At 41.3% G+C, this 71926-nt stretch overlaps 3 protein-coding genes across 4 annotated transcripts; 1 reads left to right on the top strand and 2 right to left on the bottom strand.

Moving 5' to 3' along the window:
* Positions 1-29181: 29181 nt before the first annotated feature.
* On the bottom strand, positions 29182-41733 carry mlycd (malonyl-CoA decarboxylase). Its single transcript, XM_070907853.1, has 5 exons — positions 41188-41733; positions 37149-37261; positions 35782-35938; positions 35202-35354; positions 29182-30317 (listed from the first exon to the last, which is right to left on the bottom strand). Exons 1-5 carry the CDS (start codon positions 41731-41733, stop codon positions 29772-29774), a joined length of 1515 nt encoding a protein of 504 aa, XP_070763954.1. The 3' UTR covers positions 29182-29771.
* Positions 41734-43974: 2241 nt separating this feature from the next.
* LOC139286023 (DNA topoisomerase I, mitochondrial) lies at positions 43975-67045 on the top strand. Of its 2 annotated transcripts, none has more exons than XM_070906677.1 (19): positions 43975-44090; positions 45331-45385; positions 46074-46114; positions 48872-48985; positions 49201-49288; positions 49416-49543; positions 49700-49815; positions 51300-51421; positions 53412-53534; positions 53703-53890; positions 54370-54514; positions 55894-56037; positions 56458-56643; positions 60151-60219; positions 64207-64321; positions 65022-65149; positions 65386-65486; positions 65702-65851; positions 66943-67045. In XM_070906677.1, the coding sequence occupies exons 1-19, from the start codon at positions 43975-43977 to the stop codon at positions 67043-67045; spliced, it is 2232 nt and encodes a 743-aa protein (XP_070762778.1). The 2 variants fall into 2 exon arrangements, with proteins under 2 accessions (XP_070762778.1, XP_070762777.1); XM_070906676.1 differs by having other exon boundaries at positions 46068-46114.
* On the bottom strand, positions 66880-70406 carry hsbp1b (heat shock factor binding protein 1b). Its single transcript, XM_070906678.1, has 4 exons — positions 70253-70406; positions 68875-68941; positions 68538-68664; positions 66880-68192 (listed from the first exon to the last, which is right to left on the bottom strand). The coding sequence occupies exons 1-3, from the start codon at positions 70295-70297 to the stop codon at positions 68543-68545; spliced, it is 234 nt and encodes a 77-aa protein (XP_070762779.1). The 5' UTR covers positions 70298-70406; the 3' UTR covers positions 66880-68192; positions 68538-68542.
* Between the last annotated feature and the right edge of the window lie 1520 nt (positions 70407-71926).

The raw sequence follows: 71926 nt of genomic DNA, 5'->3' as shown, positions 1-71926 counted from the left end.
TTGCTTCTCTGCCCCCCCGTTCAGGAGCTAAACTTTTAGTGCCTTCTGCATGTTTTTTTCAACAGGTCTATTTTAAAAGAAGACCATGTTTTGCAGCTAGACACTTATGGGTCAGTTCTGCACCAGCTCATCAGCTTCACGCTGGAGTTCTTCCATATCCCCAGACTGCATAAAGACGCTGATCACAAGGTACTTCAGACCTGCAGCTTTATGAGATTTCATAACTGGCTGGAAAACAGATGTAAGTGGGAATAGCGGTGGGATATTTCATCTCCCCAGTGCTGTTTGTAACAGCCTTTGAAGTCATACGGATTGGAGCGAGGCAGATGGCAGATGTGTGGCTTCAGTCAGGCCAGATAAAGTCTCCACTGAGGGGCTACAATGATGTCCTGATGAGCATCCACCAAAATGCAGCATGTGATTACTGAAGGGGTTGATGAGCTGATGGTCAAAGAGAGAATAAAGATCAAGCCAAATCAAGCAGCCTGTCAGTCCAGAAAGGTGTAACAGAAGCAGAGAGGAAACCAAGATTGGCCGGGCAGCCAATTAGAAGCCTAAGCTGAGGAAAGGAGTATACAGCAGATCTTTGTCAATCGAACAGAAAGGCCTGAGGCATGGGCTATCCTTTGACGAATAAAGATCTTTGATCTTCTCACAGCATGCTGTTCTGAACACTTCTCCTAAAGAAATACTATCTACATCAGGCAGTACTGTACATTAATGACTGACAGAGAAAAAAGCAGCAGTCCTTACAGTGAAGACACACAATAGATGTTGGTATCATGTTTACTTACCAATCACCCTGCAGAAGTGTGGTAGATGGGGATACATTCCCTCCGTCTGTATATATAGTATGCACTAACAGCTTAATCCTGGATAGTTAATGCAGAGTGAGCAGGAGAACTACAGAAACTAGTTTGTACGACTCGTCTGAAGGCAAAAGTGTTTACGGCTGATCCGAACAGCCACACTAGAAGGCTGGGTGAAAAGCTTGGCTTCATAGTGAGGCACAAGACTGGACAGTGGTCCATATTGGGGTAACAGGACACACTTATGGACAGTCTTGCCTCGAAGGCAAGATTACGACGCATCCTCATAGTGCTGCTAGTTTGTACACACTGAAGTAGAGAGAGAAGTTCAAATCCTGCCTATTCTCTCATGTCCTTGTGCCCGGCCAGTCGTTGCGTGAGGTGGGCGTGAATGTTGGATTGCCAGTTTCGGAAAGTTACAACAGCAACTTTGCGAAGAAAAGAGCTCTCAGTGTACCTACCTTGGCAAAATAAAAGTTATGTTGAAGAGCAGACAATAATAAATGTTGAATACAGTAAAACGTAAAAGGGTGAAAGAATCAGGAAGCTTAAAAAAAACAAAACATTTATCCACATAAACAGCTCACTGACTGTTGGTATGAGCTCCTCTTTCCCATCAGGTTGGACTAACCTCGATCCCTGTGTTCTCAATTAGAGAACAGCCTCCATGCTGTCATGTTTAGCCAGGGTACTACCTTTGATGAATATTTCATTCAGGCTTTAGAGGTATCTGCACAGAACAGAGAGCGCAGTTACTAACAACCAGCTTGTTAGTGACAAAGGTGATTATTCCATGTAGTTACTCCTTACCTGTTCTTAGGTTTGGTTTTATTATTATTTCTAGTAGTAGTAGTAAAAGTAGTAGTAGATTTACTCTCCATTTGTCCCAAATAAGACAACATTAATGATATTAACATCTACCGGTTTTAACATTTCAGTTCCATTTCTTCTGATAAGCCGGAGCAAACTAATTACAACTCTACCCAACAAATCTGTACGAGAGGAAGAGGCTGAGGAAAAACAGAGCAGGAAAATCCATTTGTAAGGGAGTTGGTATTGAATTGTGCAAACAGCTGTGCCTGGTCGTGCTGAACACAAAAGAAAAGAATGGCCCCGTCTTTAACAAAATGAAAGCAATTTCCAGCACATTTCCCCTGGGTTTTCATCAAGAGACACCGCTGTTCCGAACAACTTGACTTTGCGTGTGTGCTCTGAGAGACAGAGAGAAGACGAGAGATAAAGAAAGAGAGAGAGAGGAGGACGGCGGATAAGGCTAACAACGTTGACTGGCTAAAACAAAGAGAGGAAAAGCCAACTAAATGAGCACCACAGGGGATGACAGAACTGTCCGGAGTTGATGGTGACATGCTGAAATGAGACATTTTCCAGCAGCATGCATTAGGAAGCGTTCTGTGTAGTGCCCTTGGTTAATATGGCTGCAATGTTGATCGCCCCGGTGCCTCTTCAACAAGTGAATTAAACATGCTAATCTGCACCCTGCAATTTACCAGAATGGCTATGTGTATAGTCGGACTGACAGCCGACATCAGTGTGTGTGTGTGTGTGTGTGTGTGTGTGTGTGTGCGTGTGTGTGTGTCTAACGAAGCAGTAAAACGGGAGACACCCAGTTGGCATTGGACCCCCCTCCAACAAATTAAGCACAACAGGCTGATGCCCCACCAGCTGGCCCCATCAACACACACACACATACACTTGTGTTATGTGTCCTGTGAGTGTGTGAACAGCACAGCCGCCCGTGCCTTTTGCGACCACGCTAGACTGAAAATACAGGCTGTTCCTTTACTAAGGAGCATGCAGGGAGATGAATTGCTGATCACAGTGACCACTCCACTGAGGCTATTATGCTCCCGCCGACTCGTCGTCAGCCTACGACTTGGCGGGGGGAAATTGTCACTCCCGCAACACGCTTTTCATTTGTTTTATTTTGATGGGAGCCGAGACACCCGGTTGAAAATGATGGAAACAGTGTGAAATCGCAGATTAAGTGCAAGTCAAAACGACAGTGGATGAAAAAGATGGAAATCCCCGCTGCCAAAAGGAACAAAGGCACAGAGAAAATGGCAACTTGTACCATACCAGCATTTTGATCGATAATAAGACTGATGTGACATTTTCCTGTTCTGTGGGCTATTAGTAGCGATAAATTAATGATGAGGAAATTTGTATTTTGTGCTGTATTGTTCTGTACTGTGCTGTTCTGGGGTGTTTTGTGTTTAAGAGAACAAGTGAGGTATACAGGTTTTATTAACAGTTGGAGCAACCTGATTTTATATATCATGTAGAAGATATACAGTAGTAAGGTGTGTTTCCACCAGGTGCTCCTTGTCATTGATTCTACAACTCTTTAGACCTCCACTGGAGGGATGAACACTATTTTTCCAAAAGATATCCCTTTATTTTGTGTTTTGATGATGGCCGTGGGGAGCTATTTCTAACATGCTGATCCAAAATCTCCCTTGGGTGTACAACTGCGTTGAGATCTGTTTAACTGTGAAGGTCATTGCATCATTTCATAACCATCAAACTATTCAGCACTTTGGGAGAAAAAATTCAGAACTTTGTGCTCTAGTGAACAATTTAATCATTAACACATTGGCTGTAGATATGTAGAGTATAGCAACGAAAAAACACGGCCACCTGTTGTGTGGGTTGGGTTGAAGATCAGCATCACAGAGTGTGCATCCAGGACTGTCCCATGTGGGTTGGGAGCATGGGAGTTTTAAGTGTTTTGGACTTTAGGTCTTGTTCACAAATTATGATCAAATGGAGTGAGAAAAAAACAGGTGGATTTCAGCAACATCATTGGGAAGAAGGAGCTGAGCTTGAAGGCAAGAATCTTGTGTTCCAGTCCTCATCTGTGGTAGTGAGTTCTGGCACGTGACCAACAGAGTGACAGCGCAGATTTAAACAGCCAAAATTAGTTTTCTTCGCAGTCTGGGTCTGGGTTCACCCTTTGGCACACGCTTTGATATCTGGAAGGGGCTCAAAGTAGACGTGCAGTTGAGCTGGTTCAGTCGTCTGATCAGGATGCCTCCTGGTCGCCTCCCTGTGGAGGTATTCTGGGCTCGTCCAACGAGGAGGAGACCCCAAGGCAGACCAAAAAACACGCTGGAGGGATTACATATCCCATCTGTCCTGGGAATGCCTTGGGCTGCCCCCAGAAGAGCCGGAGGAAGCGATGGAAGTGAAGAATGTCGGGCTTGAGTAGCCTAATGTCACAGTAACTCATATTTTCTTCCCGCATTTGGATGTCTGCCTGTGTTATAAAGAGAAGGACAGTGTCAGTCATGGTCATGCATTCCTACCTATTTGTTTGTATGTGTGAAGATGGGAAATGTTGTTTATGTCCTCGAGCAATAGACATTTCGTCTCAGGGATGCAAGTGATTTTTTTCATATTACATTGTCCAGTGGTCATTTCTCTAGTATTTTTGCACTAACCAGTGCTCAGAGCAATGACATGGAGTGGCCAACACTGGTCTTGATTATCTGTTGAAGATAGGGGTCACGGTCACTATTGCTGTTTACCTAACACACTGTGTCTTTACTGTGTATTAGAAGGAAACTGTCATTGCTGATGCATGGACAAATAACACAAATCACTCTCTGTGCAACATTGGATTTTTCCCAGAAAAGGCAGACCTAACACTGGTTGTTTACAACAGCATATTCACTACGTTACATTTTTATAAACTACAGTACATAGCTTCAATCCGACCAAAATGGACCATTGATTATGTGAAATTGTTATGTTAGACAGGTGTGGATACACGGAGGGAGACCACAGAGCTCTCCTGAGAAAAAAGCAGCTGCTCAGGGCCCCACAGGCGCAATGGGCCCCAAATGAGCAAATTGCAAATGTAGAGTCATCATTTTGGCAAAATGTCGCTAAATGCGCTGCTTCTGTGTAGGATTGTCATCCCCCTTGATGCTCCAAAGCTCTGCCAAATGTAATATGTTGCCATATGTTGGTGGTACTTTGTGAAACATAACAATATCAGAAGTAAGCGAGTTACACTGCTGGAGTGGTTAGAGAAGATTTATTTGACATTTTGATACTAAACTTATTCCCATTAACAGGTATGAGGCTGACCACAGACGCCACTTTTCATGAAGGATGAAGCGTTTTAACGGCTAACGTTGGGGTGATCATTTAATGCATAATTGTGAAGATATTCTCTTCTCATGTAAAAGCTGTCAACACGGTTTGTATGCCGTTGGATCAGCAGAATTTCTCTTAAATGATTTGAACAATTATGTAATTTGTTGGAAACTGCAGACTGAATTAGTGAGAAGTAGTTTATCTTAATGTAACTGTGACAAAATGCTTTTACAATTATTCAGAAAGTTATTAAGAAATTACACAATTAAAGAGGCACTTCACCAATTTTTGCTCATCAGGTTCAGTTTACTCGTCGTGAAGCATGTGCAAAACCGTTGTTTAATTTCTGATTTTTTAAACAGAAATCCTGGATTACAAACTGCTGTAGGTGTGGCTTGTGACAGACGAGGGTATTGAGGAGGCAGGGAGGGTCTAATGAAAGGATCCAATGAGTTGCATTATGGGAAATTTAGGATCCAGCTTTTTTGGAGCTTGACCTATACTAGAGGATATCTCGGCCTCGGCTGCTTCGATTTTGACCATTCTTTTTAATCTGTCTTTTGTGCGTCTTCGAACTTTATGCAATACTGAATCGCTGGAGTACTCCATTAATATCTTAGTTTCTGTCTACTGTAGTTGCGTGTGGTGTGTGTGTGTGTGTGTGTGTGTGTGTAATTCACATAGTTTCACATGTTTAAGAAACAAACCAGTATTTGACACACAGGTCCATGAACAGTGTACACATCACTCCGGGCTACATATGACTCAACAATTCTGTGAGAAAGCTCAAGATACATCAAACAAACAGATTTACTGTCCATATATATTTTGAAAGATGGTCTGAGATAAAGAGCTGATAGTCTCTAAGATAAAGACCAGAGGATCTGAAGCCAATGTGAGAAAGTTATGATCATTATAACAACTCCATTGGCAATGCTTGACTTTTCTGTTTCCATCTCTTCAGTTCAGAAGTTCAGTCTATCCTTTTTGTTATCAGCAGTAATGCACACTAGTCACACAATGCTAAGGAGGATCTAAGGAGCAGTGTCAGACTTTGTGGACAAAAGGTCACCATGAGCTAATTAAACAAAAAACATTCTATTAAATCCATTTAGAGTACGTTCCAGAGCAAAATGCTTTCAGGTGATCTGAAGAACTCTGCTAAACCTCGTCCAGGTCCATTAACAGTCTTGATGCTGAAAGAGAGGGCAGGTGAACATTAAATATGAATAACAGGGGGATTCAAACTTGACAGACAGAGAGGTGTTACAGAAGACAGCAGGGGTGTGGGGAGCAGTTTACAGAGGTTTAATGCTCTTAAAGACAGTATAATGACACAGAGCGCTCCGCACCGTGATACTGCATGGCATAATTGTTGAAATCAGTCCTTCTATGCTGCTGAGCCAAGCATTTAATATTTCCAATGTGATTAAGCTGATTGACCAAACAGTGGGACCAGGCCAGTGTGGTGAGGAGAGCTAATTGTTAAATTCCTGCTGGAGTTATGATGCAGTTTATGTCCATCATATTTAAACAGCTGAAGAACTGAATGTGAATCAACTTTTCAGAGTATCATAACGTGCATTGTGTGCTGAGTAGCTTGAATCTTTGAAGAGGAGAAGATGTAAAAATGTAATTTGATAGTGAAGAAGCTATCTGTTGAATTGATTTCCAACCCATATATTCAATTAAGATGTTAGCTAAGAACCAATTAGCTTTGTTACCAATTGTCCTCTTCTTCAGGAGGTGGCATTCACTTGGTAATGTAACAGACACCATGAGAGTCCCAAGAGACTGGTCCACTTAATGGATTTATTGATTGATCACGTTGTTTATTTGTTCATTAATGTGCGTGTAATTGTGTAATGGCCATGACCACCATGATTTGCAGAGACAGAGCATAAAACAAAACAATTTAACTTCCATAATTTGTCATGACTCATCATGCAAGATGGTAATCTTTAAGAAGAACCTCAGGCAGAATTTAAATGCAGAATTACATTTTAACGTCTAAAAATGAGTGTTGCAGAAATTAAGGTATAACTACGCATGCAAAATGATATTCACAGAGTGACGTGATATGTGAAAATAAGACGTCAGCTAAAGCCATGCTGGTTTCCGCGTCCGTTCAAAGAAAAAGAAAGAAATAGAGAAAGATGATAATGCCTTCTGGCACCTCTCTAACGCTATCTCACCTTTATGGGAAGCAGGTGCTAAAGTGCCAACACAGGGAATTTCTATTTATTCATACTGAAGTGTTGAATTAAAGGTCATTATACTCTGTGAAGTTACCTCTGCCTGAGAATATGGTATAAATATAATAGTGGTGAGAATTTTCAGGGTTGTGAATGTTGGTGTTGACGGGGTGGATACTGTAGCTCTATTTCTACTCCCTTTTGGTATCAATATGAAATAAAATAATAACCTTTGATGTCAGACAGTTCTACTGGGCTGCGTAGAAGCACCTTCAGATTAAAACCTGGAAAGTATTTAATTCTCTGCTCAGTGGCGCACCATGTTTCTAGCTACATGTTTTAACGCCATCACTTTTTAATTACCAGCCACAACAGCATATTGTTTTCACCTTGTGAGTCTGTGTGTGTGTGTCATCATGGTCAAATGTGGCCCTGGAGACACCAACTGAAGCGGTTTTGAGTACTTTGCCGGTGTTTGTCTGGATTTTGTCGACGCCACAGTGCTACAACCATGAAACTTTACAGGTGTATAGTTGAGATCAAAGTGAAGGCCAAGTTTGAAGATGGGTGTTGTCCAAGCAAGGGCACGGGAAGTAGGGGGGTAGGAAGTTGGGAAGGGGTCATTGGCCCCCCCACTATACGCCCCAGGTTAACATTAATTTTATGTCGGGCATCACTTTTAATGGTCGTTAACGGATGTTCACGCAAAATACCATGTTAGTATGTGGGTGTGGTCCCACCCAGGAGTACTGAGTCTTATGGGTCAGAACATCAACATGTTGATGGGGATCGCGGCTGGTGGGATCCCGTCACAAGATGGTCTCTAGTTGTGACTTGTCATAGCAAGAAAAGCTGTAATCAATTACAATTAACTAATGTGAGTATCTAACAATGATGGCTCTGTTATATCTAAGTGTAAGCTAGCCTGCACAATACCTGGAACTGATAAATATGCAGCTGTTATTAATGTTATTACTTACACCTGTGCGTTTCCTAACATGTCAAAATGGCTGCCAGGACAGCCCACTCCTGCTAATCACCTGGGTCTCCCCAGCAGCCCATCTCACCTGTTCCCCATTTGCTAATTAGGAAAGAGCATGTACAGCATTCACGTGCCACAGAGTTACAGCTATTCCCTCTCTTCCTTTGTCACATGTTGTCTGCCTTGTTACTTGTCACTCTGCCACATTATTTGCTTAATGTTTACAGATTTGTCTCTGGTGTGTTAGTAGACAGTTGCAAATGTACTACTCCAGCAGATACAGAGCAACATTAGCATTCATTTTGAGTTGTATTTTGGCCACCAGGTGAATACATTCATTCTCCTTTTAGCTCAGCATTGCTCTCCACTAACTCCTGAGGAACATATCTCGCTCTTTAGCCTCAAAATGTTGTGCTATATTCTCCAGCTAGTTGCTAACTTTATCTATCTGATGTTTGGTAGGTAGCAGGTAGCTGTGGGTTAATCAGCTAAAAACAGCTGTCTGCATCAGAAAATAAGGGTTGGTGAGAGCGATGAGGGTGAACCAAAACAGTAAGGTTTTGGTTTTATGTCCTTCAGTTATGACCTGAAGGACGCTAAAACATCTCTATAGAGCTCAGGAGAACTGGGAGTTTGGTAATACTTCTGTGTGGCTTTGTCACTAGAAACAACATGCACCTTTTCGCAAACAAGTCCAACTCATTAAATCATTATTAATAAAAATGTCAGGAATGTCCCTGAGCTCAAGGTTACCAAGTAGAACAACATATTGAAAGCTTAAGTTATTTAACCTATACAACAATGTTTTGAATTTTTGGTTTTGTTGATCAAAATTATTGTTTAATTTCCTGTCGATCAGTTCATTCAATTGTTTTGCTTTTTGGTCCTTTGCCAACCAGAACCGTTTCAAACGTGCTGCTGGCTTGATACTATATCAACAGATGATATTTTTGACTGCCATTGCCTGTCCAGGCTGTCTGCACTGTAAAGAGACTAATGATAGTAAAGTCCCACTATTTTCAGAAGCAACCTCAGTGATTTTATTCTGCAACCGAGTCTGCTTTCAAAATTGTATAAGGTTTTTTGTTGCAGGCGTATAACACTACCCTATCCTCAGATGTTACACCATATCTACAATATTTCAGTCTGAATGTGCATGAATCCACACTGTGACCGTGAAATAAATTCCTCCAGCAGAGGTCCTGATCAAACATAAATTCACACTCTATTCTCAGTAAAATGTCAGTCAGACACACTGCCTCTAGAATTTGCTTTGTGCCCAGTCTGAACACACCTTAAGGCTCATAAAATCTAAGCAGGATGTCCATGGTCTGAAGCACAGCTGGGCACGTTATCACTCTTTCCCCTTCTCCCCCCGTTTGCCTGTCACTCTCCAATGTGCCTAGCAAATGAAGACAAAAAATAAAAATATGTAATTCATGTGGGAAAACTTAGCAGCAGGCGTACCGCTTGGGTGTAGTTTGAATTATGGCTGCGTTAGGGTTGATCTAAGCAAGGCTGAAGTCAAGTCAAGACAATTTTATTTATGTAGCCCAATATCACAAATCACAGATTTTCCTCAAGGGGCTCCACAATCTGTACAGCATACAACACCCTCTGCCCTTTAACACTCAATTTGGATACGGACCCTTTATCAGGGGGATAAAGTGGAAGAAACCTCAGGAAGAGCAACAAAGGAGGGATCCCTCTCCCAGGACGGACAGACAAGCAAGAAATGTTGTGTGTACAGAACAGACCAACATAGTGTTCAGCTTCAGACATCATACATATGGGTATTATATCTAGCTGAGTGCATCATATGATATTATATATATATGATATAAGCTAGTTTACCTGTAAATACAATGCACTGTTATCACACTTGGCAGAAATGGCCTGTGGGCAGACAGAAACAGAATCAAGTTTTCTCTGCAGGCTTGTGTAATGTAGATTATATCCTCCCTCCCTCTCTCCAACACACACTCCCACATATATACAGGAAGATAAAAGTGAGAATGAAAAGTGTTTTTTTTATTGTATTATATGTTTATACGCCAACAACAGGAATTTTTTTTGCTCTGAATACTTACTTGCATAATATGTGATGTATTTTCTATCCAAAGTCATCAGTCTGCACCTCTGTCAGCTGCCACAGAGTCCCACAGTAAAAGTGTGAGCTGTCTTACCTTAAAACAGGCATTTCGTCCTCACCAGGTTCTGTGGAAAATGATTCCCCACCTTCCAGTGCTTTGCACCACATAAAATCCAGGGCTCTGACCAAATCACTGGAGCTACAAGCTAATTCTGAGCTCTGAGCTAACAGGGAGGTTTCCTGCTTGATATAATGGACATTTTCCAACCATTGCTTTTTGTCATTTGTGCAGTTCCGGGCACAAAAACAACATGTTGATCTCCTCTCAGTCATTTTGGTTTGTTTTCTACCTAAATCTATGTGCGCACATCTCCCTGATGACGTTGCTCAGAAACTCTTCAACAGACTCATTCAAAAGACGACAACTTAATTCCTGAAGATGTTCTTCAATTCCTGCAGACCTCTCCTCAATCGATATCCATCTTACAGGAATGTCATCCTCATATCGACAACAACAACAATAGTGAAAGAAATCATGTTGTCACACTGCAAAGACAGAACAAAATACAATGGAAACAAAACTATAGAAATGCCTACTTACAGACCATTCAACAGCCTCTATGAAAGATAGGACTGAGTGACAGACTCATGACTATGAGCTGTTAAATTCTTAAGGAAATGCTAACTTCACACGCACGTGGACGTTAAATAGGAGGCTGTTCTCTCCCTCAGCACACTCAATGAGCACCCCCATCACACACACACATTCCCCAGCACGCACTCCCATCATCACCACCACATCGTTACCCTGTTGACATACCCAGCTGTGGACAGCTGGATTTCACCCAGCTATGGATTTTAAGCTGCCTTGCTATAACAAGAATTTCCTCTTGTAGGACGATGAGGAGATTCACTGAAGTGAACTGATGCAAAAAGCTTTGACAAGTTATACCACAAATGTTTATGAGCTTCCATAGGAATCATATAGTTATTATAGCTACTGTTACTGTCATCTCCATCGCCATCTTCTATCATCATGTACTCAATAATTCTCTCACATGTGTATGTAGTTTTACACACACCTCAAAATGCCATACTTTATATTCCTACTTTCCACCGTTACTGCTTCAGCCATTACCATTGGTGAGGATAATGAATATGATGATAGTCATGATGATGATTATTGTGGTGACAATCACAGTGGCGATGATAAACACCCAAAGCTGCATTGGGAATGTGTAGGAAATTAGTTTGTGGAAACTGCGAGAACAGAGGTGTGGTGCTGCTCCCCAATAACCACCCTCTCAATGATCATATACATCTTCATAAATATTTACTGACATAATAAAGAACAAATACACAATTACAGGCTCTCAGTTTGATCACACAAAACATAGACAAGCCCGAAAAAACGCCTGAGGGAAGAGAGTGGTAACTTAACTATCCTCATCGTGCCTCATCTTGGAGGATAAAAGAATAAAACTGGTGAATGCAAATAAGAGTCTACAGAGAACATTGGGGAGACCGTTGTTCATACATAAAACAGATTCCAAGAACATGGAGAACAAAGAATGCAAACAAGACCAATTTGACATCAAACACCGGCAGGAGGAAAAGGAGACTGAAGAGAAAGGCAAGGAGATCTCCTTCCTTTGGGAAACTCTCCTTGCTCATAGGATATAAATGACAGGCTCAGAGCTGCCTGGAAAGAGGACGGCAACAAGATCAGAACTGCCTCTGAAAAAGACTTAACAGTGATCACGGCAGAGTGGAGAAGTGGAGTTCACGAGACAGGATGCCAACCACCAAGCTCAAGGAGGTGGAGGGAAAATGGCAGAAGAGGGTCAGCAAGCTGGAGGAGGTGAGGAGAACCTCTTCAGCCGGCTCACATTAGAAGGGACTGAGTTGATACCACAGCAGGATGCAGATGAGAGGAAAGCACAGGTGTTAAACCTAAGGGTATGGGATTTGCAGAGGAGGAATAGAACAAGAAACTACTGACTACGGCCTCAAGCGAAGGAGTTTAAGTATCTTTCAGTAATGATAGGGTATCTTGTTCATGAGTGAGGGTAAAATGGAGCATGAGATCGACAGGCGGAGTCAAAAATGTAAGGGATGTTTTCAGCTCTAGCATAAGCTGTTAACGCTAGCATGCCTATCTTGCTAGCTTGTTACCTACAGTCGTAACTTAGCATTACTTCCAAGGCCGAGAGTTAGCACATCATTAGCTAAATACACAACTATGTGGGTTACAGGATAGGTTGATGAAAGTGGCACACCCTTTCTGTGGAGGCCGGTGTAACACTGGTCTTCAGTCAATGTTACAACTTCTTTTCTCAAGGCCACAAACTCTTTAAAATTCTTATCCAATCTTCATGAGAAATGTGAGGTTTCGTAACCTCAGCCACGGTTAATTTATTGAAATACATACTGTACGTACCAGTTGTATAGTCATTTGAATGGATATTGGATATTGAATGCATTCACATGCCTTGTTCCCTGAGACCGGCATATCACTTTGGCAGAAAGAAGAATGAACTGTCTCATTTTCATTTTAATGAAAACAGATGGAAATACTCAGTACCAGTGCAAACATTGTTCCTGGAGCTTGATTCGATACCGTCATGATTTTGCCACTTTGTAACAACCCAACAGTTTACTAATGGCTTCGCTAGTGTTAGAAAGAGAAGGGAGAATGATTGAGGCGTGTCGCTTACATGTGTGTGTATCCTGCCTTCCTCATCTAATTCTGACATGCAAACATACACATGCTCCCCCTTGCCTTCAACTCAAGGGCAGCTCAGCACTAGCATGATTTGATATGCTAATGCCGGATGTCATGCGTGGACATTATAATGAGTCATTTAGCGCCTGACTTCTCCCATTTCTATTGACACTACTGGTACATCCAGAGGACAAGGATTTTCCCTGTCTCTCTTAACTCATGATATATGGATTCACCATTGACTAAATCTGTCTCACACTTTAAGGGAGTGGACTACAGTTTGATTTGCCATTTGATTTGTTTTCCCCTGTTGAAGGTGGGTACATTTCAGGGTACATTTGGAGAAAGAAACTCCACTGGCTGAATTACATGCACCATTTCCTTCCTCTTGTTGCCCTAAAGTAGCACCTGAAGGATGATATTTAGCAATTGTCAAATTCAACAACGTCTCTTTCCAGAAGCAATGTCTTGATTACTCAATATAATAAACAGACCTCGCTGTAGATAGTTTTGGGGGGTTTTTTTTACCTTTGGTTGAAAATAGTTGCCAACAAAAGCAGGATTTGTGGATGATCCAGAGTTAATGGGACATTGTTTATGTTATATGCTATAAGTGAGAAGCCCATGCGAGAAGCTGGCTGTAAAGACGGCAGAGGCAAAGAAATAGATATGAGAAGTATGAGGCAAACGGAGAGAGAGAAAGTGAGATAAGAAGTTAGATAAGCGAAGACGAGGAGTTGTTGTTCAGTTATATTTAGATGAATATAGGTTATTATAACGAGTTGAGAGGGGAGGGACAAAAGGAAATGCCTGTAAGGCAGCACTTCTACCTTAGAAATGATATTCAGTAAAAATGCATTGTGATATAAATTACAGTATGTGCGCCTACCTGACTTTAACTATAGGATATAGAATAATTATTTTAAATAGACAGCTGAACAAGAAAATGCTTGAGCTTGCCATGAGTGGTCTGTAATGTTTTTCAAACTGGTGGTATGACTAACTGGCACCTTGATTTGAGTTTCTGGCCACTGCATCTGCACCTGCCGCTATCCCCATTGTAACTTTTAATTTCCATGATCATTTAATGATTATGAATCAATGGTCTTCAGCTTGCTTTACCCTCATGAGTCATTAGGTCATGTCAAGAAACCAAGTTAGAATATGTCTTCCACCACAAACTTCCTGCAATCTGGCCATAAGTTGATGACATCTACTAGCTGGTGCAAACATACCATGTGTTTGAGTAACAAATGTGGTTTACTTATTCTACTACAAAGTCTCAAACTATTAATAGAAAGTGAAACCACTTCTACTTAGTAGTTCCATGGATTACTGCTTACAGTATGGTGAAACAGAAATAGATACAGAAGGTTTTATTAAATTAAGCAACTTAATTGATAATCAGGATTTATCATTAAACGACAATGTTCCAGTAGACACTAATCGCAGTGAAGATAGGCCGTAATGCTGGATCTGTAATAGGATTATATTTAACTGTTCTATGCGAGGAAGAAAGAATGTATAGCATGATATTACTGAAATTAGACATAATTATACATATGGCTTTTTTCTGGAATTGATGAAAATGGCGTGCCTGTAATAGACCTGTAGGTTAATGCTGCAGAATGACTTGTATCCTATATATGTTAATAGTCACTCACTACAAACCCATGGTTGTAAATGCACTTGTGCAATTCAGCAGCTGCCATGAAGGTATAGTTGGAAAAGAGATGGAATTCAATGAAGGCCCCTTTTTTTATTTATTTGTTATGTGCTATTGTTTTTGTTTAACCTGTAGCCACTGTGCTGTGAATTGACCAGCAAAATGCCAAAGGGTAATGTGTACTATTTACTTATAAACATCACACTTCCTGTCCTTCAGCTGTGTTCTTCCGGCATCTGAGACCTGCAGCTGCACTCTAAGCAGGTATCTGAAACATGGGCACAGTGCTGAAGGGAATGCTTGTGCTGTTGTAATTGTCACTGTTAACTGAATACTGGTAAGGTACATCTCTAGTTACAGGGCCTATTACAATTCCATTATGGTGGCATACTTAGCTTTAACAAAGCAGTGTAATTACAAAACAATGAATAATGGAAAAATACTATAAGTATAATGGGATTTAGAAGGAAGACTGGCAATGAACTGCCACTAACAAGATCAGAAATATCACATACCATTAATCCATCAACATGCAAACATTGTTCCTCGGCATAATATAGCTGTCATGAGCAAGTTGGATGTAAACCGTGCCCTGTAAGCAATATTTATCTAATGCCAATGTAATCTACATCTAATAGAACTGGAATCTCAATCAGATGCAAGGCCATCAAGGCACAGTGGGCATGAGGAGGGGAGCTAAAGACACAAAGAGATAGGCAGAGATGCATGGGAAGGCTGCGTGATGTAAAGTAGGTGCAACATGGAGAGGCAGGGGGAAAAAAAGGGGCTGGACAGAAAGAAAGACTAGGCCTTGAGTCACAGATGGTGAGTTAATATTCAAAACATCTACACCGTGATCACAGCTGAGCTCATTGCCTAGTGACATGGCTGACAAAAGCAGAGGGCAGGGCTCTCAGTGGCACTTTCATCTCTCAGCCTCCATACGTTTGGAAATGGAGTTGGCACCGCTTGTTTGAGTACTGATTTCTGTTTTTACCTCCTTGTTTGTCTCTCTCTGACTTTCTTGTTTCCTCCTCATCTATTACTGGCTATTGGGTTAATTTTGGAGATACCCTGCCCACAGCTATGGTAAAGTGCATATATGTGTGTGTGTGTGTGTGTGTGTGTGTGTGTGTGTGTGAAGCATTTTACTAATAACAGAGTTCATAATATTAAAGTTTGCTTTTCCTATCACTCCCTCTGTTCCCAAGAGCAGAGGGAGTGATCCCCCCCCCCTTCGTTACTGTTGCTATGCCTAAGCTGTCTGTTCTTGCACAGCATAGACAGTTTTTCAATTTTGTTGGCTGAAACTGAAACAGCTCAGTAGCCAATTAAGCTAACATTAGCTTTATGCCTTGGTTGAAAATGCTGTCACCTCCCAACTTTCTAAAGTTTCCAGCTGACTCATTTTAAAACAAGAATCCTGAAAAAGGGGCCTTAAAGTACATGCTGGACAGTTATGTGAGAGAAGAGCTCATCTTAGAGGTTCTCGGTCAGCTTGTGGGGTTGAATAGATATGCATATGTACAGCAATGTTGCCTAAAAACTTCAGCGTATTTTTACATATCTTATGTCTTTCATGTTCCTCCTCCACTCATTCTCTATTTCTCTCCTCTCGCCTCCTCCTGTCCTCTGCAGACTTGTTTATTTCTCTGCTTTGCCTTAGATTGGTTAAGCTGTCCGTGGCAGAGTAGCAACAAGGTTGTTTGTGATGTCTCTGTGGTTGGAAGGAGGACAGCAAGAGGCTTGATAGATCCATTAATGTTCCTTTGGTCTTCTATTTCAAGGCTGCACAAACACTCTAATGTGTGTGTCTTTTGTCTAGGAAACTGAGAGAAAAAAGCATGTCTAAAATGCTACAGTGTGTGTGTGTGTGTGTGTGTGTGTGTGTGTGTGGTCTGTGTGTGCGTGTGTGTTAGGCATTGTGATAAGGTTTTAACTTCATTAAAATTCTGATGTAAAAGCACCCAAGATGTCTTGACAACAGTTCTTAATTCGCTATTTCAAAAACACCGTGGAGGTGGTCACAGCTCTTTCATGCCACATCAAAGCAAAAACACATGCAATTTCCAAACCACATTTAGCATGTATATAAGCAGAATAGATATTCAATACATAATGATACCGTCTGCACCACAGTCACACTTACAACATGCAGGATTAACACGTTCAGTTAATGAAAGCTGACGTTTTATATAGGTATTTTATGGTAGAAATGTTACGACGTACAGGAAACCGTTCCCAGCTGAAAAATGAAGAGCCATAATTTCCATTGCATTTGGTGCATGGCAGCAGAATCATGAAAAATGTGACACCTATCTGACAACAGGGGACTATCAGACCACGTGAAGGTCCTGTCTGTTCAGGATAAGGTAAGAGAGAAGAGCGTGGCAGACTTCCTAGTGGAGGAGCTGGACTGACTTAGGTCAGAGCTTCTGACCTCTGTGGTTCTCAACACCAAATATAAAATGAAAAATTCCTACCGAAGCTACTGCCACTGCTACACACTACACTACACTGAATCACTGCTACTGCCAATGGAATCGGTTCACGCAGTTATCTTTTACGTTCCTCTGTGAGACCAAAAAGATGATTCAGATGCTTCACTGTTAGCTAATAAAAACAGGTCTCATATGCGCACCTCAGCTGTGGTCACCATTACTGTTGTTCCATTGTTGTATCCAAGAAATTAAATTGCAAACGAGGTTCTGTTTAGTCACCATTTAGCAATGATGCTACGCTGAAATGCTACCCCTCATCCCTCTGTTCCAAACTAAACAGCCCATCTGTGTAAACACTAATCACTAATCTACCATAATAAAAAGCACGATTCCCTCACCTCGGCATCTGCCACAGTGGACGACGTGTCCCTCTCTTTAACAATGGGTCACAGCCACAAGCGACATGCACATCCAAAGGATAAGCTGCTGCTCTCCCTGCACAGCTCCACACCACCTTCACATTTAATGTCTTCGTTGCGGTTGTTTAACTTGTCAACTAAAGGAGTTGAAGTAAAGAAGGCAAATGGATGCATAATAGTTTTGGAAGTTTTCTGAGCTTCAGCAGTGAGTCTGAGCCAAGGATACATTCAGTCTACTTCAGCCTCTCCTCTCTCCTGCCACCGTCCACTTCGTCTGATCCATCCAATGACTTCTTTAGTTCCTGGTTCACTATCATGCCTCTTCCTATAGAGCGTTGCAGGGATGGCATATTTTTGTAGGCAAAACCGGAAGTTAGCATCGCCTTGGTTCCCTCAACAAAAAGTCAACAGGATTTTTCCATGGGATTTTAGGTTATTGCAGAAAATAAGCTCTGTGGCAGACAAAAGTTTATGATACTTAAACGTTTTGTTCAGCAAGATAATCACATATGAACACCACTTTCATGATTTTTGAAGCATAAATGGAATAGCCAGAAGTAAAAAGCTAATGTTATAGGCTACAAACAAACTACACCACTAAGCTTCCAACTTTTAAGAGAATATAGATAGATATAGATGTATAGACAATGGGGCTGTAAAGGCGGACTAGTGAGTAGATGAGTTTCCGTGTTCAGCATGAAGACGTTAATGTCCACGACAACCACTGTAGTCTCATTTAGCCACTTGTTAGCAACTGCCTTTTTTAAGACCTTGACCTTCAAAATTCATGTGTGGAGCATTTACTGGCGTATTTTATGTCGTAGAACAAAACGTGAAAATCTCTTAAGCTTGTGTTAACCACAGACCTTATTTCAGGCATCTAACCAGAAACCTATTGACCCTGAGACAAGTGAACGGCCTCAAACTAATTTCTGGATTTTAGGATTCCTGCAGCACTCTATTCATAAATTGGCCTTGTTCTTCATTCTCTGTGCGTCACTCATCTCACAGGTACCCTTCACCACCCTGCTCCACCTGCCACTAGATGACTCAAGACTCCCCACTGTGGCAGGCTCAGACGCCCTCCTGCAGAGCGTTCTGACAGGATCTGCTCCCGTCTTGGTTGGATTCATGGTTGGCATAGTCTCTATTAGTTGAAGTGCCTCTTAATGCAGCATTAAGTGATTTGGGTTTTAGCCATCTTAGGCTTAGGTTACAATTCAGACCTGAAAATTACACATGGTGTGCACTTTCCACCTTCATGTTGTCAAGAGATAATTAGTGCTTGAAATGGGCCATGGGTCCCCCCACCCCACCCCACATGTGTAATATTATTACTCACTGTGCGCCGCCACTCGCTGATGATTGTTGGCACATACTGTGTAGTTTCATCAAGTATGAGGCTTCAGTTCCTCCTCTTCCTGGCCAAACAAGTTGCTGCTGCTCTTCGCTACCTGAGTTCCATATTAGCACTCACCATGGGGACAGCTGCTGGATGGAAGCTAAAGCCCTCTGCTCTCGCCTCCTAAAACTCCTCCACCAGCACAGACTCGATGTCCACATAATTAGTGCCAACATTTTCCTTCAATTTGAAATTTAGATTTGTCTCTACGCTGCCAATTAACATGCAAGTGGACGGATGCTGGCTACAGGTGGAGTGGCTGTGGAGGAAGATGGGCTCTTCAGCAGATCCCACTTGAGCAAGAGTGGTTTCATGAAAAAATCAACGGTAACATGTTTTTTTTTTTTATGATTATAAAAGTTGTTGTTTTTTTTGTAGCAATGTGTTTTTCAATTTCCTTTTTCCACACATTGGACTTGAGATTTGATCAGCCCATATCTTTGCAAATAGCCAAAAAAACACTCAATGCTGACCAACTACAATATGATGCAAAGCATTTAGCAAGTGGGGTGAGAGAGCTGGGTGGAAGACTTCCTCCAAACATAAAAATTGGTTTGTGGACACACCAGTTTAAATTAAAGACTTTTTTTGTTCCATGCTGCAATATCCATACAATCTGTGCAATAGTTTTAACAGTGTTCAACTTGGCTTGGGGGAACTAGGGGAAAACTTTCATTGTGCCCTTCCTGCACACATTTTTATTGTGTTATTGTTCATTCCAGTAAGGTAAATTTGTGTGTGCATGTGTCTCTCTCACAAACACGCACTGTCGTGTTTCTTTAGAGCAACCAGGGTTTTTACGAGCTGACACTCAAGCTTGTGTGCCGCACAGTTTGCCCTGACCTCCAGTGATTTTAGATGTCCTTTCTGTGTGCATTTACTTTTTTTTATTCTCCTTGTTAGTTCATGAAGCACTTTGAGAAGGGCTTGTGATCAGGGTTCGTACTCTGTAAATTAATCTTGACACAGTGCCAGTCTGTCAAGATGCACCTGAACTCCTCACGACGAATCAAAGGCTCCTTCGTATAATTCATAAACGGCGTGTACAGAAACATGCAGAGAGGCAGAGAGAGACAGAGCCAGAGAGTCAAGATGAAAAAGTAACAGATGCTTGATGGTGAATAAGCAGCAGTGCAACACATGAATATGCTCGGCTGAATCCATCCATCTGCCTGCTCCTCCATCTCTCTCTACTTGTATTGATTTAATCAAGTTCCCACCAACACTCGACTTCCATATGTGTGTGTGTGGGTGTGTTGGTGGAGTTCCTCCAGACACTTTGCATGTGTGGAGCGAGCGAACAGGGATTTCATTAAGTGTAAAAGGCTGACTTTATAGTGATCAATAGCTCTGCTCATCGGTCACCTGGAGAGGCCTAACTGACCGCAGCATCGAGACGGATGAAGGGACCAGGGGAAAGAAGGGCGTGGCTGAGATGGAGTGGAAATAGAGAGGACGGAGGTGTTTGTGCTGATGAAAGTGAGGGTGAGTGGAGAGAAAGGGAAAGGAAGAGACAGATGAGGAATAATGGTATTGCGTTGACCTCACAACCCCCGTCTACAGACACTGAGTTATGTGCTCTGTGGAATAACACAAAAATACAGTTATTACAAAATTGCTTCAATGGCCATTTAGCTTCTGTTGAGTTTGTCTTTCAACCTAATTATCCACATTACTTTTTCAAAAGAGTGTATTTAAATCATCTCCATCCCTTCGATTGAGTTTCACACGTCCAAGATCTACACTTCCTATTGTTCTCAAAGAAATCCTGTTAATGGGGAACACATTTAAAGATAAAATGATCACACATAACACATGACCTGCAGATTAAACACAGGGATTTTGTAACTGCACAGCCAACAAGCCATGTGCCGTGCAGGATCTTTTGGAGCAGTATATTTGCACAGTATTACAGCTACCCAGGGCTAATGAAAAATGTTCTGAACAAGGTGCCTTTCACAAACACTTTTTGAAATTGCTATTAATTATGTATGCGTTTCTTCCAGTCTTTGTGTTGATGCCTGCTGTGTGAAGGCCATTATGTGTGCAATCTAATAAGTGCCACCATTTCACTTAAAGGACCCCACTGGTGGTTTTCCCACTGCTGTAACTACAAAGTGTGTGTTTTTAAGATTATTGTAGGCCATTTTCCAGTGCATAGCTTTCAGGCTGACTTCCAATCTTCAAGCCAACCAATGTTTTCATGCATACACAGGTTATGATTGAGTTTTTGGAGAATCCTGGTTATATGTTGCCATGGTATATAAACAGCTGAAAGGATAGGTTCACATAATTTCAAGTCCATCTTGGAACAATACTCATCTGCCTATTGAAACAGTTTTTGCTTGCTGTAATCTTCCTTACTGGTCATACTGGCCATTGAGAGATGCCTTCCAATGTAAATGATGGGCAAAATACCATCAAGTCCTCAAAACAAAACATGATAATAATAAATAAAACAACAAATAAGTTCCTTGCTGATGCCTTCCAGAATGACGTATGTAATGTCTCGTCCTGTTTGTTAGTCTGTCTTGTTTTATTTTGTTCATGTTTTGTTTTGTGTTGCACATTTCCTGTTTTATTTTGTAGTACTTACCCTCCTCTCGTTTCAGACACTTCACTTCCTGCCCTTGTGTGTTTCCCGCCTTTGTGATTACCTGCCCCACCCTGATTAGTTTCACCTGGTCCTCATTAGTCAATCACCTGTGTGAGTATTTAACCTGTGTTCTCCCCTCCTTCCGTGCCAGTTCGTCTTTGTCTTTTGTGCAAGTGGTCCAGCAATTTTCCTAGTGTTCTATGTTTTTGACTACCTGGTTTTTGAACTCCTGTTGGGATTTTGACTTTGTTTTTGCCTATTCCCTCCTGGATTATCTGCATTGTTTGACTGCCTGTTTTTACTTTTACCCTGCCTGAGTCGAGCTATTGGGTCCTTTTCTCTGTGTACCAATCGTTACAACACATACACAAGCGTTATCTGAACTCATGCCACTGGACGACATCATTTGTCAAAGCTTTCTGAAACGGTTACAAATTACCATCAAAAATACACACAAAATAGGTTAGGCACAGAAATGACTTTTTTTGTGGTTTGGGTTAAAATTATTTCATCAAGGTTCATCAGCAATAAACGCTCAGTTAAGGTTAGGGAATGACTGCTGTCGTGGTTGAAAGAAACCAATGTTAACTGTCAGTAGGAAACAGTATACAAACAGAGGTCTTCCTGTTCAAGTCCAACATTTTGTTGAGGACTTTGTGGTTCTATAACAACATCACACTACTTCTTCTTTTACTCCCAGTGAACAAAAGTCATAATTACTACAGCCGCTAGAGGTCTTTTTCACTTTTTCATTGGCTGAAATGACCGATGCTGGCATTTTTCTTTGGAGGACAGTCTCCAAAATGCACAGCCCTCGTTCTGTTCAAAGTTTATCAGAAGGTAATTTGAGGCTTCAGCAGTCTGAGTTAAGTCAAGTGGGTATCTTCCAAAACTACAGTCTATTTAGTACAAAATTCGCTCATTTGTGTTTCCCTTGGCAGAGGTTCTATGCTGAGCTGTAGTGGAGAGGCAGGAACACAAAGAGGGAATTTGGTAGAAGATACTGACATGATTTGGTAAAGCTTCATATTAGCCTCAGCTAAACTCTGGAATACATTTTTGCACAGAACAATCCCTGTGGATTTTATCCCCCATCTCTTACATTAGAAGCCCATTAAGAAGGGATGTCTTGTGCATGTAAATATACTCGATGATTTTCATTCATTTATTTCACTATGGAAATCCACTTGCAGAGCCTTGGAAATTGCTTGAGACAGACAATCCAACACTGTGAACAATTCACCTTATTTTTGTCCAACTTGTGTTATCATTCCCTGGAAATGGAAATCAACCCAACTTTCTGGTGGCGCGCAGTATCAGAGTGTGACCCCTGAGTAATTGAATAGCGTGAAAGGTGTCAGTATCTGTATGAAAGTTACCACGCGGAAAGTCTCTCTTTTATCTGCACGCTGCCTAAATAAAAAGGACTCTCAGTGGGGGAAGATTTCAGATTAAGTGGAAACAGCAGAGGGTAAGCAGATGGGCATCAAGAGATAACTGAGAAAATTGTCACCCCTTATCCTACCACTGCCATCGTCACTGTCCAACCTCCTAAAGACACAGCAAGGCCAATTAACCTCCCTCATTACCACTGCTATAGGCCTTCCGCTCCAAAGGATAGAACGAGATGGGAAACAGGATGGGGGAGTGGCTGAGGGGTGTGGGTGGTGTTGATGGGCAGCAGTGCAGCAGAGGGAAGGAATAAATCAGAGGAATGAAAAATAAGAAAACGCAATTTGTCACACCGTTGTCGGCTTCCGCTCTCCCCACTCTCCTGTTGCAAGAGGAGCACGGATTCATGAGACGAGGCTTGCGTGTCAGCCCAGCTGCGGCATCTATTTAAATGAGACTCACAGCTTCATGAAGTGAGACCGCGTATCCTTTCAATATGCAGCTCTGGATGAAGGGAGGGAGACACAGAGTCAAGACAGAGGGAGAAGGAGAAGGAGAGAGTGCCGTGCAAGCTGATCTGAGGGAGGGTAAACCGATTTTTGAAGATAACTCTGCGGATGCATGGGCGGGATTGAAAGTATGGAGGAGGTCTATAGCCTTAATGGGTCGCCGGGATGCACGCAGTGACTGTAAAAGACAAACCGTGTTGACAGGAAAAGCCGTTGACTCATTACTCAGTTTGTCTGTGGAAGAGAGGGAAAGTAATAAGAAAAGTCTCTCTCTCACTGCTTGTGTTATATATTTCATCAGATAAATCCTTTAAAGAAACGAGCTGGAATTCATTAAAAATGCTTGTCTCTAGTGCTATTAGGAGGTTTCGACTTCAGGTGGAGTATGAATGACACACCTGTGAGCTGTTAATGAAATATTAATTAGTAGCATGACTTCATAAACGATCCTAAAATATTCTCGTTCAAATATGAATAAGAGAAAAAACATTCAGATCTTTTTTGGCTTTCAAGACATTTCTTCAAACCATTTAAAGGAGAACTCCGCTGGTTTTACATATAAAGGTCTTGGGGGGGGGGGTGCTTATAATGTGAAATCAGATGCATAATGTCTTCTGTGGCTGTGGAGGAGCTTTGTCAAATCGGAGAAAATCTTATCAGCTTGGGCTTGATTACGACATATATAGAACAGAAAGCCTGTGTTACAAACTGGGGCACAGAGTTTGAAGAAACAAGGCAGGGGAGGTCATTTAGTTGCAACATGGGAAGTGTAGGATCTAACGGTTTTAGTGCTTGACCCATACTGGGGACTGAAAGCCACAATATAGCTGCCTCTGCAGCATTGTTTTGACCACTGTTTTTCAGCCATTCTAGTGGGTTGGCTCCAGGGATGGCAGTGTCAGCCAGTCAGTCAGTCAGTCAGTCAGTCCACCGGTTTGATCCAGACTGAAAAATATTGAATTCATTGCCATTAAAGTTTGTGCAGGCATTCATGGTTCCAAAGGATGAATCCTAATGGCTTTGGTGATCCCTCGACTTTTCCTCTAGGGCCGCCGGCAGGTTGACGTTTGTGATTTTGGGGGAAGTGTCTCAACAACTATTAGATGGATTGTCATAAAAATTTGACCGTCACCTGGTCAAAGTTTTAGTTTGTCCCATCAGCCTCAGTACTTTGTGTTGAGTCCTAATTATCAAACATTAGCATGCTAACCACGAAAATAAGATGGTGAACATTATACCTGCTAAACATCAGCATGCACTGGCATTGTCAGCACGTTAGCATGTTTTTGCTCAAAACACCACAGTGCTCAATACAGACTCATAGAGCCACCAACATGGTTGTAGAGACTCTTAGTGTCTTAGTCTTAGTGTTTGATCTGTCTCTTGTGAGTCCCCCACCTTCTGTATATTGCAGTGTGATACAAAATCTCTGGAGTAACCCATTAATGTGCTTTGTGTACAGTATCCACATGAAGTAGCTGGTGCTTTGGTCACATTGTGGGATATCGTTCAACTATAATGGCAATGAAGTTTGACAACATTTCTGCACAATGACAAACTGACCAGTGAATTACAAGAACCATCTTTGTCTCCTCAAGAAAATGTTTTCTACTCAGAGGAATACAGATTTTGTTTTGTCACTATTTCAACTTTGAAGGATGAACTAGAGCAGGTACAAACAATGTGTGTCAGAACATCTGTTTTGCTACATTTCTAAACATCTGGTTCGTTTCCCAACTGTCAAAAGTTTGGTCAAATTTGACTCATGCACAGCAGGAAGCGCTTTATATTAGCAGCAAGAGGGACAGAAAGGTGTTTCCAGATACTTCCAGGTGGTCCAGATATGAAGAGAGGAAAGGACAAATGAAGAGCAACTGGTGAGTGATCATCACCTCTGGGCCTCTGGATGTTTACCTGATCAATGAACTAACAGAGCCTGCTGTGCATGTGTTTGTTGTACGAATATGTGCATACCGGTGCTCTTTATGGAATGTGTTTAACTTCTGTTCAACTTTTTCCGTCTCTGTGATCGAAGGACACAACTGGGGGATTGGATGGAGAAAGTGTGTGTATGTGTGTGTGTGTGAGAGAGACAGGAAGAGAGAGTTTTCACACTCTCATTTCACTCTGTCTGGTGACTGTATCAGGCCTAGAGTCGCTGTCACCCTGGGGTTATGTCACTGCTACCTCTGCCTGTTTACCTCGTTGTCATTCAATAAACCCAATCTGATAAGACTGAATAACTTCAATGGATGGGGGGGCATCAGCAAGCCAAATTAGTTTTAATTACAGCCTATAACCAGATATAGCAGCTCTGTCAATCTCCAACTCACTCTGCAACTGGGACGGAGGGGGGTGGGTGGGGTGAGCTGAGAGAAATAACAGCACGGATCCAAAGGGAGAGGAAGGAGGGAAAAGAAGGTATGGAAGAAGAGAGAGGGGTTGTGGTAAACTAGAAAAGCAAAGGGAAAGAGGGTGTTTGTCCAGCCAACACGTCAGAGAAGCATTGTTCGAACCATGTGCCTAACAATTCACTGAAACTCTGCTGCCCTCTAAAGGTTACATCTAGCAAAATATGGGCAGATTCAGGCAGCGTGTTTCTCTGCGAGTGCGTGCGGCTGTGCACGTGTGGAACATGTGCGGGCATGTGTGTGCCCCGATTGCTTGTGAAACCGTGAAGCCCTTTGAAGGCAGACCAAGGGATTGGATGAGCTGTGGGTGCAGGGCCGGGTTACCGGGGGGGTGGAGAAGGAGGAGAATGGTGATGATATGAGGTGAGAAGCATGAAGGAGGGCCGGCGACAGCAACCAGGAAGAATGGATTAACACACTTGGATGAGCCCTCCCCTAACACACACACGCACAGACACACACACACACACACATGAAAGTCAATGGCCTGCAGGTAAAGCCAGCCTTTTAGGAAGTTTTTTTTTTTTCTTACTCTCCCTCTCAGTTTTAACTGAAAATCCCTCTTTCCTCACATCATCACTTACCTGCAAATATTGCTGTGGATAGACCACACAATGACATTTAGAACGTGTGCAAAAGTCCTCATCGTACAAAAATGACTCAAGTCAAAAAAGCGGGATGCATTGATTCCCCTCAAATGTCAGGAGTAAGTGTTACAATAAAATGCCACACCTTATAAAATTCCAGAGGACAACCTGAGCTGATGCCCTAAAAAAATATATAAGGAAGTTTATTGACTTTCATTTTCACACCACACCAGATACACTTTACTGACTTTACTTTATGGAAAAGTAGGTTGTAACGTAGCTAGTTAAAGGCTCTGAAATAAATGTTTTTAATAAGCATCTTACTATGAGGTACTGTGGGTCCTACATTGGGCCCTAGAATAAATAATACTAAAGGATGTTTCTTTCTGAACTTTAACTTTGATCGTTACATATACATAATACAATACATAATATTTAAAACCAAATTTTCAGGGTCTTTAAGCTTGGCTGAGGCTCAGTAGATTCTAGTGTATTAAAAAGCAACAATTAAGCTAGTCCTCAGTACTTGGCAAAGGTCAGAGGTCACTGTATTTTGGCTGAGACAACAATTTGATGGTACCAAGGAAACACAGCTGACATGGTTGAGTGAGAGTTTTTCCATCATGTTTTCATCTCAAAAATGAATTATATTTTCACATTTTGCTCTCCTACATGACGTTTTCTCTGCCACGTCTGCCTTTGAGGACGCCACTAGTGGATTGAAACTGACTTGGCATGTTTGTTCGCTCCATGTTTTCCTCAGTGGCACAGTGATCACAAGAAATGTTGGACTGAGTTGGAATGGGTTTGTCTGTGTTCTGTGCCAATGTTGATACTCTATACCATTTAATTTAATCAAGAGAAATTAAATTAAATTGAAGCATTTCGTTTGGGAGACAGACATTAACAGTGTTTGGCCAAATTCTTGGAGCTCTTTGATTAATAGCTAAATGTGACATGAATCTACTGAAACCATTTCCTATCAAAAGTCATGCCAGTATTTCAATTGTTTAAGTGGTTGTGGGACGCCCGTGTGTTTTGCGGTCACTTTTTTTGGTTTATAGACAACATTCTAATATATTATAAAATACAACATATGAGGGTTTATCAGGGAGGAAGTCACTTATTTAAATGGTTGTCCCTTTAAAGCCGCTGTACGGATGAAAACAAAAGGCTTTTATATCTCAGACCTTATCATAATGAATTAGAACATGAAAACGTCTCGGCCACCTCTCTATCATCACTCTCTGACTTCTCTGGCCACTGTGAACTGTAAAAAATGGATTAGCTTAATTTGTAAGGCAATTTCCTCCGAACGAGGGACAAGAAATGAAATCCACCACCGGCACGCACACATGCACTCCCCATCTTTTAAAAAAATAAAATAAGAAGGATTGTCTGAATTACTGAATTATTTTTAGATGAGGCATGAATTTCCACAGCAGACAGTTTCTAATCAATTTTAATCAGGTCTTCTGCTGCTTTTTGTAAAGTATTGGCTCTGAGACGTGTCAGGCAACGGAGCAGCACAATATTGAACTTGGCTGTGAATCCATTATCAACATGTGCTGGGCTGGAAATGTGACAAAACTGCAATCTGATTAGATACAAATGAAGACTGGTACACACTACACCGATGTGGGAAATTGTGAGTGATCAGAATACTTGCTGCTAGATTTGTCTACAAAAAGCTCAAACATGGCTCTCCAATTTCACTGCCATTTGATCACAGATGTTTAGTAGAATCACACATTACTTTTGTTACAATGGCATTTCAAGCAATTACATGTTTAGATTCCATTAATTTGAACAGCCATTTCCATATTAGCACCATTTAACAGATGAAAAGTGGACTTGATTACCGCTTTCCAGTTAGTGCCTTTAATACAATTTGATGGGTGTGCAGCAGGGATTGACTCGTCCACTTAAGCCTCCACTAAAGAGGTTTGTAGCATTTCATTTAGCTGGAAATACCTGACTGACTACTTAAAAAGAGTCATTACTTTTTCACTGGACTACATAATGTATTTTTAAAAAAAAGTTCATAATCAAAAATCTGCTGGACGTTTAACCAAAACCGCTCCGTGGTCACAACCATCAGCCATTCCTGGGCAAAGGGGACTCAGAACAAGCCCTAGCTGTCAGCAGCAGGTGTGGAAATATGTCTTTGTTGTTTCCATGGCAACCCATATACCACAGTGTGCGTCGTCATCCATTTGTGGGATAGCGCGACAGTGCCGCTCTTTTCCGTGTTCCCACGCACATCTGTGCACAGAGAGGTGTGGGTCTCTTCTTGTCTCCGGAGACGTTCACACTGTCTGTCAAGGACATCCTTTAAACAACTGTCCTCTTTATGCCCCCCCCCCACCCCCCTTCACAACTGAACACCATCAACCTAGCCATTTACTTTAACTTTATTTCTCACTCCATTAGTTTCTAGGACAGAGAGAGAGAGAGAGAGAGAGAGAGAATGTGAAAAAAAAGAAAAGAAAGTTTGGCTCCTTGGAGAGATAAAATGTAATTTCACAGTCAACTTGCTGTGATATATTATTTCACAACAATAGGGGTGTGGGCTGATATGAGCCCTGCTTGGCACCTGTACAGAGCAGTTAGTACATCAGAGATGGCTCTCTGGAGAGGTGTGTGTGTGAGAAGGAAAAATTCCCCCCCCCCAAAAAAAGAATCCCCTGAATGGAGGTACCAGGAGGGGTCCAGCCCAGTGGATCAGAGTGAGCACAGTCAACTGTAAAATACGAGTAGTCATGATACACGGCAGAAAAAAAATCCCAGTTTTGTTTGGAGTTATTTAATATGAAATAATATTTCAACTCCGTGATTTCATGCCTTTGTGTATTGAGATTTAGCGGGAATAAGCAGTGTGACAGCAGGTGCATATAAACCCGACCCAAAGAACAAAACAAAACAAAATCCAATACTCTCCCATTCTTCAACATGTTGGCAGTGAGACAGTTCAGCCAATTTATTCCAGCAGCTGCACTCCCTCATTGCTCCTGCTTCACCATTACACACACTGTTATCCAGGAACATGGTAAAGCACTGATAGATGCCTCGTGCTTCATTAGCTACGGTCTCTCAGCCTGGGAAGCACTTACACAATATCAAACAGCTTCAACCAGAAACCCAATGAGGCAAAAAGCCGAACCTATGCACTACATAGAGAAGATGGGATGAGACACGTCATGTGAGAAATGTTCTAATTTAAACTCAAAAATAACATCAGCTGACATCCCTTCAGTGGAGCTTCTGAAGCTGTTTTTCCTTTTTGGATATTTGATGAAGCATGTCAAATATTAAAAACAAATTAAACAAAATAAAGCTTGCCAGTCAATATATTAATGATATCACGTGCAATGCAACTGAGCACACATGTATTTGTGGGTGTGTCCTTGTCTCTTCTCTTTCTCACAGTTTGCTGTTCTTCTGAAATTGGGACACCAGTCCCAGCACCTGCTCCGATGCCGGGATGACCTTATTCTGCAGGTAAAGAGCGCTGTTTGTAGACGTCTCGTTCAGGAAGTAACGATAGTTCACCATGATGCCGCAGGAGTTCGCCACACCCCTAGGGCTGGTGTCTGCGTGCCAGTTGAGCCGCCACATGGTGGCGCCGTTTTGCAGGTGGAAGTTGGCCACCGGGTTGAGAGCGTAGCCTCGCCGCTTCTCCCCATAGAGGTACCAGGCGCAGAGACGCATCAGGACGGGCTCTAGGACGCGGGACAGCCGCTCAGACTGCATCCACTCGCTGGTGCCGATCAGCTTGCGGAGGGCCTCAATGGCCGGGGCCCCTGGGGCCGAGTCAGTGGCCTGCTCCACCTCCGTCCACTCCTGCTCAGAGAGGAGGTCGGAACCCCGGCCTTCCTTCCTGTACTGGCTGAGCAGGCCTTGGAGCCAGGAGGAGAAGCCTGGGATCGGAGACAGGCTGGAGAACTGGCTCATGTGAGTGAACTCGCTCTGGAAGACATGAGGAGAGAGGGAGGTAGAGTTAACCTAACGCAATACCTCAGGTCTTTAGAGACCCGGGACCATTTTACACCCTGTCTAATTCATTAGCCCTCAACTCCCTCCTATTCCTCAAACTATTTCTGGCATCAGAAAACTGTTGAAACTCTTTGTCTTTCCACAGTGTGCAGTTAGCAGATAACAGCAGGTAATGTGTTTTCCGGTTTGGCCTCAATTTGTGTCACTGATACTATTAATTGATGCTGGCATCAGGATGAAAAAGCTTGCTTATGGTTTTTCATGACAAGTCTGAGAAAGAAGATGTGTCTGAAGCAACTGAAGGTGAGGATTATATTTTTATGTGAAGTGATCTGTCAGACAATTCAGAAGTAGAGGTGGAGCATGAATATGACAATGCTAGCTCAGAGGTCATGAGCTTGACAGCAAAATTGAGGATTAGGGCGTTCAGTGTCAGTGTTGAGCTTCCTGTGCTGACTAATTTTTTTGGTGAGTGCCAGTCACTGAGCAGTATGTGTAACGGAGCATAATATGCATAAACATAACATATAAAAAGCTACACTGAAATGTTCAGAAAATTTATTTTTGGCATCTATAAAATTATCCAAAGTAAATAAATGGCAAAAACATGTTTTTGGAGGGTTTAGAAATAATGTTATTTTAATTTCTTCAAGTTCAATACGGAGCAGGTCTCTAAAGGCATAAGGTATGCAGACATGTTTGGAAAAACATCCATGCATTTAAGGGTTAAAAAAAGTTTGTGTTAATCCCGTATTTTGAAACACAAAAAGTTGCACAATCATTTACATGCACGCAGAGATAGGGAGGAAGAAACAAAGTAAAGGCGTAAAGACAACAGATGAGAGGCAGCAGAGATTTGATCCCCACCTGAATGCAAAGGGTACCAGCTTCGCAACAGCGGGAATAAGGGAGATAAACACTCAACCTCAGCATCAAAACACAAAACAAAATTTTCTTGTTTGGGCTCAGGCTGCTGCGCAGCATTACAAACCAACTCCATTGCTTCACGATCCTGCTCCGCTGATGGAGATGGATGATCTCTTCTCTCCTTCCCTCCCTCTTATTCTGTCCTCCTCCTCCTCCTCAGTCCCTCGCACTCTCACCTTTAATACCCGTCCTCTTCTCTCACTCGCCTCTCCCCCATGTCTCTGTCTATGTCTGGGCCACACACACACACACACCAGACACCCATCCACCCATCTCATGAGTTCTCTTCCACCCCACTACCCTCTCCTCTCACAGAATTCCTCCCCCTCCTCTCCGCCAATCTTCGCGCTGCGGCGTCTGGGTTGATAAGTGACAGAGCGATGTGGCAGGGAGAGGAGTGAAAGGCTGCAGATGAAAGTGGAAGTGTCAGACAACCCCTGGAGGGACACGCTGTTGTCTGTCTGCCTCGCTCTGCGACATTGTTTTCCTTCCTTCCTCCTTGATTTCACCCTCCCTTCAAAATCCAGCCTTCTCACTTTCCATGTCCCGCTGGCTCTCGCCTTGTGTTACTTCTCACCCTACTGTATCATGATCTTGGCTTCTTCACTCCAACCTCTACCGGGAAACTACCGGGTGGTCCCTATGTTGAGAGTGGACAGGGTTAACAAAGAAAAGGATGACAGAGGCAGTAGGAATGGTTAAAAAAAGGAAAAAAGGAACAGGGAGGAAAGGATACAGAGAAAAAGAAGGAGCAGTGCCAGAACTGTGCTCCAGGGTCCAATCGCCAAAGACAAGCAAGACCTCCTCCCTTCACCTTAAATCACCACCGTGACCTTTTCTTTTCCACTCTATCATCTATCCATCATCATAGTGGACCCTCTGTGGCTGCGCTGCTCCTCTCTTCACCTTTGCGTAAGGTAAAGCCCTGTCAGAAAGCCAGGGCCTCTGCAGAATACAACTGTGCCAGGGTCAGGGGTTTGATTCCCACTAGGGTCGTAAAAAATAATTGCACTCATGGGGTGCTTTGGATAAATGCCTCCAGAAAAAGGTATGAAAGTCGCACAGAAGAGTTCAATTTCCAAACAGTACCAAAATTGACACAAGACCGGAATCTGACTTTTTGACACCCGTTTTGCAATATAAACAATTCTTATGCCACATAAATGTACAACTTCTGTTCAAGAAAAGCATGTATAATCCGGCTCTGGCCTGGTAATCTGCTCTAGACGCTGTAGTTGCACTTGCTCTCTAACACAGACAGCCAACCATACAACTAAAACAAGAGAGCTATATCAAGTAAAAGCTAGCTAGTGAGCTAGCTACCACTAACCTGAGCTATAACTATACTTACTTATTGATTTTTCCCGAACCGTTAACTGTAATTGAATAATATCAATTTTGATGAAGCACCATCTTAATAAATCGAAATATATTTTGTTATTGAACATAACTAGCCGTTAAATAAGGCAGTAGCTACATTCTGTACTAATGGTGAACCCCCCCCCCCCCAAGCTAAACTAATGCTAAAGCTAACGTACCTAGCTTAGCAGAGAAGCAGCCAACTCAGGCTTTGACTCTTGTCTCAGACGATATGGTGAGGTTGAGATACCTTGAAATAATATATTTTAATGTATTACATGGTAGATTCATTTATTGTTTTCAATATTTAAAAAAAAAAATAAGAATAGTAGATACACAGACACAGCTATATAACAAAGATATACATGTAGTCCCTATGAAATAAGTTTATTTTAATTTTTAAAAATTGACACGAAAAATGAGAGAACATAAAACCAGAACAGCATTTTTACCTTGCATTCCCTGACGAGTATTGTATCTGCATTTTTTAGGTATTACGTAGCTTATATGGCAATCACTTATTTGGGTAAAATAAGTTACACAGTTGACCTGCCTGAAAACTCAAATTCCTTTTTTTCTCCACCATCACTGATTTGTTGTTAGTGCTCTGTGCTGCTTTTGTAGGGTGGTATAGAGAAGCTAAAAAGTAGCACACATCTTTTTTTAGATCATTATTTTTGCATTAGAAAGACAACAAGGATGACAGGACAAGATGCTGCAAAGCTAGTAGACCTCTTGATGAAGACAACACTCCCCATCTGTAAGGCTTTCACAACACAGCGCAATATAACCTACTTTCCAAACTGCGACACAAACAGCATTAATGCCAAAGCAGAAAACACAAAACCATATCCGCTGTACGTACTGAACCGTGTTGCCATTAATAAAAATGCCAATAAGTGAGAGGCTTGCAGCAATCAAAACAGTCCCATTGTATGAATAACTAAAGTGGAAGCAGCTTAAAGCTCTGAAACCTGATTTTTATGAGGATACACTATAAAGAGCTGTTTCCCATCTGTTGGGTAGAGTGGCTTTTGATGTTCCATTCAATGTTCCAATCATTTAACAAGTGCTAGCTGGAGTGGCCCGACATGAAGGGCTCCTCTGCGCTTATTGAGAGGGATGGATGAGATTTCATTACTGCCTGTCTAGTGACAACTGCTCTGTTTATGTGGGTGTGCATTCATGTGTGTATGAACTAGTGGGAGATTTATGATGCAGCACTAAGACTGAAATAAAAAGATTTAAAAAGCAATCAAACAAAAATCTTGCCCGTCACTGCTATCTTTGTCCCCAGCTGGGCCACACCTGAAGGCTACCATCCAGTCTTTTAATCAAATTCAGCATACAGAGTCATACAGAGTGAAACGTGTTGTTACTGGGGAGGAGATGAACAGCGCTTTCTGCTACAACACCATAGAGGAGGAGCTCTGCAAGAAGGAGCCGCTGTATCTGTGCATCAGTCAAGTGAACCGTCATGATAAGCTGTTACTATCTGACTGTGATGGGACAGGAGGGTTTAAAAGCTTCACTGATAAGTGTGGGTACCTTATGGTTATTGTATTTAAATAACTGATGTTTACATAACATTGCCTCTTCTGTGACCTTCTGCCATACCTCAGCTTTACCCAAGTCAAGTCTTTCAAGAATGCAAATAAAATCAATTCAGATAATTCTTCTATTACAGTATTCTACGATGGCTTTGGCTCGAATTTCACAGTGTATTAATTAGCGAAACTATTAACACAAAATGCTATAGCATTTTGTCACATCACAATATTATCATGTTCACCACTGAACTGTAATCACTGTTCCATTTTAAAATAAAATGGTAATTTCCTCAGAGGTTATATAAATAACAATGAAGGAAAAATGAGAAGTGAGAATTTGAAATGATGAGTAAAAATGACTTTAATTTGATTTATTATAAGACTATGAGCCTGACTTCACCATTCGGTAAATCATACATTATTACAAGGCAAACTTATGCCCGTGAGTGTATGATTTTTCTGTTATTGTTGCCACAATAGACCAATTTGTGATTTTGGGCTCGATAAATAAAGTTGAACTTAATTCAAAAGTCATTTAAAATACAGAAAACTCCAATAATACTGTAATGATGAAAAGCATGCAACATTAAACCAATAACAACCATTTACTAATTTGAGGTGTCTGTTTGGAGAACATGTGATTTGGTGTTCTGCACATTATATGTAAGCACAGCATTTTGTGTTCAAGGGAAACAATTTAGGAAGTCGGTTTGGCTCTTTGTGTTAAGAGTTTTGAAACTCTGTTGTAAAAAAGTGAACCAAAGTAAACATAAAATACTGTAATTCTCATTCTTCAAAATGTTTAGACGTAATAATTTCTCCAGCTCCCACAATAAATATTAACCAATTAAAATGGATGAATGCAACTTTTAAAAGACACATGGACATGCCCCAACAAAACATTAATATGAGTTAGTGTCTTGGCTGCCACATCCAGTCCTAGTTCCACATTCATAGTTCTTAGACCAACTTTTTGCTGACAAACATACTACACTACATCCTACATCCCACCCACACTCACCTGTAGTTCTCGGACCACCCTCTTGATGAGGTAGTTGCCCAGCTCCACCCCTTGCAGGCCAGCCTGGGTGGAGGAGATGGAGTAAAAGACGGCTGCGTTCACCTTATTCACATCCTCCTCGGAGTCAAGAGTGGCGAACTCACGGACGATACTCTAAGAGAAGAACACACATTTTTGTCGAGTCACAAAGACAAATTCTGCATTACTCATCCAGATACAAGCCCATTCTCAGTGTTCTTAGCAAGATAGCTACAGCCAAGGCAGCAGTCTCTTTCAACTGTTTCAAAGCTGCTGGAGCAAAACTGCACTATTTCACACCATGGAATATTCTCAAATTGCAGTGTTGTCAAAACCACCTTTTCCTCACTGTTAAAGGCAGGAAAAATAAGTCAGCACTGTAGAGGTTGCTCCCAGAGGGATTATGCAGTTTAAAGGTCTCGGTATTGTTTTTCACACAGCAATAATCCATTTGTCAGCTGAGAGGGGGAACAAAATAGTAAATCCCAGATGTTTAACTATCCTCCAAGGTGTGGTAAAGTAAGACAAATCATTACAGCAGCCTGCAGCTATTGCTTCTAACCTGAATGTTATCAGAGATGTCTTCAGTGAGGGCCACGTGGAGTACAACCAGGGGTTCTCCTGGCATGGCGGCATGGGTGAAGGCATAACATCTGCGGTATGGCCCCACTCTGCGCTTCAGGTCAGTCCAGTTCCTTACAGGGTGCACTGCCTCATACCTGGCAGAGGGCTGATAGTTAGTCTTTCAGTTTTCCATTAATCTTCATGAAGCCCCGCCCCCTCCTTAGTTACCATTGCTACGCCATCCCAGCTCCCCATTCTCTTATGGCACATATGCAGTTTAGATAATGGGGGCAGATCATAGACTGTATATGAAGATGGATGACATGACAGCTCCCCAAAAGTGAAGCCAAAACATCTCAATTGCCCCCTGGTGGCTGGCTGCAGTATAGGTCATAACCCCCCGCCCCCTCCATGTTAGCAGATGGTACACGTCAAATAAATTTTCTCCAAAGATGGTTTCTGTCATTTTAGGTAGTTCTTATCACACTCATGTTTGTTCAAGTGTGTAAGTTCGTTTTTAATTAGTTATTTGATGCTATAAAAACGGGGTGAAACGTCATGATTGGCAGTGGTGTGCTCGTGATTGGGTTGGGCGGGTGTGTGGACGGGACTCTGGCTCCAAATTATGTCACCAGTGCAAGGTGGCAGCGGCCGTATCCAGGATATTTTGGCTTCATATTTGTACAGTGGGAGGTAGTGGAGACGCGTCGTCCATCTTTATATAGTCTGGTATAATGGGGCAGATTTACCACTCAAATTATTATTTTTTTTAAACACTGGGTCCTTGATTTCAGAGCAGCAAACGTGAGCATACTGTCGTGGCATCCAGGACCGGCTCTTACACAGCTGAAAAATACTACACAGTGATTGTGCTAGTCCTGAACGGGTCTTGTTTTTCAACGTAACCTGTAAACACACAAAATGTAGTAGCTAATGAAATGCTCCTTGGCCTGGGAAATAGCAATGGATGAAGTTATCATTACTACTGTCAGTAGTAAGCTAGCTGGACATGCTAATGTTTGCAGCTTAAGTTAAAGCAGACAAACACACTGTTTAATCCATCTTTACAATTCTTTTGGTTTTGGTTTTGGAAAGGCTGAATAAAAACTCTTAGATGCAGAGTACGTACAGAGTACACCCCCATGCACGGTATTGGCATGTGGAGAAATCCAAAGCTTCACAGGCCTTTCATGCTTAGTTACTGTTGCTAAGCTATGTTTGGACAATCAGTGTTCAGGACAGGGATTTAGCAAATGGTCAATGTTCATACTGTACTGTACGTGTAATTCGTATGTTAAAAAAAAAAAAAAAAGAAAGAGAAAGAAAGAAGAGAAACACAGAGTGAGGGAGCATGAATGCCCTTACAAGCTGATCTTCTGCAGGATCTCGCAGGGGGACTGCCAGGTGATTCTCTCCAGCCGGAGCAGACCTACGGAGAACCACTGTGACAGCAAGCTCTTCAGCGTGCCGTTCAGGTCCTGGGAGAGAAAAAAAGGTGAGAGTTCAGAATTAACATCCACATACAGCTGATAATAGAAAATTCACCACATTCTCTCCCTTGTTGAGACCAGCTCGGCAGCCGGTCTGTCAGAAAAATGAAAGCAGGATCTTGAAATACTTTTTCATAGTAGGAACTATATATTGTATAAATAAAACACTGGTATACAGGTAAATCTTATATGCACACGCTGAATGAGAAAAAGATTATATAAAATTATCTGGGCACTGTAAGGCATGTCCTTTTACTGTAGCTACGGACGAATTTTCATTCATTTTTTTATATCTTATAAAGAAGAAACACCATAAAAGTATTCTCTAGAAATTGCATATATATGATATATATATGACTATCAAAAAACTGGATAAACACACAGTCTTTACTACCTCATGACCTTCTTTTATTGAGAGAACTCACACGCTTTATCTTATTGACTGACAGCAAAGTTGCTTATGTTTGTCTGTAGGCTATAAACAATTCCATACCAGTATCTTACACGCTGTGTGGGTTGCATGGTCCCCTGGGTGTCTGTATGCTGTTTGAATGTTTTCACATTATGAGTAGTGATTTGTTTGAGCTTGCAATGGCTATAGAGGAGGCACTTCAATAAACAACTTGCCATTTCAAAGCAGGTCTGTCCTCCTGCAAAAGGTCAGACTTCATTTAAAGCAAATCTCTTGCAAACACACAAACAAGCGCACACGGTGCATGCAGGCAAACACATAAATACAGCTTATATTGGCCGTTCCATAGGATGACTTCACTTCAGGCTTACTTTAATGTCGGCTTGTCAGTCATAATAATAGCTAATACAAACAAGCTCAAATACAGTTATGGTACAAAAGCCACCGGCTGCAATCCTCTGCGAACAACTATCAAAACCAAAACTGACAAAAATTTGAAATTCCTCCCCACATATATACATCAGGCCCTGCATTATAAAGCTGTGTGGTTGAGAGGTTTCACTCTGCAAGGTTATGTTGAGTGTAGAGCAAATAAAAAGTAACCCTCAAAAAAAAAATAATTCAGCAAAACTTCATCACTACTCATGTGGTGGCGTGTGTGTGTGTGTGTGGATTAATGTTCCTCTAACTTCACAAGCTGCCTGAGGTGAAATAATCTACGACGGTTGATAATCCCAGCCCGGCATTTCTGTAGAAATAAATGCAGCACATCAACAACCCATGAGAGTGCGGCCACTGCCTTGGGTAGCCAATTCTCACCCACACAAAAGGGAGGCCAACCTGAGATGTGTATTCTATTGACCTAGCAGAAGATGAAGTCTTTTGAAACGGGAAGGGTGTAGCAGACGGAGCCTGAGGTTAGGAGAGAGATGGAGGGGAAGGGGAAAGGAAGAAAATCCTGTACTCCATCAGAAAGAAAATGAAGCAACACTTTTTGACACCGGAGCCGTATCGACGATGCGAGGTGCTGATGTTGTGAGCCGATATGGCCTCTGCTACCTTGAGCTGCAGTTGTATTATGATTACACAGAGTGATGATCGCAGTGCCCGGAAGGAACAGTCTGCCTACCCAAGGCCAAATGACCACGGACTGCCAAAGTGTTTACGGGTCAAACTCAGACCAGAGAGTGCCAATACCTTTACTCCAATAGGCTGCGTGCCACTTGTCAGCCTGGCAGTCTGTCTGTGGGGAAAAAATAGCCTCATGATACTTCCCAAGGAGCCAACTAAAAGGATGTCTCTGACTTGTTTTTACATCCGTCTATCTACTCAGTTTGTGAACAGGTGAACAAAAATAAAAAGGCTGTAGGTGGAAGGCGTGAGGAGGAACATCAACAATCAATCAATCAATTGAAATCTTGCATAAGTGACACTTGCAAGAACCACAAAATTGCTGCCTTATGAATTCCAAACTTTCATTACTTTAGGCATTTTAGAAATTGTATCATTTTGCCCTCTATGTTTCGGTGCTACCTGGTATGCACATACTATCAATACCTGTACTAAAAGGTTCATATTCACCATGACCTTTTCTCATTTTTAGCTCAATCAATTCTGGCAATAACAAGAAAAGATTGCGGCGCACCAAGACCACGGTGGTCAGCAGCAAGTACAAGTGAGTACTCTGTAGGTAGCTTAGACCTTTTAAAGCTACAAAAGGTCTCTGTGGGCCTCGGTTATTGAGATTAAATGCATCTGTGCAACCTCTCGGCAGGAATAAAATAGATATTGAGCAGGAGAGAAGAGGCTAGAAGTCCACTGGCGACAGTGCAGTCAGGGTCTTTAAAAATCATATTAAGCTCTATTCCAAAGCAAAACAAAACAAAACATAAAAACTGATAAAGCCTCTGTAAAGCCACTGGTCGATCTATAAATGTGGCGTCACGCCAACTCAGTCTGACTCAAACTTACAGCGATACAGGCAACATAAAGAGCCAGACGGATGGTTAACAAACACAAACCTCCAACAGTGCTGTCACCTTCGTCAAGCTTAACAAAAACAGAATATGTACAGTTTCATCTTGTGGACAACTTAATACTGCAGGTTAAATGCCTCTTGCCCTCACTGAGGAGCATATGTGTTTCTGCTTTGCTCTACTGGAGGCAGGCTCCAATTCCACTAATCAAATTAGAGCTGAAACAATGAGTCAATTAATACATTAATTTGACAAGCAATTTGATGTCGTGACCTTGGTCTTTAGGAAATTGTGACCCAACAATTAATGGATCAATCAAGAAAAGAATTGGCAAATCGTAAGTTGCAGCCCAAAATAAAACATTAGGTATCACATACTTAGATTGTTCTTCTGTAGCTCAAATACATGCACTCCTATAGATGTAGTTAAAAAAGGACTGGTAGAACATTTATCTACACAGTGGTTTAGTTTAGGTAATGTACCTGCAAAGAAAGTAGTTGGATATGCAACCTTTAATCATACGCTGCAATCTTAATGTGTGTTAGCAAAAGAGTTAGCCTGTCAATTTACTATACCTTTGCATGAGTGAGACTGTATTAATACAAAAAGATCTAGGGTACATTTCGAACTTTGTATACATCTGTGCTTTGGGGAAAAAGATCCCCAGGGCTTAGAAACTTGATTGGGGAAAAAAGCAGCGCGGGTCTCGAACAAACTATGTGCCATCTGAAAAATATTGCACTCCCATTCCAAGGTGTGCATGGAAACTCCTACTCTGTAATTATATTTGACTGAACATAAATGACTGAACAATGAGCTAAATGAGCCTGGAAAGGGTAGATTTTCTGAAAAAGAAGTTGCCTTCATTGTGCCATTAATGGCACAAAGAGCATGGGAGCCATGTCTGTGTGATGGAAACATTTTTTTTTTTCTCCACTGGTTTTTCTTTCAATTTTATTTTCACTTTGTCTCCAAATAATTAATTCATTACATGCCTGATTTATATTCTGCTCTTTCACCTGTTGCTGGCTCTTTATGTGTGGAATTAAACATTGTTACAGGGTCTATTTCAACACAAGAGCTTTCCATCAACAGTGGAAGGCAGCTCTGATCAGTACTGAGTTGATCTGTTCAGCCAAGAGAGCAGAAAATAGGTTGTGCCAAACAAGCCCTGTCTAACTGATATGCAAAAACGTCCTAAGCTATGAGAAAATAAAAATATCTATTTAGTTCCTTCAGTTTGGTAGGGAAGATAAACTGGGGCAAAGGTAAATGCTGCTCAAGCTGCGATGAAATGTGAACCGTGTGATGGGGGCAAAGCAAGGGGTGCAGTTAGTGCGCGTGTTACTTGTGTAAGCAGCTGTACTCAGCCTGCTGCTTATGCTGTTAAAATATACCACATACAATGTCTCCAATTTGCTGAACATCCATGCTCGGCTATTCAGGCAACAGTGCCAATCGCCTAAACTCGAACGGCACCGCTTGACTCATGCGAGCTCCCGTAGAAAATGTAAACACTTTTTTACCCTGATATGTGGGCTCTCGCTAGTTTTGGATGAGATTACTTCAAGCACATCGGCTCGGAGGTCCACCAGAAACTTCACTCCCCCCTCGACCCTGCTTATATGATTAAGCAACTGTTTATAACGGGGGGTCAAGCTGTACCGCAGCCTGTCTTCAACTTGCAAAATGGTCGCCAAGTCTCGTAGCTGAGTGTCCAACAGCTTCACCGCGAGCTCTGAAACGCTGTTGTGGTCTACTCCGAAGTCTTGAGACAGCCTCGTCAGGAAGCCGAGTTTGTCGTCCTTGTCGAGACTGCCATAGAAGCGCATGAACTCCAAGCTGTTAGATTCGGGAGGAGGAGGAGATTTGTCTCTCGTCTCGTATGTGGGTAAAGGTGCAACGACCCTAGCCAGTATCTCCTCCATGCCCGTGACACCGCCACGAATTGGGGTCGAGAAGCAGCGCCAAACGCTGACGTCCGAGGCTCCCAGAGCCGCTTTGAGTACAGCCCGTTGTCGCCAGCACCTCAGACTGCTGCGAAAAGCCCAGATAACAGGGTGGGATATCATCGCCGGGAGGGAGCTCGGGTGTCTGTTTGGAACCCAGGACCACACAGGAGAGAACCGTTTCCGGGTCTCTTAAAGAGACAGTACAGCGGTCATGGCAACAAGTTGGCAGGTCTATTATTATAGTAAAAAAAGAAAAGTATATAAAAGCTCCCTGCAGTGTGACTAATTGAGTGATCAAATACGTGGTGAACAGAATTTCCCTTCATTAGATAGAAAACACATTTGGAAAGACCCTTATTTTTCAAACCCATCTTGCAGTACAAACACTTTTCCTTTTTCCATGTACTCAACAATCCGCAAATCATAATCTCTTTTTACACTTTTTTGGAAGCAGATTTCTATCTGCATCCCTGACAGAACTGGGTGGTGTAAGAAAGGAGTGTCCAAGCCCTTGGTATTCATATACATCTTCAACTACCGTATTTAATGAATTCAATTTATTCTTAAGAGTTTTGTATATATGAACTAATGAAAGATCCATTCTGAGATTTGGTCAACAGCTTGTCATGAATATTGTCTTCTGATTTCACAATTAAGCAATATATTCTTATTAACATACTAATACCCCAAATCATCCATTTTTATGGCAGCTGTTAGAGCAGCAAGGCAGCATATAAATGACAGCACTTGTATTGTGATATGTTTCATTGAACATCATTTTAAGTATTAAAATACAAAGGGCAACTATAGTTTATAATGTTAGTCTGAGGTTTTGGTGTATAGCTCAAGGTTTGCTCTGTATCATGTACAGCCACTGTAAACTTCTTTCTGGAGCCTGTATATTAATTATTAGATGTGTCATATTCCTTTCTGTACTGCAGTATTCCTCCTCTGGGTCTTGGATGAAGTGGGGCTGATGGGCTGACAAGACAAAACAGACTAGATTTCGCTGTACAAATGGCAGAGAAAGCAAGAACAAATACTGTAGACATGGAGGGGGGAAGTGATGACACTGCCATAATACAAACCAAATAACTGGAGTGAAATTAACTTGTGTCAAGCGATTAATCAGGAGCCAAACTAAGGTCACCGAGTCAAGTGGTCCTTGAGACTTGCTTGCTTTACCCCTGTTAGGTACAACTTTGCACCTCCAGTAACTGGCAGTTTCTTACTCCATTATTTACGTGTCTAATCTTCTCTAACTGTTATCACACATGTACATCGGTTCACAATACATCTTACTTTCTAAACAATAACATTGTACAATGCAAGGCAAAACCAACAATGCCACCAGTTTAACCAGTGATTGAGTGATTGTGAATAGCTTTTTAAAATTTGACATATTAATATGTACCCCTATTACCACACCACTGCCACACCAATCCATATAGGCTAATAATTTAGCAGTGATGCTGCATCTCATCCTTTTTGTCAGATCAATGATGTTTTGGAGACCCCAACCAGTCATCTCTGCGACACCAAAACCCAAGGCCTGACTTGGATTTATTTTTTATGAATTTATCTGGACTTATTTCACCTCTGTCAGAAACTACTGTCTCATTGTTTATTCTCTATTTATATTTATACTTGAACTGTGCACTACTGACTGTTACTGACTTAAAATTACAATAATCTGTGAAATAGTTCACCAGTGCAATACATATATATACATACATATACATTGTTATTGTATATATTTTCTTATTTTATTTTTCACTTAAATATTGTTTTCTATTCTTGAATGGAGCACCTGTAACTTGTGTAATTTCAATAAAGTATTTCTGATTGTGACCCCAGGGGGAAACTGACTTCACAGGGACAGGTCACAGAGCCAGACGGGTCACAGAATAAGATGTAACACCACCCAACCTGGCAACTTTCGGAACTTCGTCAGCCAATCAGAGTTCAGCTGGAATTGACGCCTGCTCAGCTCAGCGCTAGCAAAAATCAGACGACTTTCCGCTGTGTCCATTAAGTGGATTAAGCCGCCTAAAAAGTTTGTATTTTTCCCACAAAATATAGTCCAGTATTGCAAGTGGTGAGCGAGTTGTATAATTATGTCGATTTCCACGAGCTAGCCATAAAATGTAATTGTTATTTATTACTTGATAAGCCAACACCACCTTTCTGCTGGCGTTGGCTAAAGTTAGCTAGCTAATTGGCTAACTTGGAAAAGCCAAAGCTTTCCAGGGCGGTTTTAATTTTTATACTGTGCTCTCGGGTGTTTTTTTTTTCACCCTTAAATGTATTTGCTGCCAACCATTACATGTTCACTGTGCTCTACAGAGGTACATGTGAGAGATGGGAAGAGAGAAGGATGCTAAAGGAGAAGGGAAGCCCAAGCACAAATCAACGAAGCTGAAAAAGCTGAGTGATAGTGAAAGCGCTGGCGCCGGCGGAGACACTATCAAGAACAGGTGAGCGGTGTGTGAGAGGATAAAGATGGATAGAAAAAATGATTTGCTGACGAGCACAGTTTAGCCAGCACTTAATCATTATTCTATCAAGAGCAGGTCAAGGGCCATTATCAAATAAGTTACATGTATGACTCCCTGTCATAGGTTAGAGCAGCTCCCTAATAATATATGCATGTGACCTGACTGCAGCACATCCAACATCTGTTCAGCATCAGCACAGGCCACACATCGAAGCTGGTTTTTGCTTGGATCCTGCAAGTAGCTTTGCCTTTCATGTTGTTGAAATGAGCAGACAAATTCATTTGGATTAAAAAAAAATGAATACTTGCAATGGTGATAAATCAGATGAGAGTGAGAGCCATATGGCAGCATGTGTGTGCTCCTAAAGGACAGATACAAAAAAAGCGGTGCTGAGAGAATGCTACGCTGGCTGAGCTGTCGAGCAGGCCAGTGGCATTGAGTGCATGCATTCATTTCAATGAGTACAGTGGGTACTCCATCTTCATATGAATAAATTAATTTACCTTGATATCTGATGCGTTTATTACCATGCATATGTGAGCAGACAAATGAATGTGGAGTGATCTGTCATTGGCTTGTGTAATTGATGAGAGCAGGGAGATGAATAGACACCTGTAAGCGCCACTGGCAGTAGAGCAGGCTGCTTTCTGTGACAGCTAGCTTCGTGTTATTTCATGGCACACTGACTGAATTACTGATTAAGGATCAACTTATTCTCTCAGCTATAAGACTCACTGCACGAATTTGCCTTAGCGTGAATGGGCCTCCTGCTTTAAATGTTGTATTGCCTTAGTCTGATGTTCAAAATTGGGAATTCTGAAATAAAAACATTAACATAGCTGGGGAATAATTGCAGCTCAATTTCATGTTACATCCAGCCCTGATGGGTGTAAAGGTCAAACTGAAACATGTTCAGAGCAGTAGGGGCATCCTCTGACACATAGCTTTTGTCTGATTGGTGGCATTTTATAGCGTTGCCTGACTATAGTGATACTAACTAAGGCGTGAATCTAACATCAGCCTAACATGCTCTCACTTTAACCCTGCACTTGATAAAAGTGCAGCTCAAACTGTCTCTTAGGAGCCTATTCAGTCATGTCACAGCAAAAGGGGAAGCAGCGTTTCCCTCGCAGTTCGACAACATTTCTCTAACTGCTCATGTGTAACAAATACTGCAGCGCTGACAAGCCTTTTCTTCTCTTGACATCGTGATGAGCAGTGCAAAGTCAACTAAATCTACAGAGAAAACTGATAATGGAAAGTCTCAGAAGAAGGTAAATCACTCATTTTCTTCTCTTCTCGCTGCACTGCATGTGGCTAAAATTTGACCAGATGTCTCATTTAGTCTGACCCCAATTTAGAACATCTCAATGGAAATTCGGTGTCATCTTGACCAGGGGAGGGATTGTGATGGTCATGTGAGTCCATCCATAACTCTTGCCCTGTCTGGAATTAGCACGTCAAATATCACGATGAACATTCCTGCCCCTGTTACCCACTGACCCCAGCTCAGACTGTCATAGCTACAGTGTGTGCAACAGCTTGTCCTAGAAGGTTACCTTCATGCTATTCTATTCCCACAACGTTGGCAGGGCATGTTTACATGCATACCAATATCCAGAAATTCTCTTAAACCAAAAAAAATCCCACTGTGTTTACTTACCCCAATAAATTGAGAAAGTGAGTAGCAAATTAAATATGTTCACCAGATCATGCTCTCATGACATGTTTACATGTTTACATGAGTCAAAACATGATATGCAACAGTCAAGCATAAATGTACTCTCCAGGAGTCCTGGAGGATATGACACAACCATGTGTGTTTGTATGAATGTTTACAGACTCCATGCATACATTTGTTTATGTAAGCATGAACACAGTTACTGTGCATCCATATGTGCACATTTTCTTGCATTGCAGTTATGCTGTGTTGAACTTAATGCATGTTCCCCTCAGGGCAAGACACCTAAGACAGAGACTCTGGAGTCAGCCAACAGTCCCAGGTAGAGATGAAGTCATAATATCAGTAGATGGTATCTTATTAAAGGCCGTGATAATAAGATGACAAGCTACTATGGAGCGATTGTGTTAGGAATCTTTTTCTGTTTTCTTTTTTACGTCTTCCCTCTTCCTCAGAGGTGATGGAAATTAATTCTTGTGTTTTGAAGGGCCCTGGACAGAAGCCATTCCCATTTTATACAATGTGTTAAGCTGTCTCACAGAAAATTAATTTTACTCTGCACTGAAGACAAATATCTGTGGCCTGTCAGGAAAGTAATAAATGAGAATGCATGGTTTGGGTGGTTGGATGCTCAGCAGGGTGTTGCTGGGACGTCAGATTTTGGCCGAAGGCCTGCTGCGTCAAATCTGTCTCACAGCAGTGTTTCTACAGAGTTGTTAATGGATTGTTTCCCAGGCTGGACTTCCCAATACGTCGAGTGACATTTCAAAGGAGATATCAGTTGGAAAAACTATTTTGCTAAAATCTGACTTTTAATATTTCCCTTAAAGTTTTTTTTCCTCCAGAAAGGCTCAGGTGGTAACTGTGCTAGTTGAGTGGGTACCACACAGAGAGAAGTTAAGGCCTCGCAGCAGAGTTAGGGAAGAAACATAAGGCTATTAGAACCACAGACCGTAAATGTCAATGGATGCAGTGACCCACCCTCCTTTGTATAGCTTTTTATAGATTTTGCTCAGCGGTGCAGTATACCAAAAAACATGACCATTTCTATACCCACTTTTTTTTTCTCTCCAGAGTGAGCAGTTGAACTGAACAGCTTGGCCACAGCACACATGTAGGTTTGCAAAGTAAACTAGAAAGAAAACAGGGAGAAAGTTAGACAAAGGCTTCTCCTATATATTATAGACAATACAAAAAGAGCCTTGGTAATTTGCCTACTGCAGAGGTTAAGAACATTGATGTGATTGAGACCCATTGTGACACCTGCCAGCTGGCAGTGGGGTTTCTGCATTTACTTGTCGCATTAAAAATCTCTTTTTCCGTAATGGGTGATCTTGCACAAAGTGCTATATAAAGGGAACCTGTTGTAACTAGGCTAATTTAGTCAATGTGGCTGTGTTTGGCTCCTATTTTCATCGAAGGCTTTTTGTCAGCATGATGTCTTCATGAAGAATATCATGCAAGTCGGAATGAGCATGTGAATGTGCTTTTGTGTAGTGAAAGTGTAGTTAGGCCCGGAGTCCCTGATTATGTTGTCTATGCACTTGCAAGTCTTATCCCCAATAAAGTATTTCTGATTCTGATTCAAGCCATGCAAGTTCCCCTGTGAGAAGTTGCTGGAATAAAGGAAGTACTGTATATATGGCAAAATATATAATTATTTAATTAATAATTTCTATTTGAACTTGACTTGCTGGATAAATGCAAAGGTAAAAAAAAAAAAGAAAATGACCAAAATGAGTATGATGTTTGATTTAAAGAAATGGTGGTGCATCAAGGTCAGTGATGACACGAAAAGGTGACCCCCAACAGTCACCTTGTTTTGTTTTCTACTAACCTACAGTATGTGCAAATGAAGGACGGCACTGAAAAGAGTGACTGTCATTTTGTTGAATAAGGCCTTCTTCACAGCAGACATTTTGACTTATCCTAGTAGAAAAGCACAGGTGTTACTATAACATTAACGATGGCGCAGTACAGTAAGCCGTGACAGTGAGCCAGCATGCACAATACCAGCACATTGAAAAAGGACTGGGCGATATAGCTGAAAAATGTATTTTCTCTAGAGGTAAAACAAAGGTCCCATATCATATCATATGTCTTATGTCTGAACCTGAACACGTACAGCATTCGCAGCAAAGATCAGATGGAGTGAGAGGCCAGAGAACCTGAGAGAAGGCTCATTACTCTCAATCAGAAGCCATCAGAGGTCACACTGTGGAAGTGCAGAGAGCGTGCATTAGGCTCACACAATGTGTACCAGGTAGTTGCTGCCATAGTGGCTTGTAATTGGGATTCAATAAGCCAGTTTGACAATTATGTGCTACAGTGCTTTACAGTGTCCCCATTTCTGCCTTAGCTAAATGTTTTGTGAAGGAAGAACACTGTTATTTATTAGCAGTGGTGACTAATTTGTTGATTTCTTAATTTGGGCCATTTCCCTGCCCACCAATTCCTTACTCCGCAGGGAAATCCAAGCTTGCAGTTGTGTAATTATTTTTTAAATTTCCAATTGCTGTAATTATGTCGTTGTCATTACTGTTTCGATAATGATGCTTAATTACCATCATTATATGTGATTTCTTGTGGTCAGTGTGTCATCATTAGATATTTTTTTCCCCCCTCTATCCCGCACGGAGGGTAATTTTGTCCTAACTCTGCAGCCGGCAGTGTGGCAGACAGCAATGAAAAAGAGCCATTAAGCTTTCATTCTGCCTTGTTATTAGCTTGTTAAGTAGGGGCTAATTCAAAATCAACAGCTCAAGTCAGATTTTCTAAGACGAAATTAAAAAAAACAAAACCCAGAACAGTTGAAAAGATCTTAGAAATGTGCCTTGTTAAATGGAAATGAAAAACAGTGCTCATTCTTGTAAGCTGGAGTTTAAGAGGGGTGACTGTTATTTTACTATGGGCTCAACTTCAAAAGCTGCAGTGTGTGTTTTTTAAAAATTTGAAAATAATTGTTACTGCGTGAGACTATAAAGTAGAACGTAGAAAAAAACGAACAGTATCAAGATGACAAGTTCACTCAACTTTATATTATATATGGACAATGACTGGCCTCCTTTTTGTGGTTTAGCGAGTCGGTGAAACAGGAGCCAGACGATAGTGACTTTACTGCAAAGAAGAAAGGGTTGAAAAGGAAAAGAATTAAAGATGAGCCCGTGGAAGGCCCTTCTCAAGCCACACCTACGTAAGTCTGTTTAGGTCTTTGAGCTGTGGATTGTTCTGAAATGAAAGCATTTTTTACATGTAGGCTTTTATTAATAAAACAATTTGGCATCTGCAACACAAGTTCATTTGTGTATAAATATTTACATTTGGTAGTTAATGAACTTCCACTCTTCATTTTTGTTTTCCATATTGTGTAAGCTATTAGTATTCAGTCTGTCTTCTGGGTACCTGCAGCTCAAAGAAAAGAAATAAGCAGCACGGGCAGGAAGAAGAAAGTAATGGAGAAGCTCAGAAAAAGAAGTCGAAGAAGAGAACAGAAAAGGTAAACATCTGTCTTCCCGAGGTAATCTGTCTCCATCAATAATACTCCCGCGATATGGAGTTTTCTGGAGAGGCAGGTCACGATGGGAGTGTTTGAATTCACATCTTAACTGTTTTTCTCGGCACAGACGGTAAAGAAAGAGGAAGGAGAGCATCCAGTCTCCAAAAAACCTAAGAGGACAAAGGTGGAGATTGAGGAGGCAAGACAGTTGAAGATCAAAAAGAAGGAGGAGGAGGAGCAGAATCGCTGGAGATGGTTGGGAAATGCTGCTCTTTTCATCTTGCATTGACCTGGACCCACCCCCAAAAACACACACATGCAATCAAGCACAAACATGGGGAAACCAGAGAGCAGCAATTTTCACTTTCTCTACCATATCCTCATTTTTTTCATCATGTTGCTTTCTGTCAGGTGGGAGGAAGAGAAGTACGAAGATGGGGTAAAATGGAAGTTCCTCGAACACAATGGACCCTACTTTCCTCCTGACTACCAGCCCGTGCCAGACAACGTTCACTTCTACTACCGTGGTCAGTTGGGCGTGGAAGTTGAATGTGGAAGAAAGTGTGATTGAAACAGGCTTGAAAGGCTTTTATAGTTTTTATAGAGTTGGGGTTCTTTTTGACACACTCCGCATATTTTCTCTGATGACAGTAATTTAAAATAATCTTGGCACCTCACAGGCGCTGTTGAGTTCAAGGTACAAAATTCATCAATTTCAATCACTTTTTGACGGTTTTCTGAGATTCATTTTTTTTATGTGTTTTAATAATATGTGATAAAAGCAGCGAAAAGAAAAAAGTAAGATGGAACAGCAAAAAAACAACAAAAACATAATTTAAGATCAGGTGATGAATTGGCAAGACCGAAGTAGTGATACTAAAAATAGAAATATATCAAGAAGTAATCGAAAAGATAAATTACACAATACATCAAAAATACACTTAAACAAGTAAAACAAACTAGTATTTTAAAAAACAGTGCAAGTGCAGAATCAATGACATGCTGCACGTTCATTGAAATATGATGTCTTAATGATATGACAGCCTTTTCGATTAAAAAAAAAGTCCTCAGGAGCAACTTTAAAAACACATTTAAAATAATTTCTCAAGTCACACGCACTTCACACCTCTGATTGGCCAGCTGTGTGAAGGTGAGAGAGGAGCCGGGGTTTGAACTTCTCTCTCTACCTCTCTTTTTTTCATTACTGTCACAACTCTTTCAGTCACGTCTTGCGTGTACCCATATGACGGCTTAGTTGTGTAGAGGAGGAGTCCTCCACCAGCAGGACAATTAACCCTAAAAATGCATGGAAGTAATGTCTGACCTGTTTGAAGTTGAAGAAAAAGAGTGTGAAATTGCATGGCTTTCCCTCCACAGTCACAGGACCTATGCCCTTTTGTACACATTTGAAAATGGGACAGATTATACTGTTACATCAAAAGTAACTCTGAGATGCTTTAACATCGTGGGATAATGTAGATTCTCACATTTTCTTGATCTTATGAATTAAAACCAGACGGAGTGCAAGCTCAGATTTAGAGAACAGTGGGCAAAGTTGTGTATAAAACAAAAGAGGTCTTGGAAGTGGGCAGATCCATGGAGACACGTACATACACACGCACAAATGGATCTTTAGGATGCCAAAGGTGTGGTGGGTCAAACACTGATTGATGACTGTAATTGCTTTTGCTTTGTTTAACAGTCGAGCCACAGCGCTGTCCTACAGGGAGTTGGTTTGATCCGTTAATTCCCGTGCTTGCATGTACTTGTTTGTAGCTCGCTCTTCACGGTGGGGCTGAATGTAGATATTTGTCCTTGTCTCTGAGCCTAGCTCTATACATTAATGGATCAGTCTGACAGGACTCTAGAGGAGCTGAGCTGGGTGTTTATTGTGATTTTGATCTGAGCTTCTCAAGGTGTGTGTTTTGAGTTTTGTAACATCTAAGTTAGGACAGCAAGAACCCATGTTGTATTGTGCTGTTGAATTGAATTATTGTTTGTTTGTGTGCAGGTAAGAAGGTGAAGCTGAGCCTTACAGCTGAGGAGGTGGCGTTGTTCTTTGCCCAGATGTTGGACCATGAGTACACCACCAAGACGGTGTTCCGGGAGAACTTCTTTAAAGATTGGAGGAAGGTAAAGCAAAGTATCATAGATCTGGTCAGGTTTGGAAGGGGAAAAAAACGCAGCTAACTAACTGCTGAGGGCTTTGTTTTCTCTATGTACATGAGTACTTTGGCTTAGTCCAAACGTTAACTGTTATAATACAGGGGAGTAACGCTATGTCAGCTCCAGCAACCTTCCCTTGATATCATTCAAGTACAGTATTAGTTGTCTGTATTCCAGCTTGGTGTTGGACTGTGACTGGTACCTGGTGTCTGTCAGGGTGTCCTCTGTATAGAGAAAACACCGTGCCCAGCCCCAAGGCATATCATGCAGAATTAATTTTGCGCTGCTTAGTGCTCAATGCACTTGAAAATACGATTTGTGTGAAGGCATTGATATGCTAATCCATACAAGTAGCTCCCCTGCACATGAACAAATCCAATTAAACTGTTTTATTACAGCCGGAAAAAACTCTCCTCGCTCCACTGCCCTCAGTGCCCGCCCACTGTTGGGTGTCAGTCATGCTTAGACACGCAGAGAGAGAGAGATATGTTTTTGCATCTCATCTCTTATGACCTTTGACGACACAACTGGACTAGATCAGTACTGCTCTGAAAAGCTTGACAGATGAGATTAATTCCCTTTATCCTTAATGGATGTTTTCAGGTTAGATGCCCCTTTTCTTTGTAAAATTTAAGTCTTCCTTATATTATGATCTATGCTTTAATATGATAACTATTAGGGTCACTGCCCTGTTTTTGATGAGCACAGCTGTAGAGTGATGACTGAAGACAATAACATCAAGATGTCCAGCTCCTTGGACATCCTTGGAAGCCCTCATTCATTGTTTACTGTCACTGTAACTGCTGCTCGAGGCCAATATGACCTTAAAGATAAAATTCTGAGAAGAGAATTTTGATCTACGCGGAAGGAGAGTGCCCAAAATGTTGGCCTCTAGTTTCTGTTGCAGCTGCTTTCTAGCCCGACAGCAGGAGGCCATATTAAAAGCCACTCATGTTGTTGTGACATTTTAGCACCAGAAACTTCCGAGATGAACCATAAAGCCTTCCATGAATTTCTCTGTATTGCTGCCCTGTTAGGGACCTCTTTGAAGGGGTGACCCCTTGTGCACTAACTTCAGACGATTATAGCTGCTCTGCTGCTGCCTCCAGTGTTCTGCTGTGTGAACACGAAGAAGTTTGTTTGGCTCACTTGGTAGTGGCCTTAGGAGGAAATGCTCTGTACTCATCCTTTCATAATGATACCACTTGATTCTTTTCCTGTCTGCTCCGCCTCCATAAAGATGGGTAATTAAACAAAAGGTCACTGATCTGCTCTGATCGTGCTTGTCTTATGTTTTTTATGATACATTATTGTTGTAATGGGCTATTTTAGAGACTGAGGTTCTGTACTCTGCATTATTAGCTCCCAGTATGTTGAATAAAGCGGCATTGTGTGCAGATCCTTTTGTCTTAATCTTCCTTCAGTTCAAGATATTGACTGAGAAGTGTTTGGATGTGCATACTTTCTGTGATCAACATTTAGGGTTTGAGTTAAAAATGCATTTGGTTTCATCAGTATTTCTCAGCTCTAACTGGAAGCTTTTGAGAACTCTTGATACTTTCTAACCGCTGAACCGTTGAAAATTATATTATTGCCATCGTTGATGCAGTTTTGTTATTCTGACATTCGAGGCTACTTGGGCTGCAACAACTAACAATTATTTTCATTACAGATTGATTTTTTTAAATCTATTTGGTCAATTGAGACCTGGCCCTGGAAAAGTGGCGAAAATGATGAAAAATGAATTGTTAGTCTATAAAATGTCAGAAAATAGTGTTTCCCAAAACCAGTTTCCCTGAGGCATCTTTCATTTTTGCTTGATTAATGACTGAAAACATAAATTTTCTAATAGACAAATTGTTTTATCTTTAAAGGATATCCCTGTTTGTATGCAGATATAACCTCCAGACTGAAGGATCACACTTCAGTGTTGAATACTTTGTGTCTGTTTCTGTAGGAAATGACCCATGAGGAGAGATCACTAATTCAAGATCTTGATAAATGTGACTTCGGAGAGTTCCATGCTATGCATAAAGCCAAGGTGGAGGCCAGAAAAAACATGACCAAGGAGGAGAAACTGGTAAGGTTTATTCTGTGTGTGTGTGTGTGTGTGTACGCTGTTGTTTTCATAACTTAGAGAACTCTTCTTCCTGTTAGTGTCTAAAGAAGGTCAGCGTGGATATTATATAATTTAGGTTCTGGATAATTATTGTTTAATTGTTTGTTTTTTGTTTTATTTCTTTTGTAGGCTGTGAAAGAGGCCAACCAGAAGATAGTGGATGAGTATGGTTACTGTCTGTTGGACCACCACAAAGAGCGTATCGGCAACTTTAAGATTGAGCCTCCAGGGCTGTTCCGAGGTAGAGGCGAGCACCCCAAACAGGGCATGCTGAAGAAAAGGATCCAGCCAGAGGATGTCATCATCAACTGCAGCAAGTGAGAGTGGGGCAAAGGGATCCAACTGCCCAAGTAAAGGCCGGATTTACTAAAACTCCATCACCCTAGATGCGAAAAACTCAGTTGTCACATGAACAATGTGTTTAAAAGCTTTGAATCATGGGGACATCATTTCAATCCTTTTTAAAACATACATTACCATGTTTCTTAGTATGCAACAAAGTATACCCATATTGACAGCTGCACATGCACACATTTCTTTAGGTAACCTCAGAAATGTGGTATGATAAAGCTGTACATCACTCAAGAATTATAGCCAGGCATCACTTATTCACTCTCAGTAGCTTTAATTCATCTCACATAAACGGAGATTACAGCTGTAGTATCCACTTCTGGTACTGGTGTCATGCATTTATGTTTAGAAGGCTTGAGCCTCTGTAGGATGCTGTAGCTTGTACTTCAACGCTGTGACTGCCTACACACACATTTTTTTCTCGCTCTCGCTCTTTCTTCGACAGAGAGGCCCGTATCCCCTCGCCACCTGCTGGTCACCGCTGGAAGGAGGTTCGACGTGACAACACTGTGACATGGCTGGCCAGCTGGACTGAGAACATCCAGGGCTCCATTAAATACATCATGCTCAATGCCAACTCAAAGCTCAAGGTAGCCTGTCTGTCTGCTGCAAACATATGTATCACAGACACACACGTCCTAACCAGCCTAGGGCTAAATAACACTTTTTGATTTTTGACAACCAGTTGTTTTGATGTTATAGTTCAGGGACATTGTGGGTAATGTAGGCACCAAGTTTTGACAAGGAAGGAGAATGTGTGGAATAAGAAAGACGATATCTCTCCATCTGCTGCGTCTATTTTGATCCTTTTCGTAGAGGATGCACACACAAAACTGATTTCCCAGACTGTTTAAAAGTGAATAGTGCTAAAGCAGCATGCATTCCAACTGAGTGTGCAGATATATATTCTGTTAAAATAAAAACAAATGGATCTAAATGTAATGGCAGTTGTAGCACTGAAATTCAATAAGTCAAAATGTGCAGCCAAGTTATTTGAAAAAGAGGCTGCACCAAGGCCTGAATCTTGCAACAGGATGCAAACCTTTCCACAGTGATTTATGCTCATTCTGAATGTAGTTCCTCTATAATCACATGTAATTGTAATTTTTACAGATATGGAAAGGCCAATTAAAACCCTGTTAACATTGGTTTGAAATCAAACCTGTGTTTTTGTTTGAAGCATGCTCGTTTTATTTGCTTTCAAATTCAGAAGGTGCCATCTTGAAAGCAGCTGGTTGCTTTTTGGTCCTGACTCTGACTAGAACTAAGATCCTGATGTCAGATCTGTATAGTATAACTACAAGCACCCAGCATGCGTCCTTGTCGTGGTCAATAAAGCCAAAACTGCGTAGGAGATTGGCATTTCAGTATCCTAATGTTTTCTGTTTCTAAAATATTAAAATGCCATTATGGTTTGGTTTTGAGAGTAAATGGCAACCCCTGTGAGTTATGTGTGCTTTCCCCTTCTCTCATTTCTCTTTTGCTCTCCTCCATTTGCTCACTCTTCCTCTTCTTTCCTTCCATCTTTCATGTGTAAAGGTTAAGTTATTCCACTGTTAGTCTCTATGACAATGCGTGTGTGTGTGTTCACTGATGGTGGGTTTAATTGTGTCTTGGTAGCAATATATATAACGTGCAGCAAACGGCAGGCAGAGAGAATTCTGTCGTTAAAGTTGTGTAGTTGTGTGTCTCTTGTCTTCTTTTGTGTGATGAACAGCCTGCATTCATGTCATGTTACATTTGAATAATGTTTTGATCTAAGGCTTTTCAAGGAAAATTACTTTTGTTTCTTTAGTTCTTTGTTTCATGTTTGCTTTTCTCCTCTTTCGTCTCTCTGCTGTTTCCCAATTGTAATCCCTCCTTCTCACTGTCTCATCTTCATCACTTTTCCCTCCCTGCTCACTGTTGCTTTCTCTTTGTCTACACCCCCCTTCCTCCTTCTTTCCCTACTTTCATCCTGTGAATGCAGGGAGAGAAGGACTGGGAGAAGTATGAGGTTGCTCGGAAACTGAAGTCAAGCGTGGATGACATCCGTAACCAGTACCTCCAGGACCTCAAATCTAAACAGATGGGCACTCGGCAAAGAGCTGTGGCCCTCTACTTCATAGACAAGGTCTGGTTCTGAGCTGTTAGGTCAAAGAAAAACTCTGAAGTGAAGATGCAGGAATTAGTTTTACATGTGTACCCACCAGGGCTGCATCCGTTTGTGTTGGATGGAAGATCTTTTGCAATGAGAAAAATGGGTTATATGTAGCAATTTTCTTCCTGTGACCCCAAGCTAATTATCTCAGTCTGCACTCAGTGAAATGATAGATTGAGTTCGTGATTGCTTTTGGCTCATGCCAAAGACTTAAATTCTCATTCAGCTATGTTGTGTTTACAATGCTGCTTCATGTTATGTGTGTATTTGTATATGTTGAATAGTCGTCTGATTGACACACTGTGTGAATGGGAGGGGATGGTGCTGGGAGTGCAGGGAGAGTATGTATAGATTTATTGTGTGTTTATCTCTGTATCCTCTGACCCAAACAAGCTGGCACTGAGAGCTGGTAATGAGAAAGAGGAGGGAGAGACGGCAGATACAGTGGGTTGCTGCTCGCTACGTGTTGAGCACATCACCCTCCACGAGCAACTGGAAGGCAACGAGTGTGTGGTGGAATTCGACTTCCTGGGTAAAGACTCCATCCGCTACTACAACAAGGTCCCTGTCATTAGGAAGGTAAAGGAACGCACCAAAACACTTCCACACATGCATTAATTCCTGCTTTCATGTGTTTGCTTGGACCTGAAATATTAAAAGTTAATACAAGGCAAATCTGTCCAATTATCAGTAGAACAAGACCTCAGCTAAGAAGGTAGCGTAGAAGCTGGTCATTGCAATACATAGCCATTTCATTATAATAATCGAGGGTTTGCCCTTTGGGTTTTGGCAGAAATCCCTGCAGAGAAGGTCACTTGCATACGTATCGACATGCACAGAGCCCGAGGCAGAGAGGGTACTGAGAAATGTCCTCGGGGCACAGTTGTAGATTGGATTCCTGTGGCTCTGGTGGTTTAATTTGTCTGTCTGTTAGAACTGTTGAACTGCACCTCTGTTCCAGTCTGCTTCTCTTGGATTACATGTTCATGTAGGTGAATTCTTCTTCTTCTTCTTCTTCTTCTTCTTCTGAGCATCATAATGTGGTTTGAATATTCTGGCCAAGCTGGAATACTCCACAAGCAGTACTTAGTAGTGCTATAGGAATCCTCATTTCTTTCCCTTGTATTAGACGTTCACTATGTAGCAGCTTTCATGCAACAACTGCTGGTAACAGTTACGGTATAATCCTCTTTTTATCATTATCTTTCCTTGTTGTTTTATAGCGTTGCATGGTTGTTAGGTTTTTCTTTGATGATCAGACAAAATAAGCAATTTTATGGCAACACTTTGGTTGACATAACTTGTGATAGACATTGTCTTTATTTCTGTGATTTTATAAAATGTATGAACTGAGAGTAATAGATAATAAGAGTGATCGTTTGTTGCAGTTCTAACTGGGTTTTCCACTGAACAACACAGCATCTGAGTTCCACCATACTTGTATTACCTTCAAAGTAATTCATTAAAGTCGCAGCACACAATGCATACTGAATGTATCCTAATGAAGATTCGACAGCCTTGTGATTAAGAGGGATGTCATGCACATTAGTTTTAGTAATAGACAGTATGTCGTTAACTGTTTGTTCAGGTAGGTTCATGGTCTCAGGTATTTACAGTTAAAGGTGTATTCCAACTATTTAATAAGAAGGGGGGTTGCAAGAGACAACAAAAATCCCAACCTGCCTTCCAGTTCCTTCAGTCCACAACTCCAGGTTGTAACTGAATGGTACTCCTCAGGATGTGTAAACTGACCTTTATGTTTTTAATGCCTGTGGCCGGTCTTTTTTTTCACAGTTGCAATACAACTGTAGGTAGTTGTTGAGGTTCATGGCTACTTTCTGTAATTAAATTCAGTCTTTCTGAAGCATCAGATATTAGGAAATAATGAATAGTGAAGAATAATAGAATCACTGCAATTTCAAGTTGAAAGATATCGTGTGTGGCATAATCTGTGTTGTGTGATTATTTACAGATTCTCCATCCACTAAACAGGCAAAAGTCGTAGTTTTGCATTACATATCCATTGACAGAATCGATCAATTTGAGCCAATTTTAGGTTGTGCAGAAACCTTTCGTTGACAAGGCTTCATGCTGACAGGTGTTGTCACGTGTATACGAGTGCTGCAGGAATGAGTTCTAAAACCCAGAAACGAGTTAGCTATTTACACTTCCGGTTCCCTTGTCTCGAAGTCAGTGGGGTTTCTGGTTAGATGCCTGAAATAAGGTCTGTGGTTAACACAAGAGGTTTCAGGTTTTGTTCTATGACATAAGTATTGCAGCAACTCTAGTGAGTTGTTAGTTTATCTGATACAGTAAACTTGTACTGTAATGAACAGGGTAGCTCATGCCACAATACAAGAAAAATCTTGTTTCATTGTCTGCAGTTTGTCAAACAGCTGTCACATTTGTGTGTGTGCGCATGTATGCTTATGTAAATGTCCAACCCCTCCTCTGGTGTCAGTCCATGGTATCTTCTATTCCAGAGATGGAAAAAGAAATGTTAGCACCTGACAGCCAAAGTGTTTTGTTTCTTGGCACAACATATAATTATTCAAATGAGTGCATTCAAAAGCAACACATTAGCTAGAATTAATTAGTCCCTTGCATATTTTAGCATCATCAATTCCCAGGGAAATCAGTGAGATTGCTGCTAAATGTCACTTGGAGTAAAATGGAACAGGGATGGAAGAAGGAATTTCCATTTCTAACCTCTGGAGGTTTGAAATAATTGAATCTAATACTTGGGGTTATATATATATATATATATATATATATATATACACACACACACTGTATATGCAATCTGCTATTTCTGCAGTCAGCATGCAGAAGACATAGGGCACAGGGAATGAATACAAAAATGGCAATGAAGTGGAGCCACCCTGTGCATGATACTGTACGTCAGATATGTCATTTAATGGAAAGTCCTATCATTGTTTCTCAGCAGAAACGGGAGTAGCCATAAAGGATTAATATTAAGCCATCCATATGAACACTTATGTGCCTTTCCCAACCATGAATGCCTATACAGTGACTGATCAGCACTTTAGTGTATCTGTTAAAAACAAGTATCTACTTATTACTCAATTTGAACACCAGTTCAGAACACTGAATGACTTAATCAAATAGCCCCGGAGTGTGGGGACACCTGCAGATACATAAATGTATTGTGTTAGGTACGTTCAGCCCACTTATCATTTATTTATTTATTTCTAAATGATTATTTAAACACATCACTAAACCAATTAGGTAAGATCACTTTGTCTAAAAGTCTCCGAGAAGCAGAGACACCAGACACTGATTTACATTTTCATCCCAAAAGCACTTTTTATATTTTCAGTTTATTTGCTTAGGGGAACAAAATTGCCACACAAATCAGCAAGTGAATATGTCGGTATGATTTTATAAAGGAACACATCTGTTGCTATTAATTGGTGTCTTGCATATTTTACTAGTTTATTTGGGGAATGGTGCATCTGTGGAACCCACAGAGTCTCTGGAAATGTCAGATGTAATTGTGCCAATTTTACTCCTGGCTCTGCTCTGAGATGGACAAATAAAGCCACACACACACACACACACACACACACACACACACACACACACACACACACACACACACACACCGTCCTTGTGTCTACCACAATGTATTTGTATAAGTGTAATTTTACCATTTTTGGTGTTTTAGATCTGACTTGTAAGCTAGCCTTTAAAGGATATCTGTCACTTTCCACCTTTCCTGTTAAATATATTGATATATTAAATTCAATTTCAGCTGTAATGTTTTAGAACAATATCCAAATTGCCCCAGTTGGGCTTGTGATGTTGGCAGATGATGACACTGTCTGGTTACTGATTGGCTGGTTTGCTGTTCCCCAGTTCTTACTATATGAATACATGAATGCCCTTACTAGTACGCTATTTCTAGTCCTCCAGTGAAACATAAACTTCATAATCATCAGTGCAACACCCAATTTTGACTCCTAGTTCCAGTGGTTAGTAAGTAAAGCAGGTTATCTCAGGCAAGTGTTTTTTTCATTTACACTTGTAAATGTCTCAATCATATTTGTCTGTATATCTTTTCAGGTTTTTAAGAACCTTAAACTGTTCCTGGAGAACAAGCAACCTGGAGATGACCTGTTTGACCGCCTTAATGTGAGTGTCTGACTAACTACCTCTACATTTATTTCCTTCAGTATTTTGACATATTTTGTGATTCTAGCCACCCCAGATGTTTCGTTTTGAACCTGCACTACATTTTAAAAAATAAAAAAAATATAAAAATATATAAAAAATATAAAAAAAAAAATATATATATATATATATATATATATATATATGGTAGAGGTGAAACTACTCATAGGTGCTTTGAATAATTGCTAACTTTGAGTAAAAGAGTACCTGAATTTTTCCGGGGTTGTGTAAAATGTGTGAGAAACTCCCCCGAGGTGTGTAATATTTGAAGAAAAGGTAGAAAAAGATTGTGAAAGCAAAATAGAATTACTTTTTTTTATTTTTTTTTTATGTTTTCCGGAGACAGAAGGCTGCACTAAAGGAGAAGCAGGGGCTAAATTGTAAGGTGTAAGAGATGAGATTAAATGAGGATGAGCCATTGGTGTGGAGAGATGAAAGGAGTAAAGTGAGAAAACGGGAGGTGGGGAGAATATTGGAAGCGGGGAGACTGAAAGCAGAAAAGGAGTTTCAAAAGAGAGAGGGGATGGACTCTGGCAGATAAAAATGAAACTGCGCGGGTAGAAATTGAAAGTGAACATGCTGGGTGGATGAATTTCCACACATAAAAATCTGGCGTCCTCTCAACCTCTTCCTCTAGCTGCAGGCAGCGAGGCCACACAGAATGCAGCAGTTGTATACATGGTTAGTCCACCACAGGGAGGCGTGGGGCTTCTCAAGGTGCACTCAGTCTTTATAAAACAAGAGCAACAGCATTATTTGTCTATTTGAGACTACACCCCAGGACAACAGATTGTCCTTGTCGTGGAAACATACTCAGAATCGCTCAATATACAGGTTTCTTGTTGTGGAACCCAGGCTACTGCTACAGCAGCTCACAGCCTGGTGACCTTGGGTTAAGTTCTCTGATTGCTGAGAAATACTTTGTCTTCTGATACACTCAAAAGAGACTGTAGGTGGGAACGTATGCAACAGATGAATGGTCACATAGGAGTAGAGGGGTTTAATGAAACAGAGGGAGAAATAAATGCAGATGAGAAAGCACGAGGAAGGACTGAGAGCCAACCACGTGATGGTATATGAAGATTGACAGGTAGGAAAAGGACGATGTAAGACAGGACAGGAGGGAGAGGGTGAGATGAGGAGATGGAGCAATTGAAGGAAGGAGTGCGGTGCCTCCGCTCTCTGCCCTCTAGTGTGTCAGGAAATGTCAGGGTGTGTTGGAGGTGGAATGGTAATGGCTGCTGTGGGCAGGACTGATTGACACCCAGAAAGGCCAGGCCACTGAGAGAGCGGAGGGAAGGGTGGGTGTGGAGGAGTAGACGGAGCGGTAGGAAAGTGACAGCTGGTCCGGGTGAGGGGAGGTTAAGAGGGAGAAGGTGGACGATGGCTGGGAAAAAGGTAGGAGGTGGAAGAGAGTTAGGGAGAAAGCAAGGGGGTAGAATTAACCAGGCAGCAGCTGTACGGCTGAGATGTGGAGGAGGAGGAAGATGTGGGAATGGGAAGAAGGATGGAAGATGAGTGGAGGAACTGCAGAGTGTGCTGCAGTCCTCACCTGGCCTTATATAGAGAGATGGTGGAATACATTGATGAAAAGTGGAAAATTGGGACTGAAAGGTAAATAAAAAAAATATGAAGAAGGAAGGGAGTTAAATCACTCCAAGCCATATTCCATTAACAGCCTCTCTGATGTTTGAAGCTACACTAGTTTGCCTGGTGAGCATGGTGTTAATTGCTCTCATGTGTTAACAGAATGAGGATTCACAAACGCTATTCGATCCTCTAACAAGCACTTGAAGCATACTGACACCTTTACACCTTTGCCTAGATTGAAACAGAAGTTAATGTTTATGTATGTTATTTTCAGCAATGTGACGTATTTTCGAGTGAAACGGAATACGTAGGTGGGGTGTAGTTAGAAGAGGGATTTATATCAAATCCTTGAAATTTGATTGGATTGCTCAAAAGTGGGCATTATAATTTATATTACTGCCCCTGAGTTAAAGATGAGTCATCAAAAAAGTTTTAATGTTTTAGAGGATGAAAAACGACAAAGATTTTCCTATAAAAAATCTCCCAAATTATTTTTTGACAGATTTGTTAATTAATTTTATTTCATTGTGTCTTTAAGCTGCACATCATTTAAGTTCAGCATTCTACCTTCACAACATCACAACATGCCAAACTGGATGCAGAAATGCAGTTATATTGATTTAGCAGAATAATGTACCGTGGAGTGCACAAACCACTTCAGTATGTTGAGTTAATGTGGTCCGTGCTTTCAGATGTCTGTAAGCATTCAGTGTTGCCAAGTGCCAATCCATGGTTACTGGGTCTTTTTCTGAGCATGCACGCACGCACGCACGCACACACACATCATGTTGAGGTCTGAGTGTCTGATCTGAGCTGAAAATGCAGGCGATTGTCAGGTTTGTCTGGAAGCCTCCTCTCCAGAGTCCACATCATTAGAGCTACAGTACATACACTGTCTGCAGTTTCAGGTTAACTGTAACCTCAGTGGGATTCCTTTAACTACATCATAGTCACAAATTAAATTACTACCTGCAGTGCAGTATAGTCCCTATGAGCTGCTTTATTTTGGCACATTTCATTATTTTTCCTCCACTCTATTGTATCCCTTACACCATCTATTAGAACTGAGTTTTTTTTGCAGGGAACTGATGCAGAAAACACACAAATTGGACCCAGTGACAAATGAAAAGCAGATCATCATAGCTAGTTTAGAATGAGAACAGTCAATATTTCTCCCGGTGTTAGTTGCCATGGCCATAAATTGGCTAGCAGTACGTTAATGAGGAAGTCCAGTACGTAGCATCCTATATTATAAATAGAAAATTACAACTGCACTAATGACAAGTTGTAATAATGCCTTAGGAGATGACATGGATGACACACACACATTTGTGCACACACAATACGTCATGCCAAGGGAGTTGGGGGGTGTCATATTTACCCCTCAGACTTGCAGACACCTTCATTAGTATTGCAGGGGCAGAGTTAGGTAGCTCATTAGAAAGGCAGGCACGACAGCAACTGTGTGTGTGTGTGTGTGTGTGTGTGTGTGTGTGTGTGTGTGTGTGTGTGTGTGTGTGTGTGTGTGTGTGTGTGTGTGTGTGTGTGTGTGTGTGTGTGTGTGTGTGTGTGTGTGTGTGTACCTGCGGGGCTCTCCAGCACATGCATGCACGCACATGTATGTATACATGACACCCTTCCCTCATCCCGTTTCTCATAGGTTCCTGCAGTGAGACCATACAAGTCTGTGGGCCAAGACAGCCGGGTCCTGACCCTGCTCTGATTAAACCAACCACATCATTAATGTAATCTTCATCACAATCCTCAGAATTATTTCTTCTTTTGCCAGAGCTGCGTGCTCACCAGCAAGCTCATCTGGCCGTGTTTTTTATTTCCACGTCTGTGTGCTTTCATGTTTAGAAAAGTATGCGTTATCCGCCTCTCAAGTCCATGTGTTTGCACATCATGTCAGTGTGTGTGCAGTGAGCGTACGTGTTTGTTTTGCTTTCACACCAGTGTGTTTCCTTACGCTGTTAACTCTGTTTCATCTCTTTGCTGTTGTGTGGAAGCTGCAGCCATTTGACAGGAGCTAATGGCTATCTAACCAGTGGCTATAACAGCTCTAACTTGTTATATTACCTACAGAAATGTCAGAGGGGAAACAGTGCTGTGATCTTTTTTTAATCTCTCGGCTGTAATGGATGGTGATGATAATGAAGGCAGAGATGGTATTTTATGTGTTTTATTTGTTATGGCATATTACAGACGCTTTAAACACTGCAGTGGTGTAATGCCACAGTGCCACCTAGTGGTAGGGTTTTGACTCAGCTGGTTTTGTGATGACGGCGTGTTTGTTGTATACCCCCCTGATGTGAATGTGTTGTTCTTTGTCCCTCTCCTTCCCATTTGTCATTGCAGACAGGCATGCTGAACAAGCACCTGAGTTCTCTAATGCCAGGTCTGACTGCGAAGGTCTTCAGGACATATAACGCCTCCATCACCTTACAGCAGCAGCTCAAAGAGCTCACAAACAGTATGTCACACACACACTCACTGTGCTGTAAAGCAGTCTAACATTACATAAATAGCTTTATAAAGCACTGGCTCATATTCTTCTGCAGCCAGAGAGGTAGCAGTGGCTTTAATACTGTAGCCTTTTATCACTCTGGCTCTTATCATTGTCTTATTACCTGGCTGCTTGTGTCATGAAGTCCAATGATAAAACTGCCACACTTCTGACATTTTTTATTTTTAGCTTGCTTGATTCAAGATATCCAAGATGTCAGTGAGCTTTTGCAGCCATGGCAGGAGTACATTATCACTGTACCCAGTGCTGTGCGTCTCTGCCTCACTCTTATCAGCGTCCCATTGGCTGCCTCTGCCACAGTTTCTCATTCAGAGATTGATGTGTCACACACTCTTCTCATTTCTGGATTGCCACTGAGAGCCAGTCTGCAGGTTGACATGTGGTTGGTGTGTCGTGTGTGTTGTGTGGACCCCAGGAAGAATAGATGAAGCTAATAAGGATCTGAATAAATGAAATGAATAGTAACAACCTGTAATTGTGTGTGTTCAAGGTTGAGATTTGTGGTGCAGATGGTGGAAAATACTAACATGAGGGACACCAGCAGGATTTTATGTTTTACATTTCTGTACATAATTCTAGTCAGATATGTGTTCTCAGTGGGATTTCCCTATTTAAATACAAATCACTGTTGTGTCACCCTCCAAAGAATCAGACAATGTGGCAGAGAAACTGCTGTCCTACAACAGGGCTAACAGAGCAGTTGCTATTCTGTGTAACCACCAGCGGGCGCCACCAAAGACCTTTGATCAGTCTATGGCTAACCTTCAGGCCAAGGTAAGAACAGCGTGACTTGGTTAATTGGTCACAGTCATTCATCACATTAACATTTCCCTCAGAATGCATTAGCAGGGACGATGATATTTTTCCATGTTCTTGTGTCACTTTGATAGTTTATTGAAAGAAGGACAGGGCGCAATTCAAGAGACAGTGAATTTTTGTAACCTTTCCAGCCCAGTCAATGATATTTTGATGTATAAAATCATGCCTATGTCCTTATGCGCTCCACCCAGATTGATGCTCGAAAGGAACAGCTGGACCTGGCAAAGACAGAGCTGAAACAGGCCAAGAAGGAGGCCAAGACCAAAGGCAGCTCCGACCCCAAGATGCAGACGTAAGTGTTAAAGTAATGCATAAAAAAACAGCAAGCTGTGGACATTAGAGCAATTAGAAATGATTGACAACAATCTCAGGATGAAAGCACCTCTTCAGTGTAGGCTGAATCACAGGCTACATACAAGTACCAACAGAAAGGTACCCTGTAGGTTTAAGGGCCAGACTCTACGGTCAGACTCTGTTGTACCTGCCTTTGTATTTGTCTTTTGTCAGACTGGTGGAGCGGAAGAAGGCAGCAGTGAAGCGCTGTGAGGAGCAGCTGCTGAAGATGGAGGTCCAGGCGACTGACAGAGAAGAAAACAAACAGATTGCACTGGGTACCTCAAAGCTCAACTACCTGGACCCACGCATTAGCGTGGCTTGGTGAGTGAATACTAATGTGGTGAAAACGCGTATACATACTCACTGCCTATATTCCTCTGTCTGTGTGCCTACATACACACACACAAACCTGGGTTTTCAGATAGAACTACCTGGACCACCTCCACATGTATCACAAAGCAAGATTATTGGGTCAGCCAGCTAATGTTGGGCTTAACTTGGGCTTTCCAGTATTGTGACGCTGGTTCACTTTTAAACCATGTAAATCACCATAGTAACCTGAGTTACACAGCCAACCAGGCAGATTCAGCTCAGTGGATCCGATCAAAATGAGTAAACAACCCACCTACTGACTAACTGATCTGTCTGGAAAATGGACTGCAGTAAAGGCAAAACAATGTGTTAACAGATATTAGACTCACTTTGCTTTATATGATAATTTAATTAGAGATATAAGGAATGTTTGTAGTATGTCCATTTGTCTACTCTGACTTTAAAACAGATTCTTACATATAGCAGGAAGCTGGCTGACTTTAGTTGTCAATGATGCAGAACAGGTGACTTTGTAAATAGAGAATCTTCTCTATAGACTCAGTGAGATGATGGTGATTGTAGATAAAACTTATCTGCTGTAGCATAACATAATTTAACAGTAAAATAAAATGTATAGAATTTATGATGTAGAAATGTGTATTTTTTTATTTATGCTAACACTATCTAGCTTTCTTGCCTCAAAGCAGTAGTGTTACTTTGAGTTATGTTCTGTATTGCTCATAATTGATTAATTAAAGTGGTGTGTTTATCTTCAAAGTAAGAGCACAACCACACGGTCAGTAATCAATTTCTTTCCCAAACCCACTTACTAAACTACTGTTTATTACTAAACATGCTCAAAAGGTCAACAGTATATAATAAGGTCCATAAAATAATTAACTCTCCTCTACAGTGCATTACTTGTATTTTATTTCTATCATTTCTATTGGTTCTTTCACAGTGCATGTATATTCTCCATCTGGATATCTCTATTTGTTTTTAAGAGAAAATATTTTGAGACCCATCAGAAGATTAAGTTGGGTTAAACTGAATATTTATTTTGCAGTGTATGCTTAACAATCGTTTTTCTATTTGCTCAGGTGTAAGAACATGGAGGTACTCGTAGACAAAATCTACAATAAGAGCCAAAGGGACAAGTTTGCCTGGGCCATCGACATGACAGAGGCAGACTTTGAGTTCTAACTTCTAAAACTCCAGTCTCATAAGCTGATACTAATATGCAATTAAGGAACCATTCACTTAATACATATAAGTACTTTAATATTGCATTCATAATATGCTCATAGACTACTGATGTTGTGCCTGATGAGATTATGTGACACGTTGTTTTCTTTACTGCTGTTCATTTCTGTTTGATGCTTTTGGCACTTTTTGAAGATTGCTGTTGGTTAGTTATTTTGTTTGTAATATTTGTGTTCCCAATAATTTGAATAAAGGTTCCTACTATGCAGTGAAATGACAGTAGTGTGGTTACAGTTTGCCTAAAGTCTACTTTTGAGTGGACAATTTTTGCAAATCCCTCTTAATTCCGTACTCATTAAACAAAAGTTAAAAACATCTTATTGACCATTATAGAAGATAAATTGCCCAGCTTAGTTGGCCCTTAAGTGTAGTAGTAAAATGTAATTTCAATACATTATACACAATACAGACCAAAAACACATGCAACACTGAGATGTTCCAGATAATTTGCATAATATAGTACAACTCTGGCTTGAAAATTACAGAAAAACGCTAAGCACCTCAGATGTAATTATATTCTTAAAAATTCACTCAGCACCTGGACAAATATTTCTTGTGTAATACATGACAAACAGCATTTTATTAAATAGCTTTAATAGAAGAAAATCAGTTAGAATTGGAATGCATCCCACACCTTGGTAGTAACAGTGCTGTTTTTAAAACACTGATGTTCACTGTGCACATTTCCCATGTTGGTGGGGATGGAGGTTTTACTGGCCTGTTAGAGCCTGCGAGCTGTTCTCCGCACAGACTAGAGAAAAACTGTCCCCATCAGCCATCACCTCATGGGATCGAATTAATTATGATAGATTGCGGCAGCGAAATAACCTCCAGGTCGGTGCACAAAATCCATAAGTTGCATTCCTGCACACGAGCATTTTAATTTGTGAAGGGCATATCACACTAGTCTAGCTTACAAATAACGCTTTTCAAGTCATTACATAACTGTAACCGTTTATCACAATATTCAATATATAAAAAAGCATTTCACACTACGACACACCAAATCAATATAAGTCATTTTCACAATGGAAAAGTCTGCTGCTCCTGAATGTAGGACCGACTTCACACCGTGTTGCTTAGGAACCTGCAGGACAGACAAAACAAAGGGACGATGTTGGAGTAAACTGGTTCAAAGACAGAAGGTGAATTCCTTCACAAACACATATTCATGCTTTTTGCCACATTTACATCTGGCAAAGCAAAATCCTTAATAAAGTTATTAATTTAGATATTAAACTAATGTTTTTATTGTTTAAGGATATTCAAGGACTAAATAAAAGCTTTAAGTGGCATCCGACCATCTCATATTTACACAGTCTTAAGATTCATGAGTGCATCAGGCGGAGAGACAACCACAGACCTTTAAGCAAAATGGAGGACATGAATAGAAGCTATTATACTGGTGTTTGGTCTATCACTTCCTTCTTACCTTCATTATGAACCTTGACCCTCTTTGGCTTTTTCCGGTGGTGCCTCGATCTCTTCGACACCAGCCTGGGTCATCAGGTCGGCAATGTTCTTCTCCAAGTCATCAATACGCGTGCTCATCTCATCAAGTGGAGAAGCAGTTAAGGCACATAACTAACATGAGAACTCACTTTACTCTTAGATGGGCAAAATAATGTCTCAGTCAGTCTGTACTTTGATCATGAAAGGAAACTGTAGACATCAATCTATTATTAGATTAAAACTATATACAAATTCAGAACCTTCATGCATTTAATCAATGAATAATTGATTGCTGTCATTTCTAATTATCAGGATATTCCTCCCGATGATCTGGTCTGACATGGTCTGGAACTTGTCCTGCATCTGTTGCAGCAGTGTCTGGACCTGTGAAACAAACAGCACAAATAGTGTGAGTGCAACAATGAAGCCACAAATGAACGGATCAACCGATCAAAGTTGGTTCAGCCGTACATCAAATTTACCAGTTTCCTTTGAGGATGACATAATCAAAAGGATTTAAATAATACCACTGTGAGCGGACTGTTCAGTATTATCAATACCTCTGCCAGTGAAAAACATCACCACTAACACTTAAATGCACAATGCCTGTGGTCTATGAAAAAAAAGCAGCAGGACATTGATAACAGAAGTATCTAGTTTCCTTGACAACAGTGTAAAAGCTCAGTAACCTGGGAGATGATTCTTTAATCCACTCTGGTAGGCATATGTACAGAACAGTGAATGCACCACAATTCATACTATTCTGTATTGGTGCATTTTCTGCCCATCACATATTATGGCTCTATAACAGTGCTTTCCAAAGTGGTGCTTGTGCCCCCAACACACTGAGCAATAGTTTCATTTCGGCTTGTGAGAAAGAGGTGCCGTGAGCAACAGTTTTAATTTCATGAAATGTATTCCTCAGATGCAATGAACTCTTGAAAAAAAGGCACCCAAGTATAGAGATACCCTGAGCAATAGTTTTAATTACACCAAATCTATTCTTGATAAGATTAGATATAAAACATATACAACTGGGCTTCCTTGACGCTTTGGAAGGGTTTCTAATAGAAGCTTTACTCGACAATCTATGTACAAAAGTTTACAGAATAAAAAATAAGCATATGGGAAAAGAAGCAAAAAAAAACAACAATAACAACCAGACAGGATTGTTTAAGGTTGTAAGTGAAGCTGAACATCTATTACTACTGCTCATCTCCATGACAACACTCTGAAACATTGCCTCAGCTGTATTTGCAGTATAATAGAATAAGTGGAATTCCATGTGCACAATGAAACTGCACATAATTCAATATGATGGAAATTCACAATGGAACAAGAGTCTCTACAGAAATAACGTTACACAGCAAACAACATAACTTCTGTTTATGTAATGCTATGCGGTTTACTCGGTTGTGATTTGGTGATGTCATTTACAAGACCAACGACCATTACATAACGTGATGGAGCTAAACAAAAGTCAGGACGTCCAGGCTTCAGTAAACCGGTTGAACACACTGAGCCCATGAACATATGATATTACACAAACAAATAACTAGCATAAAATGCTACAGATGCGCTATACCTTTGCATCCCAGCTAGCTAACGATAGCTTGTCATCGTTAGCATTCTTATTGCCATTGCTAGCTAGGCTACTGTAGCTAACGCTAGCTTGCCTTCACGACCACGACTCACCACATTGGTAAGGTCCTGCACCGACTTGGGATCCGTCTCAGCCATGCTGGGGTGTAAATGATTATCAGTCCCTTAACAGTACTAAAATTCAAAAAGCTGTCTGCCGATTATCTTGCAATCAGCCTTGAAACTGTTCGAAATAGATAGAAGTCCCTCGCACCACCCACCGCACAGTCAGCTGTTCCACAACACAGAGAGTCTCGCGAGAGCTGTGTGACGGTGCTAAGTAATGTGGAACATTGAGTTTTGAATGGACAGCATGTACAGTAATTAGTAGTTTTACCCATCGAGGAGACCCTAAACGGCACTAATTCAAAGCATTCGTTTATCGGAGTTAGTCTGCATCCCATTAAGTGTCCCAACGACCCGCATGTTTAATGCTGGAATTTGGTAGGTCTGCAAATAACACTGAACAACAGTGTATGTGTCTGCGCGCGTGTATGTTCCAGCCTGCGCGTGCACGCCTGTCCTCCCCTCTTGTTTAGGAGTTGGGATTTGAAAGTTGGAGCTGCCAGAGAAGTGAGGGGACTCTGTGTTTTGACGCTGAAATATTTGTGTGTGTGGGTGTGTGTGTGAGAGCGTGTGTGTGTGTGTGCGGGTTGGTGGTTTGATAAGGTGAGGGGAAGTGAATGAAGGCGACTGGTGAGTAGAGTTGGAAGTTGTCCCTGGTTTACCTATGAACGGTTGAATTTTAAAGTCTGCCTCTTAAACAGGAATTACATTCGTGATGAGGAGATACACGAGTAGGCCGGCGGGCGTCGTGCATGTTGTGAGCGCGCTTTTTTAAAAGCTAAAGTTACATTTTCAGAGCAAGACGCAGACTTTCTCAGAGGACGCTTGTTTTGGGGTTTCAGAGAACTGTTTTGCTCAGAGTGGTGAATTCGACATAACCCACGATAAACCTACTCTGTCTACTAATATGGACTTGTAACAGTGTCACCAGACGGTGTAGTAGCGGTGTATTTGCGTGCTGCTGCTGTAGTTGCCCAGTAGCCCAAAATTGATGTCCGTATGTTCAGGCATGTTAGTGACCCAACCCCATGAAGCTATGCTTTGCTTACACAACAGGGCTTGTTCTGTTACTAAAGGTGGCCAAAAAACGGATGTCACGAAGTGAGGGAGACTTCCCTTTTTTGTTTTCAGTCTGTTGTTGTTTAATGTTCAGCTGTTTCTGATCACAACACATACGAATGCCTCGCAGGCGACTATGGCGCGATGTTTACTCGCACTCGGCAGAGGGAAAATCGCTGAAGACGTCTTGGATTGTTAAATTCCTGAGTAATGTTTAACTGCGGGAAACCTGTTAAAAAGACATTTTTATGGATCGTGTTCAAGGGTTGCTTTGCAATTTTGCATCCACTTTCATTGCTAATAATCTAAACCTTTTTTAAGTGCTGTACAGGAGTTACTGGGAGACACACACTGACGTGTAGATAACCTTTGCTGTACCATCCATCCACCTGGCTCTATCTCTCAGAGCAGCGAGGTCTTGGCTGGAGTATTGACGTGCTTATGTCCTCATTTACAGCTGAGTTATGTGAAATAACAGATGTCTAATGAGTAATCAGACCCCGCTCATCTTGTGAATGAATCTTGGCACTCCAAGTACAGCTGCATCTGCTGTTGCTTTGAAATAGCTTATTATCAGCAATCTTACCCTGATTGTGATTAAAA

Source organism: Enoplosus armatus, chromosome 6 (assembly GCF_043641665.1).
Source record: "Enoplosus armatus isolate fEnoArm2 chromosome 6, fEnoArm2.hap1, whole genome shotgun sequence".
Taxonomy (NCBI): domain Eukaryota; kingdom Metazoa; phylum Chordata; class Actinopteri; order Centrarchiformes; family Enoplosidae; genus Enoplosus; species Enoplosus armatus.
The sequence above is the reverse complement of the archived record's forward strand: the minus strand, read 5'-3'. Positions and strand labels throughout refer to the sequence as shown.

Bases quoted from the DNA above. Each gene is read 5' to 3' on its own strand.
- mlycd (XM_070907853.1), bottom strand. From the start codon at position 41,733: ATGATATCCCACCCTGTTATCTGGGCTTTTCGCAGCAGTCTGAGGTGC. The intron at 35,939-37,148 runs GTAAGGGCATTC...GCCCTCTGCCAG, and splicing joins ATCCTGCAGAAGATCAGCTT to GTATGAGGCAGTGCACCCTG. The intron at 30,318-35,201 runs GTGAGTGTGGGT...CATGTCTTCCAG, and splicing joins GGGTGGTCCGAGAACTACAG to AGCGAGTTCACTCACATGAG.
- LOC139286023 (XM_070906676.1), top strand. From the start codon at position 43,975: ATGGGAAGAGAGAAGGATGCTAAAGGAGAAGGGAAGCCCAAGCACAAA. The intron at 49,816-51,299 runs GTCAGTTGGGCG...GTTTGTGTGCAG, and splicing joins CGTTCACTTCTACTACCGTG to GTAAGAAGGTGAAGCTGAGC. The intron at 64,322-65,021 runs GTATGTCACACA...CACCCTCCAAAG, and splicing joins GCTCAAAGAGCTCACAAACA to AATCAGACAATGTGGCAGAG.
- hsbp1b (XM_070906678.1), bottom strand. From the start codon at position 70,297: ATGGCTGAGACGGATCCCAAGTCGGTGCAGGACCTTACCAATGTG. The intron at 68,942-70,252 runs GTGAGTCGTGGT...TTTGTTTCACAG, and splicing joins TGCAGGACCTTACCAATGTG to GTCCAGACACTGCTGCAACA. The intron at 68,665-68,874 runs ATATCCTGATAA...CTGCTTCTCCAC, and splicing joins AGACCAGATCATCGGGAGGA to TTGATGAGATGAGCACGCGT.